The 72089-nt window shown below is 39.5% G+C and overlaps 1 protein-coding gene across 1 annotated transcript; it reads left to right on the top strand.

Annotated features, from left to right (window-relative positions):
* The first annotated feature begins 20147 nt into the window (after positions 1-20147).
* Positions 20148-68453, top strand: gabra3 (gamma-aminobutyric acid type A receptor subunit alpha3). The gene is given in 10 exon segments (XM_062432704.1): positions 20148-20161; positions 25540-25742; positions 30745-30812; positions 47726-47946; positions 51651-51733; positions 52507-52650; positions 57176-57328; positions 61783-61988; positions 67936-67974; positions 68130-68453. Coding segments are annotated over 10 exon segments (1455 nt in total).
* Positions 68454-72089: the final 3636 nt, after the last annotated feature.

Here is a 72089-nt window from a genome sequence, read left to right as displayed (position 1 = left end):
TGAGAACTAGATTTCTTCCTCCTCATCAATCTTTTGCTCATTCCAGTATATTTTATAGAGCATGCAGCAGTCAATAGCTGTTTAATATGACACACTCTGAGTAGGAAGGGCTTGTGTTGACAGTGAATGCCTCAACAGGTGACGTCAAAGTGTTGCTTTATTTGTTAAAGCACCACTGACAGGGTATCTCAATAATTTGAGATACAAACTGCAAAGAAATCTGCAGCCCTATTTGAGAAATGTGAAGTAATTAGTTGCTACTTCAAAGTCTCTGCCAGTATAAAACCTTATTAGATGTAGATCTTAACATATCTTAGTTCTAATCAATATTAGGACAGCTCTTTTAAAGTGGTTTCACCTCAGAGTCATCACAGACATACAGCAGTATAGAAGGATGGTTGCAGAGTAGTGAAATCTGCCATCTAACCCAAAGTCTATCCATTCATTTGTTTACTCCTCCTGTAATGATCAGTGTCTCTACAGTAACACAGAGAACACTGATTCCCCCAAGGAAATTGTTTGATCCTCTCTTTGTAAGGTGGCAATAAAAAGGGGGGGCTGAATCTCACAAAAGCACAATGAAAGCCTTTTACAGCAAGTACGACACAGCTGCTACACCTGTGGTGTGTGCGTGGGTGGGTGGGTGGGTGTGTGTGCGTGTGTGTGTGTGTGTGTGTTCTCGAGTGGCCATGTAACTGCTGCTTCTTAGTCATTTGCAGACATTTGGCTTTCCCTCATCTTCCTGATGTTTTCTAGGCTGCATTCAATAGCAGGCAAGCCAGTTTCTGTGTACATGTATTTTTAATAATGTGAGGTCATTTCATCTTTCTGTAAATTACCAGACTGTAACATCCTTGTAATAATTACCAATAATTACAGAGTTGGAAATGTAATTGCGATGCAACATCTAGAGAGTGCATATACAAGGAAGAAGGAAACTTTAATGTGTAATTCAGTTTTATTAATCTGGTAGTGTATATTCAAAAGTGTACTTCTCAAAATCTTTGAAACTACAATATGTCTACCCTTGTGACTACTGAACCTACAGGCACACTATATTAAAAAAGGCATGAAGACAAACACACACCAAACCTTTATGAATGTGACAGTATATGTATTCAGTTTTTTTGGCTGGGGTTTATTTAGTTAGGTGATTTTTCATTTCGAGAAAAGATGGCGCTCCCCACAGTTCGACGTTGATTTGATTGCTGCTACTGCCCAAATAACACATGACTGGGAAACACTCTTACATATCACAGAGTTTGCCCTTTGTTGGAATATAATCACTTTCAGCTCCCTGCATTCCCGCAGCTATGAAGCCATGGGGACAGCACGCCAAGTAGATGGCTACACCGGACTTGTGCATGTGGCAGGTGGGGAGGACTTAAAGGGCAACTCAGACACCTTGCTAGCCATGGGAGGCTAACTCTACCGATTCTACTGGCCAACATGCAATCGCTCGATATTAAAATGGAAGACCTTTTCTGCAGGATCGCCAAAGAACAACATATCAGAGACTGTGCGGCCCTGTGTTTTACAGAAACATGACTCAACCAAAGTTCATTACACAGGCAAACTACATACCCTACAGATGTGATGATAGCTTTGAAGCGTGCAGTAAATCTCAAGAGGGGGCACTGCTGCTCTCATCAAACAGTTATTGTGTACAGACATCAAGGTTTTAACCACCTTATTTTCAGCCAACATGGAATATTTGACCATTAGATGCAGGCCGTTGTGCCTACCAAGAGAACTACTGTGTATTGTTCACACATCTCCTCGGCTAACATGGATGAAGCCATGAAAGAGTTCTACAGCATAGACAGTGAGCATGAAAATACATATCCAGATGCTGCCTTCATTGTGCTAGATTGTAATCAATGCAATCTGAAATCCATTTCACCAAAATATGAACAATATATCACCTTTCCTTACAGAGGAAATAACACACTGGACCAATGTTATAGCAATATCAAAGAGGCATACAATAAAGTACCCAAGTCTAACTTTGATATATCTGACTACATTGCCATCTTGCTGCAGCCCTTACATACCAAGAAGCTTAAACCTGAACTGGTCACAGTCAGGACTGCGCAAAAAAAGTGGTCAGACAACACACAGGCTGAACTGCAGGACTGCCTTTAAGACAACTAACAGGTTGGTGTTTAAGTTGGCTGCAAGAAACATCCACAAATATAGACTGTTAACTCTAGACTGTTAGCTTGTGTACATCCATGTGTGTGCCCCTCAGGACTATCCAGGTTTTTCCTAATCAGAAACGATGGTCCGAGTTAAGATCATTGAACACAACATGGCTTTCCAGTCAGGCAATAACCAACACAGCAAGCTCGCTCGCTGCGCTCTGCTGAAATCAATCAGATCAGGGCAGCAAAAAGGACCCATGCAGAAAACTGGAACACTGCTATGCTGACAACACAACCCGTACAAGTATGTGTCAGGGCATGCAGGCTATCACAAACTAGCACATGGTCACCTCTGCAGACATCACCCTCCCAGACAGACTTAATGTTTTTTATGCCCACTTTGATAAGCCCCATCTGGGTACATTAACAGCACTGCCCATACCATTGGGTGGCCCACGCAGTTTCTTTAGGTCTCAGTTTAACCCCCATAAGGCAGGAGGACTGGACAGAGTGTCACCTAGAGTTCTGAAAGCCTGTGTTGAGCTGGCAGAGATGTATACAGACATCTTCAACACCTCACTAGCTCAAACTGTCATCCCGCCACTTTAAACACCTAGTCATTGTATTAGGTTCCTGCCATGTCCACCTGCATGAACAACTCCCATCCACTGTTGCTCACATCAGTTGTCATAAAGTGCTTAGAGAAACTGGTGTTGAAATTCATGGTCTCCATCATACCTGTGACCAACTATCCTCTTCAGTTTTCCTTCCGGCAAAACAGACTGGCAGATGATGCTTTGGCCCTTGCTGTCCTCTCCGCCCTTGAACATCTGGACAATCCCAGCACCAACACCTGCATTTTTCTGGACTATAGTTAAGCTTTTAACACTGTCCACCCAACTAAGTTAGTATCAAAGCTGTCGGAGCTGATGCTACCCACTCCCTTCTCCAATTGGATTTCTGATTTGAAAGTAAGACCTCTGGTAGTTAGGATAAGGAATAGGGTATCAGTACACTGAACATCAGCACGGGAACCCCAGTCAAGAAGGCACAGCAGCAACTCTATTTTATCAAGTTTTATAAAGAAAAAGCTGAAGTTGTCAGCCTCTTACCCAGGCCTACAGACATCTTGTAGAGAGCGTCCTCACCAGAGGTAACTATGTGGTATTGAAACACCATTCTAAAAGTAGAGGGAGGCCCTACAAAGGACCATTAAAACCACAGAGAGGAACACAGCTCCCCTCCATGGACACTGTTCACCCACTGCTGCAAGAAACTGCTCACCTACTGTTGCAGGAACAAACTGAGGGACATTCTCAAAGACCCACATCATCCTGGACACTCTCTAGCCTCTTTCACACATAATTGCCAGTAAATTACTGGAATAGCTTTTCAGGCAATGCAAGTCATTTTTCACTATTCACACACGACCCCATGCAAGAAATGTTCCAGAACATTTTAGGGATAAACTGCATGTGTGAGGGGCTTCAGAAGCTCCAGACACCAGCTAAGATACCACAAACCAGAGAGCATCAGAATAAACAGGAAGCACTTACACAACCGTTTCTTCACAATGGTAATCTGACTACTTGCAAGACCCTTTACACCCCCACCCCCACAACAAACACTCACTTGACACACTTTTTTACTATGTACATCTTTAAGTCGTGTGTGTGTTTCTTTTATTTATTATTGTGTGAATATCTTTATTGTGTTTTTTTTAATTATCATTTTACTTTTTCATAATTATGTGCATATCTTTATTGTATTTTTTATTACTGGACTGAGAGATCCAAACAAGAATTCCAATGTTCTTGTACACCTGAGCAAATGGATAATAAAGTCTTGAATCTTGAATCTATATTTAATGTATTCAGTTTGAGCAAGACTTGACTATTAAGCCTACGTCTGTGATAGTGATAGTTAGCTATAAATAAGTTAGGAGCTGTACAAAATCATTAAGCTGGGGAGGGGGACTGAACGTCATGTTTTACTTTTAAAATAAGCATTACCCTCTTGATAATTAAGGGGGAAAAAGTCTAATATCCTACCCCCATATCTCAAGAATAATGTAACCGTATTGAAGTGGTGCAGGTCCTTTAATCAAATAACTACAGGAGTAATTGCATAAAAAATCAAGATGATGTACCTCAATTTAAACATTTAATATTCTAATATAATATTAATTTTCACAATGTCGCAATGTCACAATTGTGCCACCAGGATGAACATCACAAATGAAATTAGCGATATGCCAAAACGGGCACTTTAATCAGCCGTGGAGCCATTGAGCAGCAGCTGGACAGCCATAAGGGACTGTTTCCTCCAGGCAGTTGGGCCAAACAGGACACTGGCAAATGTTATATCCCAAGCTAATTACTGTCACATAATTGTTGAAGTGCACGGCTCACTGACATGCAGACGAGTGGGAAACAGCTCTTTTTTTATGCGCCAGGTGATGTGGTTACATGTGCGAGGTGATACTGTGGAAAAACGGAAGATGAAGTGTGTGTGTGTGTGTGTGTGTGTGTGTGTGTGTGTGTGTGTGTGTGTGTGTGTGTGTGTGTGTGTGTGTAGATGTGTTCAATTTGCCCCAAGACAGATGAAAACACCTGAGCAACACATACCATATTTGCTATGTTACAAACTGCAAACAGATGCAGTTAACATGTTTACGCTTCACTATACTGATAGGTGGGTGAGCATTATAGGCAACAGGCAATGCTGAACTTGCATTATATTATAGTAAAACTTCTTTTCGGCACATTTAACTTTATGACAGTTCTGCTTTCTGTTGTGATGCAAAATAAGTGAGTGACTGTATAGGCTGGCAAAAAAAAATGAAGCGATGAGAAAACATCCAATCACTAATCACTATTTACATCTACATGTATTGTGCTTATCAAAATGGACATATTGGTCCTCCTATAGCTACTTGTTGCACTGTTATCTCTGGGAAAAGGACTGCATATGGTAAAATGCACAAACATGCAACCTAGATAATGTAGCTATTCAATCTCTTTTTATACATATATACAGTATATATGTTGCTCACTCTAAGTTGTGAGCTGTTTGCCCGTCTTTGTCAGTTAATATAGCAGCTTATATATTCTCCCTTTTCCTCTCTGTCATTTCTACAGGAGTCTTCTGTTTAAACTGATATGGCTGCTGCACTTTGGAAGCCTAAATCACTGGACTTGGGCTTATGGACCTTCCTTCTGCTCCTCAACCTCCTTCCTCAAGCCAGGTAGAACAACACAGCATCTAAACCTCCAAATCCCTTTCTCTCTTCCTATGTTTGCTATTTACCATCTTCGCTTCCCTCCACCCATTTTATCCCCCCTAAATTCCATCCCTCCTGTTGATGTTTTGGTGATGTGTTTTTGTATATAACCTGCATTAATCAGGCTTACTGCTGCACTACAAATTGTAATCCATTCAACACTATTAGAAGCATAAGTTCATCTATACTGCGAGCAGAGAAAAAGCAAGATTTTTTTTCATATGTTTTTGTTATTGCAGAGTCTCAGCCAAGACTGTCAGTTTGCAAAATTAAATAACTGCATCATATAGTGGAGTGACTACAGGACTGCTTAGGAAAGCACACTGAATATTCTTAGTTAGCCATGTCAGTAGAAAGTTTGTGCATTCAAGGACTACCTGGACAATACTGTGACTTTCACATTTGTGGAAATGATTAAAATAGAGCCACTGGCACCAGGTCCTAAATTAGGCCAAAGCCTAAAGAGAGAGCAAAAATAAAGTCAACTTGTCCTCCTATCCAAACGTAGCTGTGCTCTCTTCTAAATTTCACTGACTGGTGTATTCATTTGCATTGTGCAGCACACCACAGCTATGATTGTCCATTCACAGCATTTTCACTCCTGCATCCTGTGCACATTTCTCAGTCTGTGTGTCAAGAGTCAGCAAAATAAGAAGCTCTAGCATCTCTAGGAGTCATTCTAGTCACACTCCTTGTAATTTCAAAACGAAGAGATTGCACAGGTTGCCATGTTAGCATTGTTGATAAGGTAGGATGTTGTGGCAGGGAGACGCAGCAGAGTGTAAATCACGTTAAGATTTTGCACGCTATAGGAACGGCTCACCAAACCTGGAAGAAAGCAGGCTGGGGGAAAGAAATCAGAACAGTGTGACAGGGATTAGCCTAGTTTGCTTTGTCGTTGTGCCACTTGGCTCTCTGTGCTTATTAGGAGCACACAGCATTTGTAATTACATTAAATAGAAATGTACGGCCAGGGGAAGGTGCTAGCCAAGAGGTCTCTTACAATACTATATGCCTTAACCTTACTGTACATTTCTATTCAAGACAAGGACTAATGAATGTAGTTCACCTAAACAACTGAGGAACAAACCTGCCGTTAGACACTCCTGTCCACAGACTTGTGTGTACTTTTAGTCTGCTTTGGTTTGGCTACTTTTTGTGGGCTGGCCAAGAAAATCTATCACTCAATAGTACTTCACACAAGCGCTGCAACAATTAAGTTGGTTGAGTGATTAGCTATTTTGATAATCGATTAATGTCAAAATGGTTCCAGCTTCTACAGTGGGAATATTTTCTGGTTTCTTTTGCTCTATGATGGTAAACTAAATATATCTGGGTGATGGACTGTTGGTCCAAATAAGACATCATTCACCATTTTCAGATATTTTATAAACCGAACTAATCAATTAATTGATAATATAAATGACAGATGATTCAATAATGAAATTAATTAACGTCAACTACTACTTCTACTACTATGTTGGCTCGCACCAGACCAGCTTCCAACATCTAGTGGAGAGCCTTCCCAGAACAGTGGAGGCTGTTAGAAAAGCATATTAGCATACAGCTATTTATACTTACTGATGCTTATCTTAAGCTAAATTAAAACTAAAACATGTCAATTCAATCATTTTTAGATTTAGACAGTACATCATTAGCACCTAATGTTTCTCATCATAAATAACACAATAGCCCAAACCTTCACCTTGTTAGGGAACCTAGTTAATTAAGGTATTCATTGTTAGAACTTTTTTTTTAAAAACACTGGAAGCTTTATCTTGGTTTGATCATTCAAGCGTGAATCCAGAAAATAGAAATGTCTTGGCATCAGTATTCAGCATGTTAATGAGCAGGGGTACGGATAATCATTAGATGTGACGAGAACAGCAGGTTAGTAATGAAAATGTATGAAGTGTTGACATATTCAGGGACAGAAAATTGCCGTTGTACCCTTTCGAGCCACCAATGCAATTTATTATGCATGGACCTCACAGCACGTGACGAGGATTTTCACCAATGTTAATCTTTCTGCAATTACTTGAGACATGATGTAGTGCACGTATGCAAAGTCCTTGCACAGCACTTTTTTCCTGTAGTGTATTTTACTCAGTTTAATCTGCACTAGATTAGGCTCAGTTAATTTGAGGGAAAACGTTTTGCCTCTGGAGAAATCCAAACCTGAACCAAAAATGGAACCTGTCTCAGCCTCTTAGAGTGAAATGATATTGTTATGACCCGGCTCTAAACTCACAACAAACATGGAGGTTTTAACAAAAGGAATTTATTAAATTAAAATGTAAATTAAAGAATTATATAACTGAATATATAACAAAGCATGAGGTGTGGATGTTGGTGAGTAGAGTCAGTGATGTTACAAGTGCATGAGTGAATTATGTGTGTGCATGTTGTGAGGTGCATAATGAGAAAACTAAAGCAGCATAACCAAACAAAACGGATGCCTGTAGGGAGCAGAAAGAGAGAGCGAGAGAGGTTAGCTGCAGCCAGGACTTTCATAACCTGGGAACACCGATTTCCCATTTGGGCTGATGACCCACCTGTGGAGGCAGACGGACAGAGAGGTGAGTCACATGAGCACACGGCAAAACATAATCGCATACGTATTAATTGTCAATCAAAGTTCAATTCGTTGAATTTAACTTAGAATAATCCTTTTAGACTTCAGAACGCGCACTCGCTCTCAGAATATCTCAGTATCAGCAGAGCTGTTTCTCTGAGAACTGCCACCTCCCGGATGCCCACTGATGCTATCGGCAGGCTCCAAATCGGCTTTACTACAGTTGAGGCAGGAGACTTTCCTAATGGATTAAGGTGTAACAGACAAATCCCCTATATAAGGGTCTGTCATTCTGCACTTCGCCAAATTTCCTCATTTCCCTCACACTGAAAGACGGGCTGTGATTAAGCTAATACTTCCAGCAATCCATGTATTAGATATAAATGAGATGGCTGTATTTATTTCTATTGTGGTGAAGGTCTTTCAAATCCTTCAGCTCGCTTCTCTTCCAATCCCGCCTTCCTCTCTTACAGTCAACACATAACAAGTGCAGACAGTCAGGCCCGTCCTGTTGTCTATTTTGTTTGTTATCTGTGGCCGAGATGCTGGCTAACGTGGCACATAATCAATAGTTTTAAGGATGAGAGTGCTATATGCACACTCTGCCTATGGATCCACTCTGAAGTTGCACAGACTCCGCCGGCTTTCTCACCTCGATTCGCATGAATTATTCACAGGACGGCGGAGAGGGGCATCACTTTGCGATGTGACCTGGTCAACAGATAACATTCTGTTTCGGTAGTGTTGTCAAGGTTAATGTGTCACAGGTCTGGAGAAGGGTAATGTATTCATGGATGAGCCACTTTACTGATTGAATGACCAGGCAAATAGTCTCCACTTGAAGTCAAAAGAAAAAGATAAGAGTAAAAGGTATACTGGCTGTAACTAATGATAAACCATAAATCCTCAGCGAATGCGTCCCTCTCTTTTAGTTTATTGACAACAAAACAATTATATGCAGCCAACAATCCATTTTCCTTTTATATATTTTTTTTACAAGCTGGATTTTATTTCAGTCGTTGATCCGTAATTTATTATATCACTTCATTTACCATTTCAACTAGTGAGAAATGGGTAACAGTGGGCATGTTGAGTGTGAACGGAGGTGAATGCGTCCAAAATCTCTGTTATATTCATTAATAGCATCGGAGAACGGCGTGCGCACACAATTAGAGTAAGTAGGTCAAAGTGATAGCAGTGACCAGCACTGTGAGATTTAATGGAGGCTTAAATTGACAGTAGGTGGAATAAATTCAACTGTAACCTTAATTTTTACAAAACAAAAAGAAATGGTTTAGATTTTTTTAAAATAGTGAAAGTGGATTTGTTTGTGTTCATGAGTAAATTGTCCTAAATGAGAGAGATGATGGCCAAAACCAAAAATAAGACTTTTAAAAAATGAATTAAAAAACAGATTTTCTCTCTAAGTTTAGCTCCTCTTTCTTTTTCCTCCCCGAGTTCTTAATCCTTTTGAAGTTTTATCGATCTGTATTGTTACTACCTCGAGCTAGTGTCAATATCCTAATAATAGTAACTTGTTAGTCAATTAGCATACTTTTAAAAAAGCTTCCAAGAGAAAGTGGCCTAGCAACCAGAGAAAGAGTTAGTAGCAACAGTATAGTTATGTGAAACCAACTTCCTCCCTACATCTCAATTTTTTTAAATGTAATTGATCTGTGCTCTAATTACCTTCGAGTTTCAATCAATTCTCTATTGATACAGTGAGCATCCAGCCAGTGATCTTCAAAGTAACCAATTAGTGGACATCCCCAGCTGGCATGGATCAAACTGAAGCTGGAATGGATTTCCCAAAGAGCGTCCGCGCAGCTGCACACTGAACACGGATCACTCGGTCCTCACAGGAAACAACACTGAGCTAAAATCTGATGGCCGTCAAGATAAAAACTCATTAAAAGACTAGAAATGTAATTCTGTGTTTGTTGTTTTAACATAGCTCATGCAGTATCTCCTGTGTGTTGTTGGTTTTTTTACGTGGGTTTTTTCTGTGTTTTTTTTAAAGGAAACGCTTCTGACTCACTTTCCACGGAGCATTTTCTCATTTTCAGAACATCCCATATTCTTCGCCACCAGCAACATCCACCCCCGACTCCCTCTGAAGTTGCATCTGAGTCTGAAGTAACGCTGCGCATGAACAGGCCATTCAATGCAGATTAAAATCCCTAAACCTAACTGTGCCTCTGAAAATGAACCATGGACCGAATAAGTGTTGTGAACAAAGGCTTTTCATGGAAAGTAGTTTTAATTTTAACATTCAAACAAGAAATCTTCAGAGGCGTTTAAGGCTTTAAAGAGGGTTATTTTATTGTGTTGTGCTTTGGCAATGCTTTTGTACAGCGCATTGCCAAATAAACACTTGTATGTCTAAAATCGTGACATGTAATATCCCACACACTCATCCTGTTGCTGGAAACCCAAAGTAGGCAGGTGAGCACTTTCTTCTGACACTGACTACATGAACATTGTCTTCTGCTCAAGGATACATAAATTGTTTACTAGTCATCAACAAGCTGTCAGAACCTGCTATGAAAACCTAAAGTGTAATCATATAGTTAAATGTATACACACACACACAAGTAGAAGCTGTAATAAAAAATGGAGTTACACAGACCAGCTGTATTGCATATTTTAACAAGCTAAAAATGTGTCAGACTTCTTTGGCAGTTTATCAAACAGCTTTTTGGGGAACAGACAGTTACAGTAACACCTAATGGTTGTCGTATTCTCTAGCCTGTAGTTTTAGGAAATCAGATGTTTGGCAGAGTCTAGATACCTCTCTCCAGGAATCGAGATTATTCACCACAACGTCTGCGCACCTCACATGTAATTGCCACTAGTTAACCTGATGTTTATCGGCCATTAAATCTTTTTAGAAAAGTGATCGCAGCAGTGGATGGTTAGCAGGTTAACGACTAACATTACTGGTCATAACAGCAAGCGGTAAGTAATTACCCTTTGTTGACTCGGTAGATTCTTCCTTCTGTAATTACAGCTTGTCCTCTTCACTAACTACTCACAAGTGTTTGGTTTGTGGCTCATGATCCAAAGTGTTAATACTGTACCGCAGCTTGTGCTAACAGCGGTTAAGCAGGGGAACGTGTCACCCAGTCTGGAACAAGATGAATGCAAAGTGAGCATCGAAGTAGCCTCGTGATGAGAAATGTAACCATGTGTCTGCAAGTTGGCAAGCACGAGCCTATATAGCTTTGCATAAATAGTATTCGTTTGTAGTCCTTTGAAATCATTGGATTCCAGACCGTGTTGCCTGGAATGAAATGGGAAATGTTCGTCCAAATAGTCAGATGGCATCTCAGACTTACATTATGCTAAACATTCTGGTGTCTTGGTCTGATTTGGGCAATTGTGTTGTTGGCAGATGGTTGGACTCCACTTAATGAAGAGCATAAATGTTGTAACAGTGGTAAAACACACAAAACTCCTTGTACAGTGATCTCAATAGTCCTTTAAATTCTAAATGATTGTCAGTTTCTTCAGTGTTCAAAGATGTTTCATATATGTAGGATAGGAGAAGTTGTTTGGTGCATTTAAATGTATATTAATAATAGTTTTTTTCTTTATTAACAATGTTGCTTTCTTTCCATTGACAAAAGCATTAACTCTAATTGAAGGGCTTAATATCTCACAGCCTGCAGTATGTTTGAGATCCAATCGACTGTGCTGTACATTAGTCAGTTTTGTTGTTTGTGTTTTTATCACTAATAGATCTATTCTTCAGAACACCAGTAGGGTCTTAGAGAAAAAGGAGAAATCTCAAGGTATTTGTTCTCCACTGAACAGAGAAGACAGCACGAAAAAATAATTGCTGCTGAACCTACAAAAAAAAAAGAAGAAAGAAAAAGAATTAAACGGATTAGATTATGTTTATCTTTATCCCAATACCTTTCAATTTAAGAAAAGCAGAGTGACTTGAAAACGCTAATGAAATCCAAACACAAGCTCGGGATCGTTTCACTGTCCTGTCTGTTCAGCCAATGGCAGTGACATTTATTCATGTCATATTATCACAATGGTTGGAGACGATTTATTACTGTGGTTTTGGGACAGCTGAATTTGGCACTTACACTCATTGACAAAGACAAAAAATGATGCAGCGGGCGTAAAATCTGGGAGCAAGCCAGTAACTAGGACAGGTTGATTTTTATGGATTCCTTTTGAAAAAGTTGACAAGATAAACATATTTTTGTATTTACATGACAGGCTCTGTGCTGTAGAAAGACATCGCTCGTACTAATAAATATGACTACCTGCCACTGACTAATAGGTACGAGTGCTGCAGCTGCTTAATTGCGCTGTGATAGCACTTCCTTCACAGTTTTCATTGTACCAGTTGCCTTCCCATCTCCATCAGTCACACCTCTGTCACAAAAGGAGGTGTGATGTTTGTCACTAGGTTGTCATATACAGTAGGTGTCTTGCCAGGGGCTGGCAAGGCAGTGAATACAATACTGTCTGGAGTAATAAGACCAATTTAACCCGGTTTACAGTCCACTAAGCCCACTCCCGAATATATGTCACCTCAAAAGAGACATTCCGGCACTCCTCCCTGCCCATGAAGTGGTTCTCCTTATTGCAGTGATCAGCGATTGCTGACTTAAGAGTAATCTTGGTTTCAAGTCACATCATGACTGTAAAGAATGCTGGAAATCAGTGTTATGTAACCGTCGTCTCTGGTTGGTTACCAATTTCCGAGCAGAGTACTCCAACTTCTTTCTATATTGCCCTTCATGCTCTAAAAGCACATATATATAGCAAATACAGACTTAAAGGACTTTTCTAACTCTCTCTATTAAAGTTGGAAACATTTGTTGATCATTGGCAGCTATTTTGATAATCCATTGATCATTTAAGCAAAAATACCAAACCTTCTCTAGTTCTGGCTTCTCAATTGTGATGATTGGCTGCTTTTCTTTGTCATATGTGATAGTAAACTGAATATGTTATGGTTCTGTACTGTGAGTTGGACAAACAAGCTAATTTGAAGATGTCACCTTGGGCTTTAGGATTTGTGGAATTGGTCAGTATCTGCTTACATGTTAGAAGACACAATGAATCAAGATGGTAATCCACAGTAGAATCAATAAAGAAACCAATCATTAGTTGGAGCCCTACAGTAGTTTCTATCCTGTACATTTCAATCACAAGTGGGTCATTCCAGCATCAAGTGCTCATCACCTTCTTCCCACCAAATATCTGCTATTTTATCATAAATGTGCAGATTTATATCAAAAGCTACAGATCACAGTTTTAAAGTATGATTCAGTGGTGTTAAATCTATTCCTTGACTTTGTCTGAGCACTGTAGATGTGCTCCTGTCTCTATGGAAGGTCATCTGAATGTCTTCAATGTCGCAGTACGGCTAGCTGTGACTGACACAGTTCACCACTGACAGACAGGCTCTTTTATAGCAGAGGCCATCTTTGGCTTTTTTTCCCTCAAGCCTGTGAATGAACAAAGAATAAGCCTGAAAGGTAGCCTACACATTAACTCTCTTATTATACACTGTGGAAACCACTTCCATGGATTTATTCTAATATACTACAATGTACCTGTGAGTAATACGTGCCTGATCAATAGAGTGAGTAACATTTACATCTCTTTCTGCTGGTGTCAGCAAAAAAAAAAGAAAAGGGGGAAAAAAACAGAGAGAGAAAGAAATCAAGTTGAAATGAACAGAGTGATCAGAGATGAGGAGGGAGAACATGTGCTACTGAGATAGAAAGCGATGAAAGAGTCGCACTGCTGTCAAGGGTGTGAGAAATGAGTGGGGAGAAATGTTTCGGCTTCTTGTTTCACAGAGGACCAAACACCATGACAGACACTGCCTGGCCAGATGGGAATATAGTGTATATGTTTGCCATAAATCTTGAGGGAAACTGTTGTATGTGTCCTTTACCTGTGACTTCAGGAACACTAAGTCAAGGCACTTTAGGTAATAAAATAAGAAATATACACACTCCCAGGTTGGAAATTATACCAGTTTCCACAGATGGAGTGTGATATGGCCTGTGTAGCCAGGATTTATGTGTTGGCCTGTTACAATAAACTCAGCACGGCCCCCATTTGATATATTAGTTTGCGCCCCCTTCCTCTGTAGCTGTAATGACGCTGTATTCCTTAGAAATTTTAATGAGATTTTGTATTAGAAAAAGGGGGAACGTCAGCCTCAAGATCATCAGCACATGAGCTGTTTTTAATCTAGCTTTCCTGCGGCTTTATAGGAAATTATTTAAGACATGAAATAGTCTACCGGTCCTGCCATCCTCCATGAAAAATAACCATACAGAGTCAGGTTTTACAAGCCTGCGTAGCATGGAGTGCTATGGAGCATGTTTACAGTTATAAATGATCCCGTCATTGCTGCTGATTCAGGTGATTGCGCTTTTGTAATCCTGTAGATATCAGTGCTGCATGTGACACCGAAGGATGTGGCTTTCTTCTTTATAAAAAAAAAAGAAGAAAAAAAATCTGCTCAGAAAGCAGGTTGGTGTCACAAACATTGATAGCGCACGTTTCAGATCCTATCACTGTGTTTGATAATTTTCTGCTGTCATAGGGAGTGTGTCGCCCCATCCTGCATATTTCAGTCGTGGCGCCGTATTCCCAAATGAAATATTTCCATGTTATCCGTTTCCTCTTGCGAAATCTATATCCTCTTACACCCTTACGCAGATGCCTCTCAAAATATCTATTACTTTAAATAATATGTGAAATTCATTCTTAAGCGTGCTGTGAATTTTATTGAGCCCTGGCTGCATTTTCTAATCTGGTTAGGTTGAAATAATTGTTTACAATATTATGATGGGAATACTGAACTCTACTGACCTAGCTCTCATTATTTTGGCAATAACATTTCTCCGTTTATTTCCTTTGTGCACATATCTTTAAGCCTCTCAGATGGGCAGGTCGGTCTCTCTGTTTGCAGCCCGGGCAGACACCGGAACGACATTTCTCTGCCCTCCCTCTGACCTTGCATGTCGTGGCAGTGAATTAAAGCTAGTTATAGATCAAGGACAACAAGAGAGGCGAAAACTGTTAAAAATCCAAGATCAAGTAAGGCAGAGGCTTTTACATCGATGGACTGGGGAATTGAGACTGCGTGTGGGAGGTTGTGTATTGAATGCAAAGAGAAGCACAGTGCTGTAAAGGAAGGACCATTGTTTAACTAAACATGCACCAAATGTTCATGTGAATTTAAAAACAACTTGACATTTGAGTAGATTTATGAGTCACGGCAGAATACTTGCGGGTGCGTTTGATTTCTCGGTGGATAACAGATATTTCCTTGTACACACGCTGTAAACACACAGTTACTTCACCAGAAACAAAACTTCTATGCAGAGCTGAGACTGCAAAGTGCTACCAGCAATTATTGAGCCAGCTTCCAAGAACAATCACAGATAGCATCTTTCGTTCTCAACACCATCAAATATAGGGTATAAAACGGCAGTGTGGGACGATTTGTTGGTAGCACCAGCTGGAAATCGATTTTCCTCCTCTTGTACCTCTGTCTGGGCTGGCTGTGCCTGTTATACACAGTCTCCAACTTTTGGTTTCTAATGGTGATCAATGGGCCAAGGAGGTCTTAAATTGGCTGCTTGCTTAAACTGGAAGTGTTAAACATATGCTGGAGGAGAAAGCACTGGCCATGCCTGTCAGTGTTGCTGAACAACTATTGAACACCTTTTCCCAAGTTGAAATAGTTTCAAGCAGCCCTCTGCTCTGTGTAACAAAGCCGATGCAACAGTTTGTCCTCTACAGTCAATACAATGGGTTATAGTAGTACGGGCTCTGAAGACATGTTCCCAGAGGATGCATAGCCTAACTTGGCATCTACTGCAAACAAACATTGCAAAGTGTGTCCAGTGGAGGTGGTTTAGCCATTTGTTTAAAACGTCCCCCAGGTGCCTACCTCAGGAAATGTACCAGGCATGGCCAACTGGGGAAAGGCCCTTCGGCGGACTCAGAACATGCTGGAGGGACTCTAGCCCAGCTGGCAGGGGAGTGCCTGGGGATCACGCAGGGAGAACTGGAGGAAGTTACTAGGGAAAGGTGGCTGTATGAGTGAGTGGGTGGATGGATGAGTTTGCAGTGGATATTGTGTGAGAAGCTCGGGGATTCAATGGGCAGAAATGCCATATTTTAAGAAATCACAGCTTCTGTTTATATAAAGTGCTTTCACATTTCATTACACTAGTCCTCGCAAAATGAAAAATACGTTTTCAGGGCAGCTCCTCTCCAAAACTCAAAACAGAAGTGGATGAAAGACCTAACATGGGAAATTTAGTCCTAGATAAACTACTGTAGATGTGGCAGTTGTCCCTGGAGTCAGCTGAAGCTACTATGTTAGCAGTTATTACCCCTCCTCCCTCCCCCCCATATTATCTGCTCCAAGCAGGCAAGTGGAAGACAGGAAAAAGAAGCAAACAAAGAAAAATCAGGCATATTGTAAAGGCTTTGAATGAAACATGGCATCCACTGGTAAGAGACAATATGCTGCATAATGTGCTGCTGCATAGCATTATCAATATATTATTGGTAGACTCGGAGAGAGCGTGAGTAGGAGGATCTGGTGAGGAAGATTAGTTACGTTGGAAAGGTTAACTCATGCATCAATTCAAGCTTGGAATTTACTATTTAATAATCAAGAATGTGCTAATTAGACGCCTTCTCCCCTGTGCTTTTCCTCCAGTTGTGGGATTTAGATGACAAGAAGATGGAATTAAATATTTGTTGCCATATATATAATAAACAAACTGGTGCTCCCATAACTGCAGTCAGGAAGTCATCAGCATCCAATATATCTTTTCCACAAAGCTCCAAGCTGCCTCACTAATCCCCTCCATTCAATTCTGGTCGCCCCCGGCGCTCAAAAGCAAGACAGTTCGGTGAGTTGCGTCGTCTGGGCACTTTAGCGGTGGATGGATATCAGGGTGCTTATCAGGCATCCATGGCTCACACGTCACTCCAGAGAGGAGGGTGAGGCACTCTTCAAGAGAGGCGAGGTGAGGCATTCCCTTAGGTGCTCGCTTCAAATTCAAGACGCATGAGTGGCAGCCAAATGTTTGAGATTAAAAGTTTGTGGGGATGGGAGTTAATCAGAAAGGCTATTTGTTGCTTCCCTCTGACATATTTTTCTGTCAGCGTTTGACTATGTTCACCTTTTCCTCAACTAATACCACAAAGAAACATTGAACTCTGTAACATTATTGTGTGATTTTATAGATGCCAGAAACCACTTTATTTAGCTGATGTGTAAGAGTTAAAAACTATAATAATAGGTGAAGCTTTACATTACAGCCCACAATGTACAGTATAATCATTTCTAGTTGTTAGTGTAGTTTATTTGTATGGTGCAGTATGCAGCAACTGTACAGTACAGTATGTACCATTCATACATATTAGGTACAAGAGAAAAAGATATGAAGTTAGAGAACAAGGGGGAAACAGTCTGGAGACTTAAGAAGAATTTATACTGTAGGTATGCTGTAACCCCTTTTAGATTACTAGATTGCATCTGCATGTACGTGTGTGTGTGTGTATGTGGAGGATGAGACGTAGCGACTGGGGGTGGAGTGAAGCTTCCTCTATGGTGAGGTAGGTCAGGGTGGGGGTAGTGCATTGGATCTGCTGATCAGTCTGATGGCCTGTCCTCCAGCATTCAGATTCTTCATTTCACACTTCTGTACCTCCTGCCAGAGGGCATAAGTGTGAAGAACCCGTGTTGTGGGTGGGTGGACTCTTTGATGATGCTTCAGGCTTTCTGTGGAGTGGATGTCCTGCAGACATGGTAGGGGCACCCTGATGATCTTGTCAGCGCTCTCTGCAGGCGTCTGCCACACACGATGATGCAACTCTAGAAGCTGCTGAGAATCCTCGATGACATCTCGAATTTCCTCAGTCTCCTTAGGAAAAACAGCCACTGTTGTGCTCTCTTGACCAGCTTGATGATGCTACATGTCCGGGTGAGGTAATCACTGCTGTGGTCGCCCAAGAATTTAAAGTTGCTGACCCTCTCCATGTCAGACTCACACATTGTCAGCAGCTGATGACGTCTCTTTTCCTTCCTCATGTCCACTATCATGTCATTGGTCTTACCCGTGTTGAGAGAGAGGCTGTCGTTGTCACACCACGTCACCAGACTTGACTCATCTCTCCTATACGCCGTTGGGTCACCCTTAGTGATCAGAACAATGACTGTGGCGTCGTCAGCAAATTCCAGTACAGTGTTGGCCTTGCGTGAGGAGGTGAATATTGTGTAGAGCACGGGGCTGAGGACGCATCCTTGTGGGGTGCCAGTGTTCATCATCACATTGTTTCAGATTGGATTTTCAAATCTGACAGATGGCGGTCTGCCAGTGAGGAAATCTTAACAGCCATACAAAGGATGTGAGGTTCAGGCCAAGGTTGTACAGTTTGTTTGCGAGTTTGTGGGGGGAGGACCGTATTAAAGGCTGAGCTGTAATCAATGAAGAGCATTCTGATGTAAGCATCTTTGTCTTCCAGGTGGGAGAAGGGCTATGTGCAGAACTGCAGAGCTTGTGTCCTCAGTGGATCTCTTGGGGCTGTACACATACTGCAGGGTTGTTAAGATTGCAGATTGTTCCCATCTGGTTCCCTTGTACTTGCATGTATGCCTTGGTAGTATTGCATCGGTACACCATAAGTACAAAAAAACGACACTGTAAATTGGTAATAATTACACTATACATCGTATGCTGTAATATAAAGCCTCACACTATAGTCTGATCCTTCTACATTTCTTGTAAAAAAGGGAATCTTCAGTGATGACCTCATGTTCACCACTGGGTGTAATTGGGTTCAACTTATAAACTAATCAAACATTCTTCAACAATCCCAGCTGTCTGACCGTTATGTCAAATCAAACTACCCAAGCTCATTATTTTAAATTTAGGATTGAGCCCTCACTGTCTAATGTGCAGCTCCAACTGCTGTTTTAAATAGAAATATCTAATATTAAAGAAGTAATACCATTTCAGGGGACCTTTAAGTCAGTTGTAGCTTCACTGTGCAGGTGACAAAGTAGGACATTCACTGGCTTAACCCCAGTTTTTCACTCAGGTCTTAATAGGTTGACTTTCCTGCTGGCCTCTCTCAGTGTCCCCTCAGAGCTCTTTTCTTTAGCCCATAATGAAATGTGTATGTACAGAAAGGATTTAATCAAATTGTTTCCAACTGCTTCAAATATTCCACATTCAGGAGCTGTAAGATAAAATAACTGGCTTCGTGAAACAAGTCAAATCAGTCACTGAACCGTGCACATTAACACACAGCGGCACACTTGAACTGGAACGGTCTTTACTGCCCCTCACTCAAGTCTATTTGCCATCACTCTGTCAGGTCATGAAGCACCTTCATCTCATACTGCCGCCCGACAGCTTCACACATGCCTCCTGGCTGGCAGCGGGCAACCGTTTGCCCCGAGAGACCAACACTACATCTCTTTCTTAGCCAAGCCTGCAATCCCTTACCTGTCAGACTGGTTCAGTGCGCTAATGTTGGGCCGGAGCCAGTCCACTCACTCAGTACATGCTCGCTCTACCAACTAAGTCTGCTCAGCCCACACACATTTGTTTCTGAACGTCTGTACCCCAGTCTGCCTCCCACACTGCTCACCTATTCCACAGGACACATCTGCCTCCACAATACAAACTGAGCACTTGATGGTAACTCCAACGTCCATGAATACAATCACCATATGGACCATGTAAACTTTTGTGCACTAATAAATGGTGCATATGTAACAATTTTCAATCCTTTTCATATTTCTGTTCCTCATTTTTGAGAGAGAAAGGAGAAAGAGTAGCTACACTTCATTTCAACTGAAGAAAATCGCAAATCCGGTGCCTTTTAGAAAAGGGACTGAGCAATAATTAATTAAAGAGATGGCTTCTACATAACATGGCCAATTAAGAAACTTCACTTTTGCAGGGTAACATTTCAATGCAGTGAGTGTCTTCTTCAGAGAGAATTCATTTCTCCGAAAGGTTCAAAATCTGTTTGCACACACAGTATAAAGGTGCTTAATTGTCCATGTTGAGTATATTACCCTTAACTTAGTATTTCTTTTGGTTTTAACAACATAATGATGCCATCAAAAATGTATGGACCACACAGTTTATATGTTTAATGTGCTACTACAAAATGCTGTCTTTTATTCACAGATTAAAGTTTTTTTATACAATAACCATGGTTCAAGTTTGTGATGTTTGTCTCCACAGGTGAAAGAATATCATACTTTTAGTGGAAAGACACAAAATATTTATAACATAATCAGTATTCAGTTCGAACTACAGTATAAGAATATAAGAGATAACAACACTTCAATTGAATGAAAACTAACTGATCCATTTAATTTTAGAGTTTAGGGTTTAAATATTTAGAGCTACATCAACAACACTTCAGTATTAATAGTCTCTGCATGTATGAATACATGTGCTTTATGGAAATCACACTTTTACCACAAATCCATTTTTGCTTGTCAGGTTATCAGCGTGCACTATTCACTGCTCCATAAAGTCGGAGGTGTTGTTGGATGTGGCACTGAATTTGCTGTCACAAATGTTGCAGCTTGACTTGTCAATTTAAGCAAAATGTCAGAGTTTAGTCACTTTCCGCATCATCTGCAATGGCAGATGATGAGCAACAGTCATGTGGCAAATATAAAAGCTTTAACAATTAATGTACTGCAACGAATACTGGTACATAATATCTTAATATGTTTTGGTATCTGACGGCTCTGATAATATCCAGTCACTGCGAAATAGAGACTGGCACATCAGTTGACCGATTAGTCTAACTGATCCCGAATTTGTTGGAGCTTCAAAAGCCTGTTAGAAGATGTGGCTAAGTATCAGATGACCTATCATGAGGATACTGACTAGACGTCCCATTAAATTTGCAACTTGAATAATCAGGCAACCATGCTGAAGTTGCCACTAGCTACTCACATCTTCCCACCATGTTTAGACTTCCACTAACTGTATGTCCATATACGTTCGGTCTGGGGAGATTTCTTGGGGACAACCATAGTGTATATGGTAATCCCATCAGTAGAAACTGCACTGTGATTGGGCTGAGTAGAGTCAAACTCCAGATACGAATAGACTTTCTTTCATATACATAGCAGGTGTTAATAATAATATATAATAACACTAAACAATGGCTCTATTCCATTTAAGTGACCTATAGTCCCAGTGAGGCAGCATGAACAAGGACGCTGGAAGTGTTACACCTGAATGTATTGCAGCTATTATTAAGTTATTAGTTACAGCTGTGCTTAAACGTCTGCAGTCGATATGAATTATAAAGATGCATGCTCAAACAGGTATAATACGCCTGAAAGGGGATTAAGGGAGATATTACACCTGTGTGGGTGTAAAATTGGTGTGTTAGGTTTCGTTGTGAGTGGGCATACATGCTATAATTTTATAAATAATATATTGCTCTCTCCCTTTTTAGAGAACTGGAGATAATTGCCTGAAAGGCTTGCAAAATGCCTGATTTCTTTAAAAAATATTGCATTCTATAAGGCATGTTATATGGTGTTCTCAAGCTGTAAACTTACCAACATTTAGTGTTCTCATTTATAGTATTAGTAAAAGATATCTATCTTTTTTACTAGAGCAGACTACAGACAAAGGCTATGAGGTCTACTAGACATGACATGGAGGCTTAAATATGTTGAACATTTATTCCAAACTATTCTGTTGTAGGGAGTCCTTTTCCAAGAGTCTTATTTTTACAGCTGTCATAATACAATAATGCATCAGGCAGCACGGTGGCTTGGTGGTTAGCACTGTTGCCTTGCAGCAAGGGGGTCTTGGATTCAATACCCTATGTCAGTGCCTTCATCAAGGTACTGACATAGAACTGGAGTTGGTCCCCGGGCACTACACAGTGGCTGCCCACACCTCCTAATACTTAGGATGGGTTAAATGCAGAGACTGAATTTGACTGTACAACTGTATATGTGACAAATAAGGTACCTTTATCATGTCTGAACAACACGGTAGGATCTTTTTCTATTCAGGCATCCCTATCAGCAGTAATTGGCAGGACCACATAATTTATTTGTGCCTTCAAAAACTATTTTTAAGGTTTGGTTAGGTTGAGGCACAAAAACCACTTGGTTAGGTTTAGAGAAAGATCATGGTTTGGGACAAATTATCACTTAGTTAAGATTAGAGAAACATGTGGGTTGAAGTTACCACCTGCTTAAAGTTGGACCACCTTCGTTGTCATGGATACAATAATAACCATGGGGTTAAGGTAACGGGGGCAATTGCAGGTACGTATTTTTTAAAACTGTTCCGACTCGCAGTGGGAAGCAAAACATTAACAGCTGTCTCCTATGGCAAAGTCCACTGTTGGGTCAACACCTCCATCCACCTCTTCTCCTCTGAATGAGGACATTTGCCAAATAATATATAGACGTCATCAGAACTGCGCCACTGCTCAGGTCATAATTACTACGGCCACTAGATGGCATCTGTCACGAAAACATACTATATTAAGCTTTTGTGCAAATGACATTACGACATATTGTGTTGACAGTCTCCATCCTTCATACTACCATCATTCACCGTGCCAGCTTCTTGCAACAACATCTGTCGTTTTGTAATAAATGAATGTAATTTCAATAAAATACTTTCACATAATTTTATTGAAAAAAACCCAAACAAAAAACTTTTTTGTTTTAGTCTGATGTGTATAGGGGTCTTTTCCCATCACAGTTGTGCAGGCTCGCTTCACACAGCATTGGTTAATATCAATCATCTCATGATCAAATACTCACAATTCACTTTTAACCATCAAACTTGAACTTCACAGGGACTACAAGAATAATGCAATCAGACAGCAAGGCTGTTATTAAAAATGGATATTATTTATACGGTAAACCCATGACCAATGTGAATTATTTAACAATGCAGAACATGTCAAATTTAACATCAGACTGAACTGACAGGAGATATGCAACAGTGGTAGGCTTTATGAAACATTGAAGGTGTTCGACTTTTCATCTGCAGTTTACACCTGCAGAACAGTACCCTTCTCTGCTCCTCATACAGCTTGTTCTCCTTCAGGCAAAATTAAAAAAAAATTAAGTTTATTCTCTTCATTTTCTTTTACTTTTGCGTAAATAGTTGAATATAAATGACTGTTCTGTCCTTCCTTCTTTTCTGCCTGTATGGAGACAGTGTGAATAATGAATAGGACTGAGGATATACGCCAGGAAATCTGTGTGTTTTAACAAAATTACATTCAGATGGGATATTTCATTTCTCTGTCCTCGTCAGTCGATTTAAACAGCTGGCTGCCACTGGAGGAGGTTAGGGTGTGTGTGTGTGTGTGTGTGTGCTGTATTCGTGTCAGAAAGTGTGTGCTACAGTGAAACACGCAGATGCTACACAGCACACGGGTACTTTGTTTTTCTGAAGTGGATATTTTAGTGCGGAGCAGACATTGTTGGAATGGTTTCTCGGGGACTAAAGGTTTCTCATTAATTTTTGAGTTTCCACTGGTACTGTCGGAGAAGCCACAAAGGCTTTTTGTTTAATATATGATTCATGTTAAGTGAGATATTACTTACTGCAGTTAAACTAGTCCCAGTTATTTCTAATGCTTTTTGTATTTGGTGTTTTTGGCATGTCTGAGCTGCCTCGAACACGCATGCCTGTCACTTTTAGATAAGATGCTTGAATGAAAAGCCAGAAATGTATATTTTCTTTAAAATATTCATGAGTAGACTGTGGCACTGTTTTAACATATTTTTGGCAGAGCTTAAATGTACACACTTGACAACCTGAAGATATCCGACTGCGCCCCACTCAATAAGGTTCAAGACATGAGCTCAGTGTTAAAAGGCTTGGTCTCAGTGGAGTGCATGTTGGAGAGCCTCAGATATCTGACATCAGCTGGCAAATCATTAGCACCTTTTTTTCTTTTTAAGTAGTCAACCGAAAAAGATTCAGCCTCACAACACCATCATGTGAGCATGAAGTGATATTCAGAGACAACTTTTGATTAATAAAAAAGAAAGAGGGAATTTTATAAAATGTTATTTATCACCATAGTTCAGAAAATTAATCATATTTTGCTGGCATCAATTAATAGATAATCCTTCTGCCTCCTTTTGGGCAATCACAGCTGAGCCTCTACACAAACAACATAATATTATTTACACATTGGCAGAGCAGAATGGCCCAATATTTACTGAGTTGGTATTAATGCTGCTTTAAAACTTCTTCAAAAAACTAGCTGTTCTTCCTTCTTCCCCAAAAGACCTTTTTCTGTCTCTTGGTGGGGTTTCATTTTCCTGTATTGTTTTTTTCTACTGTACACATCACAGGGCACATTACAATATGAGAAAGCGATCACTGGAACACGAGGGAGCCGTGACGCCTAATTGATATTTATTTATTGTCCACATATGCCCATGTAATAGCCACTTAGCTGGCTGATGTAATTTGCCCAAATGCCTCGAAATGATGATGAGTTTCCTGTAAAGAGCATGCAGCAATGTGATTTTAAACTCTAAAACACCCCAAAACTGATGATAATTGCAATTGTACAGATTTTAAGCGGTGACCTTCACCCAGTAAGTATTTTAATGGATGAAGGGTTGCAGCTGAGATGGACACTTATGTTGAGTTGTTATTGTAGGGCTGATTAAGCTACAGAAAGCCTTTTTAAGAGGCCCAGCAAAGGCAGATTTGTTGTTGAGAACGCAGAGTTCCCTTTAAGCAACATTTAGGGAAAATTCAGGTTCCTCCACGAGCCCTAAATTCCTTAAAAGCTCTGCCCTTACCGATAGTGCATCAGTGCACGGAGTGGTTGTTGATGGGGATTACTTGGATATTATAGGTCAGTTCCTCCGGGGATTTTAGTTTAATTAAAGACGCTACTCATTAACTCATCAGTACTCCACCTACAGTATAGTGGCCTTTTCATCTCACCACAATGTTGCTCTGCAGGGGATTGCGGGCCATGTAAATTAATAACTAGTGGCTGATAGCATATGATGTGTATGATGAATTTTCTTAACAAAACGCTGCAGAGTATCCTTTTTGGGGGAAATAATTCATTTCCATAAACAGTGTTTTCTGTGTGTATGGAGGTTTCGGCTCTGTAAAAATGAATATAACAAAACAAACACAACCAGACATTATAATCCAAATATTGATTAAAGCCTGCGGCAGATCACTAACATGAGATTTTCACTCTGAGAGAAATATTAGAAATATTAAGCAGGCTGGTGGAATTACATGATAGACCCAAACAGAAACAAATTCATAATATTGAATTATATTGAGTGTATCAAGGTTACATTTAAAGAGTTTATAGTTCATTTCCAAATGATTCAGTTATGATCATGGTCAAAATATTCATATATACTGGCTGGCATCCGTAATGTTTCTATTAATATATCATTGACGTGGGGCAGAAGCACAACTTGCACATTCACTGTGAGGTTATAGATCAATACATCATATCAACTTTCTTATTACATTTTGTTTCTTATCTTTCTGACTCCTTCCTCTCTTCATTTCTCCCTGCAGGGCAGTAGTTGGACACAGAGAGCCGTTGCCCGATGATAGCAAAGACAATATCACCATTTTTACCCGAATCCTTGACAGGCTGTTGGATGGATATGACAACAGGCTACGTCCTGGACTGGGAGGTAAGCTTTATGGTAGATAAATCACAGATGGCAACAGAGAAAACAAGGTGTCTGCTACAGTCGGAAGGACCTGAATGCTCACTTTATCACTATTTTAACTCTTAAAAACAAGAATATGGATGATTTGGGTATCATGAAAATGTGGACATCTTTTTGAATTCAGTTCTCCTATCTGATAATGCTGTTGTAAACAATATAGATAAATAGAATCTTAAATGTACTGTACACATATAAGCAGTATAATCATTCTTCCTCAATAGGATATCAACCAAACTGATCACTGATCACTATTTCTCCATCTGATTTAATGAATAACATACATAATGATTCCTAACTTGGCTCAAATTAATGTTTACAGGAAGCACTTATGTATTTATTTATGAAACCAGCAGCTGACCAAAATAGATTATTCCACTGGCATCAATGCTGTTTGCCCATTGCTGTATTTTTTGTTAGACAGATGTTGTAAGGTGTCCAAATAGTTTATTTCATTTCCAGTGGCCATTTTTGGACCTTACAGACCCATACTGCCACTGACTCACTGTTCAATCTGCTGCTACTGGACATTAGGATGTATGGTAACTTGTACAGACAATTCAGTGACAGCAATATAACACTGAAGTCAGATCCCTGTGTGCAGCACTCTAATGGAAATGTGCTCTCCCTTGGGTGGAAGTCTTTGTTCAATCATGCCCAAATGGCAAATATGCACATATGTCAGTGGAAAATATCTCACTAATTGATGCTATTTGATCCAAATATTCAGTCCCCAAGGATAACAAACTGCTTAACAGCAAGCCCACATGCTCAAGCAAGCTTTGCCATTTCTCAGCCAGCCAGCTGGAATGGTCATTTATGCTCTACTGCTTGCTGTTGGAGCCACAAGCATGGCTACCAGGCTGCAGACCCACCAGGCTGGATGACCTGGACTCTCTAGCTGCAACCAGGCAGAGGAACCAGGCACAAGACGTTAAAATGTCATATTCTGCCTCTGCTCAGAGGTGAACATCTCCAAGGGCAAGGAGATGCTGAATGTACAGCAACGTCTAATGCAGGGAAAACAAGTAGGTTTTCCCATTGGGAATGAGAGGCTATACAAGCAATTATACTATATATAATAGCAGGATGGGCTTTTTTTCCCCAAATTTTAGGGGGAAAAAATTACATGTATTACATGATGGATTTGATCACATCTCTATGAAAGCTTATATTGTGCAGCTATTTGATTTTTCCTCATTTTAAAAGCAGGCTTTTTTATATTTTCTTCAAAAATATGATGAATTATATGTTTTGTCAATAAAATATCAGCCTCCTCTTTTTTCCAGTATAATCACTATGTTGGGTTGTTGTAGTTGATATTTTAGTAGAAGTATTTTTTGTCTGAAGCTGTAGATTAGCAGGAGGGCAAGTCATTTTGTGCAGATAGATCTACATCAATCTGATTTATTTAAATATATAGTGAAATTACAAAATGTTGGTACATTTTTTTCAGAGATGACTGGAAGGCACACGCTAATGGTATTGATTTTGGACCTCAATAGCCTAACCATTTACCTGCAGTCCTAGTGAGAAACAGTCACGTGGGATCATTACAAATAAACAGTATAAACTACAGAACTATGGATTGAAATGTGGCTCTTTGATGGTGACAACGTTCCTCTTGTTGAATACTCCCCTCACCAGGTTACACTTTCCTAAAAGAACCATGAATAATCAGATGTGAGGGTGGTCAAATGTTATATAAAAATAGATTTAATTGTTCTAAATCTTGGTTTATTCTCTTTAGAAATGTTACCTTTTGTTTCAAAATGCCAACAAAAAAAAAGGTCAACAAAAAAAGGTCAACAAAAAAAGGTCAACAAAAACTCTATATAGGCCACCCAAAGTCCACTGTTGGCTTAATAGCAGAGTTTTCTGAACTATTGTTATGCCTGAATATGATAATATGTTGATGCTATGTACATGTATGATGCCCTGAGGATCCCCTAGCTTTAGAGTTTTTAAGTGTGGTAGATTCTTTTAATCTCGTTCAGGCTCCAACTGAAGCTACACACAATGGGGGCAACATCCTGAACCTGGTTTTATCTTGTGGTTGTTTACTGAATAATTACTGACCTCCAGCTCTGCTCCTCAATGAACACCTTGGCTAATTTAAATTCTTTTAATTCCATTTGTGTAAACTTTCCACCCATCTGGAATGGAAAATGTTGACATGGAAGTTAAAACTGCACATGCTTATTATTTTTCAGTTCCATAGCTAAACATAAACATGACTTCAGATGCCTCTTTGATATTTTCAGCCACACCTCAAACCCTCCCCCACTATTTATTGAGCCATCATTGGATGAATGTGAAGAGTCTTTATCATTTTCCTCTAATAAGGTTCAAGCTGTTAGGAATGCAATCATCCGTCCTCCTCAAACTCTCCCTGACCTTTGCTATAAAACACCTTGCACCCTGCCAGCATTTCAGTCACTACTTAGCATCTAACCAGTGTCAGTGCCAAAATGAAATCATCCCCCTTTTCGCTGTACGTTTTCCCAACTCTTTGAAGAAATATTTAATTCAATCTCCCCATTTGTCCTAGTCATTATCAATTCCTCACTTTTATCTGGTTAAGTACTTCATTATTCGAAATCTGCTACAGTTCAAACACTTCTCAAAAAGCTATGGTTTTAGGGCAAGTTATAGCACTGAGACACCACTTCAGAGTTCTTAATGAAATTCTTTTAGCAGCTGACAATGGCCAAACATCTGTTTTATTGCTTTTAAATCTTACTGCAGATTTGTATACAGTTGATATGGTTTTAATTGAACATCTTAAGCATTGGGTTGGCACATCAGCTACAGTTTTAGGTATCTATCAAGTAGGAAATTCTGTGTTGCCATTGGAAACTTTAAATCCTTCACCTCCGATTTCTCCTATGGAATTCCTCAATGCTCTGTCTTTGGCCCTTTATTATTCTCCATTTATATGCTATCTTTAGGTCAAATCTTTCATAAATATAAGATTAGTCTCCATTTTACAACTCCCAGATCTATTTCTCGTTTTACTCCAACAACACAACACAACAGGTCCAAATTAGGGATCAATTTCGGTTAATTTTGCTTTCGATAGACTGACACCCATTAACCAGTAACTGACCTGTTCATTTTTAAGTTGTGATGTAGCTTAACTTTGAGGACTTTTATCTCATCCTTCTTCACCTCAAAGTGTGTTCAAAACACTTGAAGTACCACGCTAGCTCTTTCAATCCCTTGCCCTCTACTGCACTAATTGGCAGCATATCAGTCTCAATTATTCAGCACACCAACTGGGTGATGGCTTTATAACAAAGTAACACCTACATTGTCCTTACAGGTATACCAAAGGATTAGTATTCTAGGCAAACTAGGTTCAACCTTTATTTAGAAATTACCTGGTAACTTATCTTGTTTTTATGGCTTTGTGAAGCAGTTTGTAACTTCTTTCTGAAAAGTGCTATATAAATAAAGTTATTATTTATCATTTCAGAATTCCATTTAATTTCATTTTCAGCAGCATCTATTAGCTCTGCCCTATGCTCTGGTGCATTGTTGTAAACAGAAAAAGGGGGCAACTCATTCTGTTTCCCGCCTCTGTCTGCCATGCAAACTGCTGACTTGGTGCTGTGATAATCACATATTTGTGAGAGCTATTTGTGTCGTAGGAATGATTAATGTGGTCGTGGATATCCTCTCTCAGTGGGGCCCTTTGCCAGAGGATTGGAGACTTCACCTGTGGGTGGTCTCTTAGATCTGGGACACAGTTAGAGCTGAGGATCTATTCACTTTTGGAGAAAAGCCTCATCACTCTGTAGTTGTTGCACCACTGGGAGCAGCTATTTGTCTCACCAATGGCCCAAAAGCCTGCTTTACACATTTCCTCCTGAGGAGCTGATTCAGCCCACGCTGAAGAGGGCAAATTTTGATCTGTCACGACTTTCATGTCATGTCCTACTTAATGCTGTATTAACATTATGGAAAGAATTATTCCACTGCTTGAAATTAGTATCATAATATTTAAAAGTCTTGACTAACTTAATATGTAATGATAAATTTGTTGTTACAGTATCAAGAATCGACTATAAATCATTATGACAGAGGAAAGCAATTGAGCTTGTAATGTGACGTAATGTGCAATGATACATGTAATTATAATTAAAGAATATGAGCAGAAAAGCCTTGTAACAGTCATGCCAGATTCATACTACAATAGCCTACATCATGTCTAATGTGATTATAATGTGTGTATAGAATTGTGTAACGCTAACAATGTGTGCACATTATTTGAAAAACACACGCACGCTCAATACTGAGATGCTGCATTATATTCCTGAGCCAGTCCTTCAGGGACTTTCAAATGTTTTTTGGGCAGGCCAACTAAACTTATTTTGGGTCAAAAGGGATGCCTTCTCTCCAAAGATACAGACTTGGGTCTGGCCCAAAGCATATTTTATGCTGCAGTGGACAAAAGTAGCTCGAGCCAAACTAATGGTACTTTTACTGAAAAAAAAGCCTTTGAAAAGCATCTGTTAAGCTGCTCGCAGCAACATTTTTGCTGAAAAACCCCTCCTGGGCCAAGAAAGTTTGCCTGATGCTATCTAGCAATGCTTGAATCTAGGAGACATCTAATACAGCTGGTTGAGAATGATGATGTTGACCCGGCAGTCTGTGGCATATCAACATTGAAAATGGATGGCCAAAATGACAACAAAGGCAGTAAGAATCCAGGTATTAAAACCTCCAGGAAGGGGACACTGAGCATGCCTAAATCTACATTTCCTCTAATGTAGATTAGAGTGTTCCTCTAACCCTTGATTACCGTTGAATTTTTGTGAGGTGGCTTAGTTAAATGCCAACAGGCAGACTTCACCTTCATGTACACAAACAATCAGCTTAACAAAGACACAGCTGGAGTAAAGCCTTTTGTACACTGACTGCACTGTAATGTCTCCTGGTCCTTTTTTGTGTCTTCCCTCAGAGAGTGTGACAGAAGTGAGGACAAACATCTATGTGACGAGTTTTGGGCCGGTGTCAGATACAGACATGGTGAGTATTAATCTCTTCATCTTCCTGTTTACTCTTATTATCACTATGAGTCATCAAATCTGTGTGATTTATTAGATTTTATTCCTCAATTCTGCCAACAACATCATCATATAATATGTGAATTTATGGCACAGCAGCATGAAGTAAACATCTTTTTATGTCAAGATAGATCATTAGATCTAGCTTAGTATGAAGACAATAAAAAAAAGCCATGAGGGTCATTTTCAAGATAGAGCATGATGACCTTAATTTAATGAACTTGCTTGCTTCTCTTCGCGTGTGCTCTCGCTATCTGTGGCCCCAGTCCGACAGGCTACAGCTATTTTAAACCAATACTCCTGTTGGAATCCAAAGGAAGCCACTTTCCGCATGAGGCGTTCTACCTGTCTACTTGATGAAGCTCCTACAAAGTTCCTGGCATCAATTTTGACATTGTTGGCCCAAGTAATTTATTTTTTATACATAGTTATGTGGCTACCGGCACATTTTCCTCTACTTTCATGCATGCAATACTTCTGGAAACACAGTCTAGTTTGAGTACAGACAACTACACAAACAACTCTAAAATGGTGTTTCTAGCAACCACTGAAAAAATCTAATATGACAACATTGTTTAATGAATAAAGTGGGGATATTTTGGTTGGACTATTAGCTTTGGGAGATATGATCAGTTTTCATCAATCATTACTAATGGGACTTGTAGGTAGTATCCATTAGGCCTGTCACTGTTATATTTACTACTCAGCTAGAGTCACACAACTTTAAGAAAAGAAAAAAATCAATAAAGCAGTCTTTCGCAGCAGGAAAAAAATTGGTGTGTACGTCATTGCATTACATCAACCATAATCCTTCAAACCATTTAGAAAGTTGTAGTGTTAAAGTGCTATCTTTTGAACAGCATTACTCTGGAGAAATTCCCCTCAGCGCCCTAGATGACCTCCTTTAAAAACAGCAGATGCTGGAGATGGTTCACCCTTTGTCTTGGGACCTTATAGGGCATTTGACATATTTGATTATGCAGCTCTAATTGACCGCCTTGAGCACTGGGTAGTTTCTCTGGTTCGCCTCTGAGCGGGCTCGACAGCCTGTGTGACGTAGTAAGATTAGCAGGTTTTGAGTTGAGGTTTTCTTGGTCTCACGAGAGGGACTGTTTCACATTATAACAAGGCTCTGCGCATAAGCTGCTCTGGTGCAGCTTTCGTTTAGGCTGTCAGAGTCAAACTTTACACGAGTCCATGAGGATCTCATGAAGATTTCATGGACTTAAGTGAAGATAATTATAGCGGCTGGATAGACGGCAAAAGTCTTCAGAAAGAATCGCTTTTCTTTCATTGATGGCGTATTAGCAGCAGATTATGTGTGAATCAATTGGTCGCCTATGCCAAGATTATGTCAAGAAACACAACTTGTTAAAGTCTGGTCATAACTGTGGCAGAGACCATTTTCTTTGACATTTTCTAAGTTATAGCTGCAGTACTGTGATCGATGTTCTTGAACTGACTCCCAGAGACCATTTTCTCTGACATTTCGTAACTTAATCGCTGTTGTGCTGTGATCAATGTGCTTGTACAGACTCCCAGCTATGTGCACACTCACACAGCAGGTAGCTAACATTAGTTAGCGATAGATATCAATAATTTCCAAGTTTTAACTTTGCATATTTAAAATCTTGAGGCCGATTGATTCAGTAGCCTGCAAACATTTTTCCATCAGCGCAGCCCTGGGTGACATGTGCCTGACTGTGAATAGCAAATAGATTCACAGCCTCGAGGTGCAGGAACTGATGGGGTGTTCATATTTTTCAGTTGATTTAATGTGGAGCTCCCATCCGTACATTAGGAGCTGTGGATTGTGCTCAACAGGAAGGAATGATTTACTGCAAAACAACATTTGTTACGAACACCATGTTTTTGAATGAACGCTTCTACAACTTGAAAACAAAAATCCTGGGTTTGGCTTCCACTTTCACCCTCATGCCATTGTGGAGATACAGTTGCTGAACTTGCCTTGTGAGAGTGTGTTAGCTCTCTTACTTTATGACAATAGGAAGTACTTTATCTTTTTCTGCAGATATCACCTTTGGGGTCTCTCTGGGCTCAATTCTAGCTCCAATCTTTTATTCTCTTCACATGCTCCACTTGGCAACATCATGAATCAATGGCAAACGGCACAGAGCACAGTCAGTGGCACACGAGATGGGTGCACAGGACATGGCGGCCCACTTGTGGTGATGCTGTGGTCAGAGCCACATGTTGTGCAACTGCAGCGTGGTTAGAAATAAGAACATTTGGCATCTGTGCCACAGGGCTGTATGTACAATAGCTGCCACTGTTTGACTCTTCCAATTTGTGGAAACAAGGCATCAACATATATATTTTTGCATTGCTCAGTTAGTTTCAGATTTGATGTCAGGATTTCACTGATCATTACCCTGGCAAGGCTCATTCTGGCCCCAAGCTACACTATGTGTTCGTCCTCAATATGCACTCGAACACTGCATGAAGGCTTCCAGCATTTCCTTTCAAGATTTTTCACAGTCTAGCCTCAAAAGATGATAAGGATTTAGCCTTCAGGAAGGCTCACAGTATGGGACACATGAGTAAGTATCATCTTGTAAAACACTTTGCAAGTCTGTACATATATGCATTCCAATGTGTATATTATATGCTCGTTTTTATCTCTCATTTCTGTGATATATGTAATGTATAAAGCCAAATCTCTTCTTTCCACATTTACATCTTGCATATTCACTGTCTAGATTTGAGTAGTGATTACAAAGCAGCATATATGGGAAAATGGATTTGAGCATTTAGAGCAAAAATTAAAGAAATTCACTACACATTTTCTCCAACGTTTCTACTGTATAAATTCAGCTTCATAGAAAAGGTAGAATTTGTTGTGGGCTATTGTATTGGATAGCATGGTATCCACAGCAATGAAAAGTTGGTCACAGATCAGCAATAGGAGCCCTGGTGCTCTTTTTGCAGAGGAGGGAATCAAAGGACAACGACGCCGATTATACAGTACACTGAGCAAATGTGGATAGTAGGCTGCACTATAATAAGTAGATTTTGACTCTGGACTTAAATAATAAGCAGTCTCAATAGCTGAAATTGGTGCCTTTTTCCAAAACAGAGGGCATCCTCTGAGGGTGAGTGGGTGGGAGGGTGGGTCACTTTTTCTTTGAGTTTAGAGAATAACAAGGACTGTTGCATCTGGTAAGCGGAGAATTGCACTAGCTTTATAGAGCAGGTAAACCTGTGGCGGTCAAGTTATTTTCATGATTTTATGAAAGTAAATTTGGCTTTTGACACTGACACTGAGCTCTGCTGCACACAGACAATGAAGAAAAATCTACAGTAGGTCAGGGTTGAGCGATCATGTTTTCTGGTCCATGGGTTTCCAGGCTACCAAGTTCAGAATGAGTTGGTTGTGTTATTTAAGTGTGCAGAGAGAGACGGCCTCGGAGTATTGCAGTAAACAGTTCTGGGAAACAAAAGCAGGGACCAGTTTTCTAGGTCAGTTAAAGGAGAGGAAATGACTAAGCCTGGAGGTATTTCAGAGGTGAAAAGAGGCTTTTCAAGATATTTCCTTGATGTGCTCTCCAAAGGGAAGTTCAGTATTGGAGATAATTCACCAGAGTTTAACAGATTCATTTAGGGCAACTATGTATCCAGTCATTAAAATAAAGTGAGGAAAATCAGCTGTAAGCTGCCAAAAATGAACAAAAGAGATACATCTCATTCTTATCATGTTACTCTGTGATTGTTTAGTCAAACCTAGTTGTTTCCCCTGTAGATTCCTTTAATCAGCCGTTTAAATAAAGCTCATTAAACTCTTTAATATGCTTTAAATTGAAAGTGTTCCCCCTGAATAAACTAATATACCACTTTATAAATGCTACCTTTCCTTTTGATGCAATGCAGAGACATGAATGCAAAGTCACCTGGGCAGGTTAATAACTAAATAAATGAATTTTAACAAGTCAAAACTGTTTATACATGCAGATTTTTGGTTTTAATTAGTTTACTGTGAGGTTGTAAAAATGTATCAAGAACTTCATTTAAGGCTTGCTTTTTAGTTCTGTATGGGAAGAGATAAAGCAAGCACATGCACACAGAGATAGCACTGGATTGTGCTTGGCATCAAATACCCTATAACCTAAACCAGAGAGAGCTACTGTCTGTTCAGTTCTGTCCAAGGCACCTGTCACCAACTAGTCTTTGGAAAAGTGGTCTTATCTAATTTGTTTGGAGCACATTAACTGCAGGAGAACTTCAAATTATCATTTGTTGGAAGATGTGTTAGAATTCTTTGTTAAATTCATGAAATTGATTTTTAATGTTTCCAAAAAGCATAACAGACAAACTAATGGTTTTGTGATGCTGTACTTAAGCAAAGCAGTACTTTGAGCTAAATGCTAACGTCAGCATGCCACAGTAACATGCTAACAATGATAATGCTAATATGCTTATGTTTAGCAGGTAATATTGACCATGTTCACCTTCACAAAAAACAAAAACAAAAGTGTTTGGCAGGCGTGTGTTGCGGTTTGAGTGTCACATTAACCTGTCACCTTCAGTACCCTGGACAGTGCCGCGGAGAGGCCGCACGCTGAGTGCGTCTGCGCTCAGAGCTTATTAGGACCTGATGTGCGTCACCTGGGAGACGCCACTGAGAGAAAGCCACTCTCGCCACACAGAACTTTTCCCCCTACCCTTTCCCCTGATTTTATAGTTGTTAAAGTATAGAAAATAAAGTAACGAATTTTGTACCTGCAACTTCGACTCCTCCTATATCCGCACCTTATATTTTGGTGCCGAAACCCGGGAGAAGAAACAAAAAGAACGCATGACAGCTGAAGACGCGGACAATAGGACAAAGCAACAATGTCGAACCTGCAAAGACAAAAGAAACTAAGGGGAGCAGTACGGGCCGCTACGACACGACTCTTGGACAAGATTGATCGGGAGGTTGGAAAAGAAGATCCCAGCATAGATTTGCTGGATGAATACTTGGAACATCTGACGGCGAGAGAAAGAGCTTTGTTGGATAGTGACCATGACATTGAAGCGGAGACAGCAGTGGATGATTTGGAAGATGAGGTCAATTCAACCTTTGAATACATGGATCGAATCATATCAAGAAAGACCAGGATAAAACGCATCCTGAGAAATACGGACGACAATCAGAGCGCAGCTTCAGTGGCTTCCCAATATTCAAACAATGAGGTGAGAAGATTTCCAGCAGTCAAGTTGCCAAAATTGGTCATGGAGAAGTTTTCCGGAGATGTCAGTAAGTGGCAAAGTTTTTGGAGCCAGTTTGAGACAGCAGTTGACAATAATGCAAGTCTAACCAAGTCTGATAAATTTACCTATTTGAAATCGTTTTTATATGGCACAGCAGCTAATGTAGTTATGGGACTTTCTTTATCAGACGAAAATTATGACAATGCAAAGAAAATGCTTATCAGCCGATTTGGGCGTAAAGATCTCATCATAAATGCACATATGAATAAGCTATTAAATCTGGCACCAGTAAAAAAGGCCTGGGATGTCGCAGCTTTACGCAGGCTATATGATGACATCGAGATACAAGTGCGCAGTTTAGGCTCAATGGGAGTAGTCTCTGACAGTTATGGCAACTTGCTCTGCCCTATTCTCATGAAGATGATACCAGAAGAAATGGCTTTGCAGTTCACCCGTCAAAACGGTAGTGAAAGAGATGATGCAAATAATGACAACACGTTCAGTGTCCAAAGCCTGATGACGTTCTTCCAAAAAGAGGTTGAAAGTCGTGAAAGAACAGCTAATCTCACCCAGAATGTGCAACAACCAGACAAAGAGAAACAATGGGAAAGGCCCTATGCGGAGAAGAGAATACCGGAAAAAAGGAGATCTTACACAGCCTCTACAGCCTTGTTCCACGCTGTCAGTGTCAGAGATGAGCCAAGGTGCGTATTCTGTGGAGGAAGCAATCATAGATCTAAGAACTGTACAGAACTGACTCTTGAACTGAGGAGAGAAAAATTGAGAAAAGAAGGAAAGTGTTTTGTGTGTTTAGGTAGCAGACATATAGCGCGTAATTGTAAGACGCAGGGAATTACCTGTGAAGAATGTGGACGAAGACACCACAAAGTAGTCTGCCCTCAATTATCCAATCAACATGAAAAACACACAGAAGAGAAACAAGAAAACACACAGCAACTTGCCCGAAATCTTACAACAGATGCAGTGATAGCAAGTGCAGCTCCCAGTAGTTCTATGAGTAGTACAGTTTTACTCCAAACAGCTACCGTTTGGATAGACGCACCCACTCAAAGTCAGGTGGCTAGATGTCTTTTGGATGGAGGTAGCTCACGTAGTTTTATTCGAGAAGACATATCCAGAGCACTTAACCTGCCAGTAATAGGTAAAGAAACACTGAATGTTTTTGTATTTGGCTCCAAAACACCTCAAAGACTGATGTGCAAGAAGGTGAAGGTGCGTTTAAGGAACATCAGAAATAATCAGAATATCGAAGTTCAGCTCCTGGAGACGCCCAAGGTGAGCTCTTCAATTATTAAAATGGCAAGTGAAACGATAAGAAATGATTTGGAGTCAAAAGGAATGCCTATGGCGGATGTTCCCGTGAGAGGAATGGAATCAGAAGAACTGGGAGTCCTAATTGGAGGAGACCAGTACTGGAGAATTGTCACTGGCAAAATGGAAAAGCTGGAAGACGGACTTGTTGCGCTGGAGAGTGTGTTTGGATGGCTTGTGCAAGGAGAAGTCACCACACTGAATATTGTCACCGAAGCTGTTGACGTTGAACTGCTGCATGTCTGTGCGGAGCAAGACCAAGCGCTCTCCAACCAGTTGCGCAGTTTTTGGGAACTGGAGTCACTCGGAATAGGTAAGGAAGAGTTACATTCCGAGACAGATGAAACAGTTGTGAAAAGATTTGAAGAAACTGTGAAGTTTGTTGACGGCAGATACGAAGTCCGACTGCCCTGGAAAAATGAGCATGTAACTATGTCCTCAAATTATGTTACAGCTAAAAGCAGATTTGATAATCTAATGAGAAGGCTTAAAATTAATCCAACTCTTTTTGAAAGATATGACGCTGTTATTCAAAACTATTTAAAAGAAGATATAGTGGAAATAGTCAATGATAATGTGACAAATGACCCAGTGTACTATTTACCACATCATCCAGTCATAAAAGAAGACAGAGCTACGACAAAATTAAGAGTTGTATTCGATGCCTCCTCTCATGAGAAATTTAGCTGCTCATTAAACGAATGTCTGCTTATAGGTCCAAATTTAAATCCTGACCTTTTGAACATTCTGATCAAATTCAGACAATATCCAGTAGCTGTAATGGCAGATATTAAGTCAGCCTTTCTGCAAATCTCCCTCGACAAAAGAGACAGAGACGCACTGCGATTTCTCTGGACAGATGACAAGCTGATGTCGCAAAGGGAGATAAAGGTGAAAACACTCAGGATGACCAGAGTCCCGTTTGGAGTGTCATCGAGTCCTTTTCTGTTGGCAGCTACTGTACGACACCATCTGAAACAACATGAAGAAGAAAATCCTGAAGTGGCACGGACAATAAAAGAATGTCTTTATGTGGATGATTTCATAAGTGGAACCGACAACAGTGACGCAGCGGAAGAGCTGTGTGTAAACGCCAGAGAAATCATGGCAAGTGCGGGGATGGATCTTTGTAAGTGGAAAACAAACAGTCCTGAACTTCAACAAAAATGGTCACAGGAACAACAGGAACAAGGGAACGATTCCACTCCATTAAAGGTCCTGGGCCTCGTCTGGAAAAGTGAAACGGATGAATTCGTCTTTGAAATGGCGGAGACTGTCCAGGTCACAGACAACAGGAAGGTGGATGGAGAACAGCTGACGAAGCGCTGGAGTTACCGCCGCAAACTGGTGGGTGAGTTTTGGAACAGATGGAAAACAGAATATCTGATGGAGTTGCGTTCCGCTCACTGTACCAGAAGTGTGAAATCAACTTTATTCAAGGTTGGAGATTTTGTTCTTGTTCATGATGAAAGGCTGCCACGTCACATGTGGAGGAATGGTCAAGTGGAGGAAGTGTTTCAAGGCCGTGATGGAAAAGTAAGATCATGTTCTATTCGTTTACCTTTCAACATTATTCTAAGAAGACCTATTCAACTGCTTTATCATCTGGAAGTGGAGGGATGAACGTGTTAAACGTCCATCGGCCCGGAGTTTGTTGCGGTTTGAGTGTCACATTAACCTGTCACCTTCAGTACCCTGGACAGTGCCGCGGAGAGGCCGCACGCTGAGTGCGTCTGCGCTCAGAGCTTATTAGGACCTGATGTGCGTCACCTGGGAGACGCCACTGAGAGAAAGCCACTCTCGCCACACAGAACTTTTCCCCCTACCCTTTCCCCTGATTTTATAGTTGTTAAAGTATAGAAAATAAAGTAACGAATTTTGTACCTGCAACTTCGACTCCTCCTATATCCGCACCTTACAGCGTGTATCCCAATTACGCATGTTGACCCATCATCAGATCAGTATTTTAGTTACTCCCATTCATCTTTAGGGGAACAAGGACGTCAGTACCAAATATCATGGCAGTCCATCCAGTAGTTGTTGAGACATTTCACTCAAAACCAGAAATGTCAGCCTCATGGTGGTGTTTGCAGAAAAATCCAGGGAGAGTAGAAAACTGTCCGGGAACCATGCATGTGTGTGCCAATCATCTTGTAGCTGTACAGAATTTTCACCAGAAGGAACATTTGTCTCCTCTGGAGACAATGAATGTCTGTGCTAAATTGAATGACAATCCATCCAATATTTGAGATGTTTCAGTCTGGGCAAAAGTGGTGGAGAGACCAGCATTGCCATCCCTTGAGCCACAATATGCCATGAGCAGTGTGGCTAAAAATGTGGAGCATTAAATGCTTGAAGAAATTGTTAAAACTGAGATATCCCAAGACAGAGGACACTCGATACCCTAGGCATCTCATACTTTATGTGGTGTACATCCAGTGGTCCAATTACCCATCTTTGTAACATCAAGTGTCCCAGAAATGTCTGCTTTTTGCTCACACTGGGGGCCATTCGCTCAGCCTTCACTTGGACCCCAATAAGCCACATCTGCCTTTAGTGTCCCACAATCACAACAGGAGGGAAGCTAGCTGCATAATTGGAGTGAAACTCGAACATCAAGCCAATAACAAGGCACGTTATTCAGAGTCTGTGCGAGGAGCTTAGAGTCAGTGACTGTGGCAGATTTCTCCAGTGTGTCACAAAACCCTGAAAGTGGGTTACGGTCTTGATGCTGATCTCTAGTAAGTACGTGGGTGTGTTTCTCTACCTCGAGCCTACCCCTCCTCCCTTCCTCTTACACATCCTATGCATTGCATCTCATCCACATGTATGCAGTGTCAAGGCACATTTACCTGTTTCATGGTAGGATTTGACAGGCCTGCTCTGATGAAATGGGAAGCGATTTAGGCTGTCACAGGTACTGTGCTGAAGCCTGCTTTCACAAAGATGTCAGCGATGCCCTGATCTCCCAAAGGTTTCACATCTGCAGGTAAACATTTCTGGAATAGCCAGAAAAGAGTTTTCAATACACAGCCACTGTTTAAAATACAATAGATTCAAACTCTAAAGTTCCTGAGCAGTTCAAGGTGAAAAGAACAGATGGAGGTTTGTGTTGAAAATTTGAAGGTGAACTCTTGGATTCTGCATCAATCATGTTGTCCTTGTTCAAAGACTAGCACAGCAAACTAAGGCCCTTTTCACGAGAAGACAGAGAATTGGAAAGCTGTCGTGGTCCCTCAGAACCTTTTAAAAAAACATACACTCTTAAAATAGGGCTTAATTTTTATCCCCTCACCATGCAGGTCAACATGTTCCTTAAAGTCTCAATATGATTCATGTGTAGGGTGGGAACAAATTGAAAGCAGAGCAGGCAAAGCCTTTTTGCATCCTAGCACAGTGTATTTTTGGTGCAAATTGTAGCCTCAGGTAGCAGGACTTTTGAGGACTCCTGTACCCTGCAATCATGTTGCAATCAAGTGACAGAAGGGGCCCAAGTTTTTCTCAATTAGGTGCAAGTTATTACATAGGCCCTAGTTTCAACTTGTTCACTTCTAAGCACACAGATTACCCAACTGCTGTCATAACCAAGACAACAAATACATTTGAGAAAACTTTGGTGTTACAATGAGACCTTCTCCCTGTTGCATCCTCTTGTTGTGAAACTTGTCGTTAGATTGATAGTGTATATTCTTGTGTAGCATCATCATTATTATTGCGCACTGATTTCATCCAATTACATCTTTTCTTACAATTACATCATTTAGTTTTAGCTTTAATACGTTAGAAAATCTATTAATACTTATTTAAAAGTTTTAAAATGTGTTTTTGTCAGCAGTTACTTAACACGACCTCAATACAACTGCAAGTGACTATAAGGCAGATAACTGAAAGTACAAACTAACCCAGGAGATAAACTAAACTTCTACCACAGAGATTCAATTAGAAGCCACAAAAGTAGTGAGAACGGAACACAGAGACACAGAAAACAGACATGAGTTGAGGGTGACTGCGTGACATGCTTTTTGAGAGGGGAAGCAGGGAGAAAGGGTGTTCAGCCATAGTTGGCGAGACATCACTGCATCCCACTTGGAGGTGGGTCAGGCTCACTTTGGCCTGACTCCAGAGATGGTCTCAGCCACGACTCTGCACAACTTGGCACTTTTAAACTGATAATGGAAAGGAAAATCAAAGCAGCATGGTTTGACTTAGCGCGACCAAAAGTGCCAATGGAGAAACCCTTAAGGGATATTTCTTCTCAAGGTGTTACAGCAAGGTGTTACTGTTGCTCCTCTGTCACTTTTAACATTCACATATAAACTTTGCCTCCTAAAAATGTGGCTAAACTGTACCATTAAATACATTTTGATTGATGTGATGTTAATGGGTTGTTGTTTTTTTAGACATAATGTAACATTTTTAATGAAAGCTGCAAAATGTTTTTAATTTGTTTTCCTCATAATATTCAGTCATTGCAACTAAAGCATGATTAACATTTACATAGCAAAGAAAAAAATCACCTGACGTCAAAGATAATGCTAAACCCACAGAGAATTATCATCCAGCTCTGGAGTACCCCTCAACTCTACAGAGCATTATAGCATCTTTTATCTCATTGCTTTGGTTTTCTGGGCCACAACTTTACTGTTCTGGTTTACAGTCACTTCTCTCATAAACACTGTTTCCAGAAAAAGCAGGCAGCTGTTTTCTAAGTAGGCAACTAGCTGGTGAACATAGTGGTGCATTTAGCAGCTAAAAAGCTAGACACTTCCTTTTAGCAGTAGCCCAAAAACAGAGCTAAAAGGAGAGTAAATATATCTTACGTATATGTATCAGTAAGCCAGAAATACAACTCTAAATAAATGCTTTACCCTGTTTCTGCTGGATGTGTAAGTAAGCAACCGTTTCCTAAACATTTCCCATTTCAACTTAAAAGGTTATAATTTGTCTGTGTTGTGTTTCTCGTTTGTTTCCGTTGCCCCAAGTGGCCAGCAATCATTTAATGCAGGTTTAAGGTTACAGGGCAGACATTGTGCAGACTAAGCCAGATTTAAACCCAAAATTCGTCACCCCCAACTCATTTTAGAAATGGGTTGAATATCTGCCAGACCAGCTGCTGTTTTATTATTAAAAGGTATTTTATATTTTACAAGCAGTGTTGACTGAGAATGTGACATGACAGAAATAAAAGTTGAGTCTGACTAGCTTTAGAGAAAGATCGTTAGTGAATGGTCTCAATCGTATGCTCTGCACAGCCACCATCCACCCTGATCAATAATGCAGCATTTAGTGAACATCAACCACACAGCTATTACGTTTTACTCCAATACGTCTGAGGCAAAAATCAATTAGCCCATCAAAAAGCCCATTTTGAGAAGATATGATGGACATTGTTCTTGAATGTGAGCCACTTAGGTTTATTTCCTTGAGAGAAGCATTAAATATCCATGATTTAATCATGTGTCTGATCTTAAAAATGCATTATGTTTATATTAGCTTAAGTTATTGCATAAACATGTTCAATGCAACGTACAGTTCATTTGTTTGCTGCTATCCGATTCTGCGCTAGTTTATAGTTGTTGAAAAAAATGTCGGTGTCTAAAGTATGGCATAATGAAGTGCTAGAATGTGTTTACGCCTCGGAGCAGCAGACGCTGGTGAACACTGAAGATAATTGGAGTTGGTATGGAATTCACAGCTCATTGCAAGTCTCACACAGGTTACACTCCCAACAGGGAAAGGTGAACTGTACGCAAAAAGCAAAGCGAGAGAGAATAATTGACAACGGGAGAGCAAGAAGGACTTGTAATTACGGCATTAATCAAATCCTTGACAAATCATTACAATGCCCAGAGTGTGAAGTTCAGAAGAGCCAGGTCTAATAGATATGCCTCCTCCAGGAAGTAGTCTGTGTCATTACCACACCAGCTAATCAGTGTTATCTCTGGTTTGCTGTGAACTGTCAAAAACAAGACACCATCACATACATCACACCTAACATTTCTGCCTGAGAAACTGTGGAAATGGCGCTCTTGCAGAATACAATATCTTGTCAGGGACACTAAATCAATCCTGTCAAGCGAGTCAGTTAATGTAGATAAACACAATGTGTGTGTTATGTGGTTTGCGAGTAAGAACATTGGACAATAAAAACGGTGCAAAAATATTCAGCAATTTCAATTTCTTTGACAGAGCAATGTCCGTAGGCAATCTTTCCTTAAGAGATGAGAGATTCATGGGGGGGGGGGGGGGGGGGGGGGGGGGGGGGGGGTGGTTGTAATTTATTTGAAAAAAGAAAAAGATTGGTGTGCTTTTAAAATACCAGCTATGTAGTGACCAAAATACAAAGAAGAGCTGAAGCTCAAAAGCACAGAACACTGAAAGAAGCCATAAAAAGTGCCCAAATCTGCTCATGAAACCAAATTAAAACTACGACATTATTATTAAAATGTGAGGTAAAATCTAAATGTTTAGAATTTAATGAACTCATTAGTTCAAGATAAAAAGGCTGCATTAATATTCTATCAGATATTAGACACAACCTTCCTGCCATTATCAGGGAACCAGACACTGTCGTTTTTTAACGTCTAGACTCATTTAGCCTGGTCTACTGTACATCCTACCTTAACTGCCACCATATCACCCTTTCCTCATTTCCTTTCATTCTCATCATTTTCTCTCCACTTCTGCCCGACTATTGGCCACTTCTCTCTACCACTCCCCCTCCACTGAGACTCAGTCTCACATTTGAGCAAAGGAGACATTTCTTTGTGTGCGTGACATGCTTGTTTTCTCTTGTCTTCATTTATCTGTCTGCATGTTCTTATCCTGCTGCGACGATCCAACGCTATTTACTGAAAGTGTTCAGTAGTTCCCTCAACAGGGAACATTAGAGACCCTTTTAGTTAAGGCATAGAAGACAATGATAGTGACTATGACTTCTACAGTATTATGTTTATGGGGGGGGAAAACTTGAATATTAGTCATTGTATATACGCAGCAATCAAGGTGACTTGCTTAATTGTAGCCTGATTTGACCCATTAAAATGTCGACAGCAGATGCTGAAATAGGGCTCAAGACTGTGAACTTAGAAGCACACCGGACGTGTGTCTAGAGACAGCACAGAATACTGCACCTTTAACCTTCTTAGTGACTGTATGAAGGACATTTAAATCTAAGTTTCTACAGCTGGAGATTGGTCAGATTGAATTTGATTGTTTTAGCTTTTCAAATGTGAGGATTTGCTGTTTTCTTTGTTTTATATCACTTTTAGTTTCACAGAGTTTTGGACTACTAGTTGGATAAAACAAATAATTTGAAGGTATCAGCTTGGGCTCTGCAGAGTTGTGATGGGCAGAGACTAAATCAATCCAAAAAACATCAACATAATACATGAATTGATAAAAGACTTATCATTAATTGCAAGACCAGATAACTAGACTCCACAGTGATAAATTCACCATTGACTCTAATTACCATTTTTATCTGGGGATGTCTAAAGCAGTTTTTTCTGGCCCTGATCCCAATCGGAGTCCTTTAATATTGGGGACAATCTGATACTTAATTTTAATAGCAGCAACAGATATGCAACGTTGATTATAAATTCAGCACTCTTTATTTATCACTATCAGGTCAAATCTATTTAGTTGATAAGCCTTAATAGTTAATATGATATGAATAAAAGTTTAATTGGGGAAACTTCTGAAAGATACAGCTGTTCCTTTACTGTAGAGGAATCACTCGGGTTGTTTGAACAATGAAAATATTGATTGTACAGTGGAGTTACAGAGTGGAGCTTCTTCCCTTACAAACAATCTTGACCATGAACAAATCCAGACACGTTTACAGAGAGCAATCAAACCTGACAACAGCCCAGTTTTATTTTGCTCGGTCATGAAGTTACAAATATCATTAATTAACAACAGCTGATATGACCTGTCGCAAGTGACGTTTGTGACGACCTATGCTGTAGAAAATGAGAAGCTACTACCTAAATGTTTTGTCCGCCACTCTTTTCGTAAAAAGACAACAGATTTGTTACTGCAGGAGCTTCTGTTGTAAATCAATGTTAATTGAATATGTTTGGACTGGTCTGTGCTGTTTGTTCAGACAAGACAAACATTTTGAAGACATCAGCTCAGGAAACACTGACATTTTACAGGCCAGGCAATGAAATAAAAAAGCAGATTAAAGCGATAACAAAAACACAACCGCTTGTTGCTGTTCTAATTTTAAATATGTATGTAGAGGAGTCTTGGTGACCAACTTGAAATCTACAATGTCTTCCTCCTGTTTCTCTCCCCCCACATCCCCTCACTGTGCTTTCTAAGAAAGGCAAGATGCCAAAAATGACATACAGGTTTAAAAAAGAAAAAACCTATATGTATCGTATATCTGGAGTAATTCTGTATTCATGAGTGTATTTGTAAAACTGTCATATAGGTGCCACAAATGTGTTTTAAATGTCATTTAGATTACATTTGTTTACTACAGTAAATCTATTCATGATCCTCTCTGCTATAAAAAAGACATTTGAAAAGTGCTGTTGGGTAAAGGCTCCACTCTGTCCCCTGTGTCAAGGAGAAATCAATCACCCAGTCTCATGAGAAACACCAGCTGGCATTTGAACTGATTGTGCCATTTGGCTGTGTGTGGAGACTGAAAGACAGGAATAAGGAAAAGTGTAGTCAATCTTCAAATTAATTCCTGTGTTTACTTTAGATTTCTGTTCAAAAGAAACAAACAAATGAAGGCTTCGCCCAGCTGGGCCAAACACGCCATTGTTTATTTATTCGTCACAGGACATTTTACACTGATTTTGAGATTTGGCAATGCTGCTGGATCTCATAAGTTAGAAAAAAGTACATATACGTGTATAACTGCTGTAATGGAAATGTAAGTGATCCTGGGTCATTCTGTGGCGAACTTTTAGGGATTACTGCCAGGAGGTTTTGGAAAAAGATACACAGAACACAATAAAACCAGCATATTGTGCGTCCTGGTATCCATGTGTGTATGTTCAGTCTTACTCGTACCTTAAGTCCTTTGTTGTCTGCACAGGGTAAAAAATGTGATAGACTTAGCATTAAAGTGGATTAATTATTTAGACCTTGGCTTTTTATTAGATATATAAAGATTGTGGACACATTAAACAGCGACTGCAATTAAATTAAAAACATAACTCAATAAAAGAGAGGAAATGGTTTGAGGGGAACGTGTTTATCGCACTCCCTCTTTATTTCCTGTCATCAATGAAGCCCTCTGCAGGCTTTATTAAGGGCAGCATTTTATAGTACTGCAGGTTTTCAGGCCGTGAGGAGGTCAATCATATCAATTAACAGACGTACATCCTGTGCTGTTCATCCCTGTTGATGTGTTGAATAAAAGCTGTACACCTCCCCTGCTGAGGGTGATGGCTTCCTGTTGTTAAAGCCGTTGAGAAATGGCCACTTACAGCTCACAGGTGAATTGCAAGTGCCCTTTCACTGAAAGAACAAAAGCACAGTTATTGATCACCGATAATGTGGACTGTTGCATGATGCGGTCAAAAGATACAGATGGCTCACTTCCATCTCAGTCTCTGAAGACGGCTGCACAGCCGCTGCACACAGCTGATGAGGGAAGTCTGTTGCTAGGACACCAAGTCCTATTGAACGAATAATGTGAAATTAATTCCTTTTGGCTCACTACTTCCTGCATTCATTTTATTCAGATTTTAATGCGCTGGCAACATTACAAACACACATTGTTGCATTTTAATAAAACATGAAACAGATGTATTACGTTTCTTGCTGAAGCTAATTTGACTTTCAGCCAATTTCCTTAAAGTTAGAAACAAAACATTATTAGCAGAGCAATAATGACATGGAGGAAGAGATCACTTTTTTTTTTACAATTACTACAAATATTGATGACTGATGATAGTTTGACAGATGTCAGATGACAGATGTCAAACTATCATCAGTCATCATTATTTGTCATCATTATTTGTATAATTGCCACAAGTGATGATTCCACTACAAATCTAATGTTATCAGTTTATTATCAATCTTTTCGTCACTTGTTCACAAATTACTTCTTTGCATCAGTTGGGTTTTCTTGTCTTTATATTTTCCTTTATTATTTGTGTGTCAAGGTGCCTTTTTGAATTCTAGTTTAACAAAGTGCTAGTACCCCATAAGTGGAACAGTGTATTAAAAGGTTAATATTAAATACAGCATGCAATTACCTCAGTGTAAAAAGCTCCATCTATTTCTGTTTGATATTACATATTGTTTCCTAACTCTGTACACTGTTTTCTTGCCAACTAATCCCTCTTGCTCTCTTCTCATCAGGAATACACCATCGATGTCTTCTTCCGTCAGAGTTGGAGGGACGAGAGGCTGAAGTTTGATGGGCCCATGCAAGTTTTACCCCTCAACAACCTTCTGGCCAGTAAAATCTGGACACCTGATACCTTTTTCCATAATGGAAAGAAATCTGTGGCCCACAACATGACAACTCCTAACAAACTGCTACGACTAGTTGACAATGGCACTCTTCTCTACACAATGAGGTGAGCCACTTTTAAAACACCCCTCGGTCACAATGACACTTTCTTGTTTAATGATGATGCTAACATGGTGGTATGATGCCCACCATGTTCACCACCATTAGTTTAGTGTGTTAGCAGGCTAAGTTCAGGTTCAATTGAGGCTGATGGGAATGCTGTTAGTTCTGCAGGGTTTTACCTTATTAGAACTAAACAATTAGTCAATCAACAGGAAATTAATTTGAAATATTTCTCATAAACAATTTACCGTTAAAGCCATCCAGTCAAAAAGTCTTCAAACTTCTAAAATGTGAATATTTTCTGTTATTTAAGTTTGATATAATAGGAAAGTAAAAATCTTAAAAGACGTTGTGTTGGTTTCTGGGAAATTGCATTGGATGTTTGACTATTTTCTTACATAAATGATTTAGCAAGAAGATAATAAAGCAGTTTAAATGATAATGAAAATACCCCCCAGAGCTGCTGCTGTTTCCATGAGAAAAGTCAGAATGACCAAAGTTTTTACAGTTCATCCTGAGGATAGCATGAATGTGAGGACAGAATTTCATGGCAGTCCATCCAGTGGGGAAGTCAGTGCTCAATAAAAAGTCAAGGGATCAAAAATAAAGTTTGTGAGAGCTGATGCAGCAGCTACTGTACCTGAATCATATCTTCTCATCTCATCTGTTACTGTCACTGAAGTGACTTGCAGACAATCTGGGCCACATATGTTTCCCACAGACAGATCAGTAAATTATATTCACTTGATCAAAGGACTGACACTCTGTGTATTTTGTACTTAAAGTATGAAAGTAAATAGAATCAGTTACTATGACAGTCACAGTCAGAGAGTACTATTACCTACAGGATCAGAGAAAAGAAAATTCATTGGTTTAAACCCACTAATCACTGACTGTCAATCAGCCTTCACTGCAGCTTTGCATCACAGCTTTTAAATCACTTGAAAAGAAGTATTTTCATGATGCTCTGCCACAAGGTCAGTATTGATTTTCATGGGTGAAAATAAATAGTGAAAGAATTTCATTTTGCGGTCCCACATGAGTAGATTTGATGTGGTGGCAGTTTTGCCAAGGCCAAGAAAGACATCTGAGCTCTAATGGAGTATTGTAAGGACTGTCTTGTTTACTGTATATAAACAAGTTCATGTGCAGTAAGATGATGAATAGATTGTATAATGAAGCAGTATGATCAATATCTGCCAGACAAAAGCAGAAAGCCTTTTTTGTACCAGCTTGTTAGTCATCCCTTATGCAGACTGAACAACATTTCTATTCAATTCCAAGCAACAATAAAAAACTCAACTTGGGTCTCTATCTTTTGTGTTGCATTTGCACCAGGCGTTATAAAGATTCTTTAATTGATTTGTGCTTTATTTGAGCTTAAAATAATCTTTTAGATCATTCCTTTTTTTAAACTGGCACTATGCAAAATGCAATAATAAATCCTAGGGCTAAAAAGTATTATTAAGAATAATTTATAGGTGTTTCATAGGTTACTTTCATGGACTATAATTCTCAAAAGGAAAGACTGATAACTTTAAATTTGCTTTAGCACACTTTGCAGGCATTAGGCTTTAGAAAATAAATCCATATTTTTATTGGAAGTAGAAAGTGAGGTGTCTCAGCAGAGCGCACTGTGTTGATTGGCATTTCTCACTAAACAACTGCTTAAATCCATGTAATCAGCACGTCGACAGCATCTGAACTGACAAATGCTGTGAAGGCTTCTCGTTCTGCAGGACTGCGTCATTATTTTTTGAATTGAGGGAGCTGGTATTGTCTGCCAGCGCTGCAGCAGTCTTGTATTTGAGAGAAGGCATTTTATCACTCACTCTCAGCTCACCTCAATTTAGATCAAACTCTATGTAGTTACTAAAGCAATTTGGTTCTCCTGACAGAGAATATTAATTTATGAAAAGTTTTAAATATCCTCAAAAGGCAGTAGTGTATACTTCTTGCAATAATTTCGTTACTTTTCAATGCCTGAATTGGAGCTTATGAATGACCAAAAACAAAAATTGTAAACCCACATTTGTAGATATGCAGTGTCTGTGCAGTGCTGCATGTTATATTCAGTATATAGAAAACTCAGTTATTCCACTGTGTTATCTAGTTCTTCTTGTTCTTTAGGCATGCTAGTAGAATAGATATTGGGAAGAAATTTCAGACAATTGGTTGGTCAGTCCACCACCTTGGTGCAGAGAGTAATATCCAGTTATTAGATGGACTACTATTAAATTCTTACAGATATCGTGTTCCCAAGAAAATGAATCTCATCGACTCCCCTGACCTCTCCTCTAACACCACCATCAGGTTGACATATGTGGTTTTCTGTTAAATATCTAAACTACTATTGAATAGATTCAGCTATGAATATTTCATGTCCCCCTTTATGATGAAATGTAGTAACTTAGGTGATCCTCTGACTATTCCTGCAGCGCCATTGCCAGATTTCCATTTGTTCAAGACTTTGGTTTACGACTAAATATCCTCAGCTGTAAGCAAATGACTAAGACAACTAAGATGGTGAACATGGTAACATTATAAATGCTAAGCATCAAAATGTTTGCATTGTCTGTGTCAGCATGTCCTTAGGCTAAAATTAGCTCAAAGCACTGTTTGCCTGAATATAGCCTCACAAAGCGCTAGCATGGATTTAGACTGTACAATGACAACTTCATATTTAGTATAAAGGGAACCAGACTACAAAAACAACTTGCTGTGTTGTGATCAAAGTGATTCTAATATCTGTTTAGTTGTTCTCTCTTTTTTTGCATTTGTTTCTGTCAGAATGTCAGTACAGCTTAGAAATTAGATGAATTTTGTCAATTAGTTGCCAGTTTAAATGCTGTATGATGCGTCGTTAGTGAGGCACTTTTCCGTAATGAGGCAACAGCTGAGAGGGTTAAAGACAGGAGGCACACGGTTGTTGTGAGGGCAACAAAAGGAGCTAAGTAGAAACAGTAAGTTTGTCTGTACAAATGGTCCCTGATGTTAAAACATCACATTCTGCAATATGAAACTGGGAATTCAATGTTCTCATTATTTTACATTAATAAATGTTAATAATCAAGTTTTGTATTGATGCATAGACTGTAAATGTTGTAATTAAGTCAAAATAGCCAATTTTGTGATCCATTTATTAGTAACTCAGTCCACTCTATGATGGTTTTCTGGGTTGTCATTGTATAAACAACAGTACGAGTATGAATGAGATAGTATGAACAATTTCTCTATTCACTGAGTGCATTTTGTAAACTGACCTCCTCTGACCAAATGAAATAAACTTTGGTGCAAGAGATCGATATTTCCCCTTGCTGTCAGTCAGCTGAGCACTCATTACCTCTGACAGGGTGGGTACAGAAGGGAAGATAGAGAGGGTAGAGTCTGTTCGTCCTCTGGTTTTTCTTCAAACTTACATCCTGCGGCTTTAAAAGGCCTGTAATACACACTATCTGTGGGCAGATCTCAGGTTGACAAGAATATTTAACTGTTTTAATTATTACAGTGATTAATCTCCGTCACTGAGTACAACAGGGGCATGTAAACAAAGCTTGAGCTGAATGAATTATGTGTCTATGATTATACACCCTGCATTTTGTGTCTCGTGTCACATGTCATGATGTGTTCATAACGGCCACCACAACCATATTGCAGCCTGACTGCTGGAGTATTTTCTCTCCCTGTTTCTCCCTCTGACCCCCTCAGGCTGACCATTCATGCCGAGTGCCCCATGCACCTGGAGGATTTCCCGATGGATGCACACGCCTGTCCTCTCAAGTTTGGCAGTTGTAAGTTAGACCAGATGGTCAGAGTCCGGATTGTTCTCTGCAGGTGTTGGGCTCCTTTCCCGTCCTAAAAAAACTTCAGGACTATAACTGTACCCAGCAGTGATAACTATGACGCTTAAAAGTCTTTTTGGGGGGGAAACATAGCAAAAGTAAACACTGACTTGAAATCAGAGTTCCCTTAATAAAGATAAGCAAAAAGTATATTCTTTCGAATCACTAAATTAAACAATATGTTCATGTTTCTAGCATGTGGACCAAACTTTAAACACGATTAAAGGGGGGAATGTCACTCTACTGTTTGTTAGAGCTTTATTGATAAACTGTCTGGGCCAAGATTGACCAAGATAGATCAGTATCGACATGTGTCGGCTGTTAAATGACAAGAACTTTGACCTGTCGGTGACACTAAATGAAAAGACAGGTGATCGCCAAAGTCATGAGGACATCCTCTGGGGACCATGGATGTCTATTTAAAATTTCATGGCAGTCCTTCCAGTAGCTGTTGAGACTGAAAAGTGAAAGCTAAAGAGTGAATATCAGCCGATATATTTAGTTATCAGATGTTTTAAGAACTTAAACACCTTTATTAGCATTGGCTTCAAAAGTCTATCGGCCTAATCGATATTGGATTGATACCTAAAATGACAAGTCACTCCCTGTCTCAGAATGTGCTCATCTCATTCCCTTATTTCAAGAAGTCTAGGAACAAATAACAAAATGTAAAACGTTACTTCATATGTTGAATCTAATGCATGTTCTCCACTGTTGCCCAGATGCTTACACCAATAACGAGGTGATCTACCTTTGGACCCAGGGAGACGAGAGGTCTGTTGCTGTGGCAGAAGATGGCTCCAGGCTGAACCAATATGACTTACTAGGACACGTTATTGGCAAAGAAACCATCAGTTCCAGCACAGGTACATCATATACCATCTGCAGTCAAGACAGTACTCTGCAGTTTTTCTTTAAATGCAATCAAATGTTGCGAGTTCAATCAAGCAAAAGATTTAGTCCTAAAAGAAACAATATAATAGGCTTGTATGCAGTTCGCCAGCGTCTGCAGGCACACCAAATTCTATTTTGAAGGAGGAAACTGCAAGCAGTGAAGCAAAATTAGTTTTTCATGGGATGAAACTCCCACCTTTGAAATATAAACTCTTGTTGTATAAACTTTCTAGTAAATGAAATTGCTTTCCTTCTTTTCTGTTGACACATACTGGCACTCTCTTTTTGTGTGTGTTTTTTATAAAGTAACAATAGGTACTTTTCTCCACTTTCTGTCATTTTGGATTCAGCTTGCATAATTTCAGGCCCATCAAGAAAATGAAACTATTCAGCATATTTACAGAGATAACATAAAGAGGTGTGCCAGATGTGAAAGTCCTATTTCCCCATTCTGGTTTGGGCTATGGTCCAGAGTCAACTTTAAGAAGTCCAGAATTAAAAATGACAATCTGCCAGCCCATACGTTTGATTACATATTCATTTGATCTTAAATTCTCCTCGTCAAAACTGATGCAGGAACCTTTTATCTGTCACACTCAATCAAATCACCTTTTTGTTATTTCTCTACTGGAGGACTTAAAGCTTATGGTAGCACTTTAACATAAAAGTACGAAATAACAAGGTATGGGCTGAAGATTTGCATATGCTAGTTACAAACAAGACCGTTCTCAGTTATTATCTGGTAATATAATAGAGTTCAATCACCTCAGAAGAAGTGGATAGAGTACTGAAGCACTGATTACTGCAAAGCTACAGTATAGATAAAAGGTTGCTTCAGTGGGTTGGTTGGTAATTACTGAAAGACTGCATGCATAGCTCACAACTGAGCCACACCGAGTTTCCTTTTGAGAGATTTAACCTCTGCGGTGAAGCTGTTTGCTTGTGCAGCTCTCAGGAGGTGAGCTACTGAGTCACAGAGATCTGTCAGACTTCAGTTGCATTGGGAGACTAAACCACCATTGACACCACTTTCGATGGCACTCAACTTGTTTTCCTCGGAAGTAAAAAGTGTTGTTGAAAGCTGTTGAAAGAATTGCACTTGTACAACTCCACTGAGAACACTTTCCTTGAGCTCATCTTTACTGTTGTGTTATTTGGTGGTTAGAACGTACTATATGTGTGGTATATTGCTGAGGTAATTTTAAAAAGTAACAAGAGCAACTAAAGTGTGGCTACAAACACCAAAATTTAGGGTTGGACTAAAAATGATTCCTCTATAAACTGGTTTAGCCTCTGAATGTTAAAAAGAATCTGATTTCTACTAAGACATTAAACTTAATGGACTACATGAAGGCGAGGGCATGGGAGGATTCAAGCCAGTTCAGCTCTGGTTAGAATCTTCTCAGAAAAACACCTCGGGGAACGAAAGGCTGTTTTTCTCATATCTTTGCAGCCCAGATTACAGACATGGCAATGAGAGCTGGTGCTTAGGGGAGCTGTGAATTTGTCCATTTGCTGCCATCGCTGACAAAATCTGAGCTGAAGGAAATGTCCAATAAATCAAGGGTTAGAGTGACGCAGGCAGAAGCACTTCACATTTACAGCTAAGAGATCACAGTAAAATTTAATTATATATTTAAAGGAATACTCCACTAAAAAGTCTGAAAGGTGGCACTAAAAATGTACCTTTTATAAATACTTTGTCATCATAGCATTTTGTACATCTTACCCATGTTTAACAATCTTTGTAGTGATGACATTTTTTTGTATATATGTATAGTGTGCAAATACCAAACATGCATTCAACCACTGGCCCATGCCATCATCATCTCAATCCACCAAAGCATTGTATTTTCTTTTACACATTTAATATCTAATTATATCCGAGAGGAAAAGAAGAGGAAGGAGAGGGGGGAAAAATCTAAAACTGAAACTAACGGCAGCAGAAAACTGAGACAAAGACAAAAAAAATACAAGGCCATACTCAAAGTAAAGTACAAGTAGTGCTCCCCTAAGTGACTGTCAGCCCTAAAATGGAAAGCCAGTATATTTAATTCATTATTTGCTTACTATATTACATTAACTTGACTGCTTAAACCATTTTCTTTTCAAATAGCTTCATGTTCTCCCTCATTTTGTAAGTAGTCCATCTGATATATTTGTTAAACCGTGTCTACCCGGGGAGATGTTTTTGGAGCCATTTTCTTGTTATTTGTTTTAGTGTTTACCATTATATGCAGTATCCTTAAATATTTATCATTTCCTTTCCTTATTTTGTGTACCATTTTGCCGAACAGCACAAAGTCTGTATTCAAATGAATACCATCATTTATGATAGTATTGATTTGTATGACTCCCTCCAGCACTTGGGTAATATTTTACAATTACATTTAGCTTGTTTCTTTGGTTTTAGAAAGTAATGTGGTCGTATTTTCTATGCTGGAGATGTGTGTAAATTATGATTAATTTCCTTCCAAGTGTCCTCAGATATGAATTTATTAAGTTCTTCCTATTTTAGTTTTGGTCTTATTATTGGTTATTGGTTATTTTCTGCTGAGTTTAATGTGGCACTCTGAATGTGCTAATTGTTGCCTTAAAGATTCGAATGACATTGTTCCATTTTCATTTGGAAATTGTCAAAATATGGTCAATCCCTCTTGTGCCCATCTATTAAAGGCTGTATTGTGTTTATTAGGGGTAAATTTGGGGTCTTCCTTTATCTCATTCAGTATAATTAGGTCATTCCTCATTTCACAGTTTCTCTTAATTCTACCCTAAGTCTCCAAAGTATTACTAATTAGAGCACTGCCAGTTATTTGTGCCCTTTATTGGTTCTCTGTACAGAATGGTATTCTTTTATTGAAACACAACACCTTGCTTCTGAATTATCATTTAACCAGGTACATATTGGTTACATTTGGGCTGCTTCAAAGTAGGTCTTTAGACTGGAGAGAGCAAGTCCCCCCTTCTCTTTAGTCATTTTAACCATTTGACTCGCTTTTTTTTTTATTGTACACACATTTAGATTGTAAACTGATAATGAACAGCAGTTAATAATAATTTGCATAAGTGCTGGTAATTATTTTTCAAATTTTGATATATAGAACCACATCTCCTGCATATAAAGTCAGTTTGTGACATTCCTCTGCTATTTTCAAACCCTCAATTTCATTGGTCGCTCTGAAATATGCTACTGCAAGTTCAATATAGATCACAAAAATTACAAGAAGATAGTGGGTCACCCATGTCTCATTTCCCCATTTCAGCTCAAAATACCTGACAGGGTTCCACTTCCCCTGACCTGCTGTCTTGATGTTTTAAACACTGCTTGAAGCCATTTGATAAAAGCATAACTTAATACAGGATTCTAATACAAAAGGCCATGACACTCTGTCGAAGGCTTTCTCAGCATCCAAAATTAAAATCAAATGTTTACATTTTATTTTCTGTAAGTAGTCTATTATATTTAGGTTTGTCTTAAATGATCAAATTTGTGTTTAGCCTGCTTGGTCTGGGTCTATAATATTGCAGAATAATATTTGACAGTCTGCTAGGATGCTGCTTACCCTTTTGTCTACATTTAGTTATTAGTCTATTAAGATCTGCAGTCAGCAAGATCCTTGCCCTCTTTGTTTATGATGGTAATTATAGAACTGCACAAAGTATTTGCCCACTGACCCTGATCTAACACCCAGCTCATGTTCTTTCTGTGGTAGTTTTACTCAAGAGAGACATTTATAAATTGTATTTTGAGGGATTAGATTATTGTCAGGACTGTATAATTGTTTGTAGTATTCTGAAAATGCTCATGCTATTTCTTATTTACCTTTTACACTTATATTCCTGGTTTAGGTCTTTGATAGAAAAGATGTGCCTCATTCCTGAAGTTGTAGTCAGATCTCTGCGACAGATCAAGCAATCAACATCTAGAAAGACACAGAACAGAAGATAGATTGTTAGGAGAGTATTCAAGTTGAAAATGTAAAAACATATTTTATACCTCAGTCATCATTTTATCTCTCTGACCATAATGGAGTTCAAATGGATTTGTTGACATTTTAAAAAGGAGTGGCATTGGGATAAAGGAATTTTATTAGGCTGTGCTCTTTTCCATTTCCATTTGTACCTTAACTCAAGGTTTCCTCTGAAAGATAATTGTCCTCAGTTTTCTAATGTAAGTTGCTCCTTTGCCATGACCTTTAAATCTTTTCACATAAAGCACAATCACCAAATCCTCAACAAAGCCGTTCAAGTCAATGATTATGTCTCTTGTTTCATTTCTTCCACTCTTTCAAATTCCACTTTTTATGCTTTACTGAATAGATCCTACTTTAAACTGAGGTGAAATGGAGGGTAACGTTTTAATACATAGAGCACATGACAACGTCTTTTGAACATTTCTAAGCACGTGACGTCTTTTTAAATATTTTCATAACTGCATTAATCATTATGATCCTGTGTGTCTCTCCATCTGTCTGTTTCTCTCTTCTCCCTTAGGAGAATATGTAGTGATGACAACATACTTCCATTTGAAAAGGAAAATTGGCTATTTTGTGATTCAGACCTACCTCCCGTGCATCATGACTGTCATACTGTCTCAGGTCTCCTTCTGGCTAAACAGAGAATCGGTTCCTGCGCGCACTGTATTTGGTGAGTGCCATCTTGTGTTTTTATTCAACTCCAAAAAAAATGCATTAATGATTGATGATGTCTGATGATTTGATGCCCGGCAAAAATGAAGCTTTTAAATTATGAGAGCATAACAAATGTGCAGAGCGGCATTTGTTCACATCGTCAGATGATTCAGCAAACAGCAGATCAAGCGGAGGGTTTAAAAAAGGAGTTCTAGATAACATAATGATGTATAAAACATAAGATGGTGCATTAAGGTGCATATGGGCATGAATGAGCAATTCATTTTTTTCTAAAGCTTTTTATCACAGTATTGATTAATGCCTACACCTTTGTTACTGTAAAACACTAATTAACCAAAGATAAGTAGAGGCCATGTTGGAATAAAAACTGTGGTAGGAGAAGCTGTTGCATCACATAGAGAGGATGTTCAGCTGCTTTCTCAACTATATAACAGCCAGCCTAGTTTCAAGTGTTATTACTCACTGGACTATAACTGCAGGACATGAGATCAAACCAGAAACATGCTTTTTAAAAAACAGATATCATCTCTTTAACTCTTAAAAAAGGTCCAAATTAAACATTCACAGTTGTTGGACAAAAAAATATAAAAAGAAAGAAAGGGCCGTTTCACCATTCAGTCTAATAAAACATTGTCACCATTACAATAGGACCCCAATCAAATCATCATTCAATCAAATCCAAGCTTTTATAAGAGTATCTTAGATTTTGCGAACAAAATGTGAAAGGGTATTCTTTAAAAAGTGTAAGCTGCACAATACGCCCTTTTTTAATATTTGACATTTTCCCTGTCACGTATGTAAAACATGACTGCATTATTCTCCCTGTGTACTGTGAATAATAGATATAATTGTCCATTCAGCCAGTACCAGTACCATTCAAATTAAGAACATTTTGTCTGCTTAGATCACCCCACACTCAAAGATGAGATGTGATTTGCCCCTCCCCTTCTTCTTGCTGTTTTTGTTGCACTGCATAATCTATGAAGGAGGTTCTTAAACCCATGTGTATTGATGTTTGTTCAATAATTAGCATTTTGAATTGGAAATGAAGCACACATTTACACGCTGTAGCACAGGTGGCACAATCGAGGTTGAATAACGTGGAAAGCAAATGACATTTTTCATCATTTTGGTCAGGATTCAGCACACATTCGGAATAACCACGGCTCCTCCACACAGACACACACGACCATTTTTCCATGAACAGTCATTTGAACATTATTTCAGTCACACATGAAATTCCATTTTTAGAGAACAATTTCCTTCACATGAAGAGAGAAGCTGTAGTCAGTGTCATTTGTCTGAGTGAAATGATTGAAACATTTACAGTGAAGAACACAGTTTCCAGCAGTGCTCACATCTTGAATCATTTGTTCTCACCGCCACATACATAGATCAGCTGAAAGAAGAATTATCTTTCTACTCAGTTCTCAGCTGCTATTTGAGTAACTTAACTTATACTAGTGTTTGACTGGAATATCAAGCACTCAACGTCCTCTAATTATCCGACATTGTATTACCACCACACTAATAATGATGATGATGATGTTACAAGTTAGTTCATTAGAGAGAAAACCTTGAAATGAACCATCACATTTTAGATGGGGTCCTAACATAGAACAAAAATGAAAAACAAGAACCCTACAAAAACAATCAACAATTTGACACACTACAACTAAGACAATTATTAACACTTGATAGCCACAGCGACGCTGTGAACAAATGCTTGCCCAGCAAAAATAGAAAACAAACAGTAGAATATATAGTGTATTGTATATATAGGTATCATCTACAACATGTACAATTTATCTCAAAATAAAGGAATGGAGAAAACATTGTATAGGATGCCCAACTGATATATTGAGGAGTATGGTACCAAAAACTGTTGTAGGTAAAGAAGATAATTGAAATGCAAACATTTAAAGATGAGTTGCGGCCAATGAATGTGTCTTCTTATATCGAGTAGAGGCAACTTAAGTGAGTCATTATACAGTAATGAGTACTGGAGAAACATCCAAGAGCCAATCTACATATGTTATTGTATGCTGTTTTGAGGGGTAGAATGTTACTTTTGGATGCATTTTAATAAACAACATTGGCATAGTTAAGAACTGGTAATATAGGTTGTGAAGCAAGTTTCTTTACGACACTGTTTCTAGATTGAAATAAAACACTGGTTACCAAAGACCAAAATGTAAGATTTCGTTTCATAAGGTACTGAAATCCAATTGGAGGTCACTTTGGATTTGCAGTAAGTTTAGAAGTATAAATGACAGTATCATCTGTATGTAGTCTGACAGAAGAATTACAACAGAATAAAGTGGACCCACTATCAAACTCTGGGGTACACCTCTTTGTTTAACCAATATAATCAAACTACTTTCCGTGAAAGACATGTTTTCTATTACGAAAAATTACTAATAATGTATTTCAAGACCAACTGCATAAAGCCAATCTAGTTTAGGTAGTGATCAACCAAATCAAAATCCTTCTTGAGATCAATAAAACCAGTATCAGATGCTGAAAACACACCATTGAATTATATCTGGACTAAAATGGATAGGATATTATTAGTCTTAAAATACTGTGATAACCGATTAAACATTCGTTTTTCAAATACTTTAGCATAGGATGATATATGATGATGTAGATCTCTAATTATTTGGATCAAGAATGTCACCACCTTTGTAAAACAGAGATAGCCATTAATCAAAAGTCGATAGGAACATATTTAACAAGTCAGAAAGTAGGTACATGAGTAAATGAGATGCTAATTTTATTTATCCGAATGCAATCACATCGATTCCTACACCACTGCTCAAACTTAGTTGTTTGATAGTATCACAACATCTGTAGGTGTTATTTTTTCAAAGGAAAAGGTACTGTGACAAGATTAAATATTAATGCCAGTGTAAGAAAGTGTAAAGTCAGGTATTAAACCAGAGCAGACAGTAGAAAATTGCTGACTCAACACTTGGGAAATTGAGTCATGGATCATTTTATTGCCATCTATAATTTGGGTAATAGGACATTTATCTGAAGTGTGTATTTTGAGTTTTATACTTTACAGAAATGTTTAAAATTATTAGGAGAGACATTATTTATAATAATCAGTTTTGGCAGTGCAGATTATGGTCTTGGAGATACTTTTTTAGTTTTGTGTATGTTTCCCAATCAGCATTCTCCTTGATGAAATTTAGCCAAAACTTTATGTCTCTGCCTAAGGAGACTTATAAGTTCTGCACTTATCCAGGGTGTCCTCCCTTGACCTCTGAGATTTTCCAGGGAGTTACTAGTTGAGTGAACGCAAATATACAAAATTCAAAACAATCCCAGGCATCCTTTCATACACAGTAAATAACTGAGTGGTCACAGAAGCAGTCTGATACAACAATGTAAATGTAAAACACTGCCTAAAAATAAATCAATCATTCACTAAAGAAAGTTAATAGTTATCCATCTTTTTATGCCACACATTTTAATTTCTTACCCATGACCCTCTGAAATGAGCTGACCTCTCTGTTCTGCAACACAATATTCATTTTTTTAGACCTTACTGTGTATCTATTTTCCAGCAGTTGAGATAGGGTTGGAACAGATAAAGTGATTGCTTTGATGTGGTTGGATGAGCAGCCATTGTCCGAGCCACATTTCATTCCAGGCAACACTGAATATGAAGGCCAGGATGTGAAATGATCTGCCAAAGTTTCAAAGTCTTATACGCCAGAGGATTCATTTGCAGATTTATTAATTTTAGTAGGTGGAGATCTGTTTTCACTTTTTATGTGTTGTTATGTGTTGTAACTGTGGCACATAATCCTGCATTAGTGATTGCCTGTACCAACTGAGGACAATAATGTGTCTGTCTTTGTGTATTAAGTAAAATTAATTTGAACTTTTTACACCTTGGGTCTTGATCTTCATGGTTTTTAATAAACCTGTATTCAATATTTGACATTGCATGCATTTTGTACCCTGCAACTCCACTAGAAGCTTTACAAACATCTATTGGTGCCAGGAGGAAAATACAGCCCAAAACACCCATTATAATGGTTCATTGTGTTGAGAAGCTAGTTCATGTTTGAACCTGCAAGATGGATTGTGCACACTTATGTTTATGCATCACTGAATTGAGTCAGTGGCTCAGCTTTCTGATTTCACACATTAGATGATGTGAAATTGAAGCTGTGAAATACAGCAGACCATCATTTTTAGCTCGTAACTTTTAACTTTCATTGTACTTTTTAAGCCAAAAAAAAGTAGTTTAACTTCAACTGTTTTAAAGCTATATTAGATGGCTTCCTGTGAGTAAAAGGTCACCATAAGCTATAGTCATGATATATTATGCAAAATGTGACCCAAGTTGTTAAAAGAAAAAGAAAAAAGTAGAGTTTGGTGTGTTACCTCAAAAAGATACTTCTTAACTGATATTTTCATTTTTATCCTCAGGGGTCACCACCGTCCTAACCATGACCACCCTGAGCATCAGTGCTAGAAACTCCCTTCCTAAGGTGGCCTATGCCACTGCCATGGACTGGTTCATGGCTGTGTGCTATGCCTTTGTCTTCTCTGCCTTGATTGAGTTTGCCACAGTCAACTACTTCACCAAGCGCAGCTGGGCATGGGATGGGAAAAAAGAGGGCATGGAAATAAGGGTGAGTGTTTCTTATTTGAAATAGTTTCATATCAAGAAATGAATGGATATCACACGCCTGCACTTTCTATTCATCACGGCACACCAACATTAACGAACACGTCATCCTAAGAAACTAAATGCAATTTTTTCAGTCCCTCTTCCGGCTTATTCCATTCCAGATTAATTGTTCCTCATCATCTTTTGCTTTGATAACCTTGCTAAAAATTCTTCATATGACTCAGAAAGTACTCATTTAACAATGGAAGAGCGATGTGGGCAAACTGCACTTTAGAAACACTGATAGAAAGTTCCATCCTTAAAGCAGCCCGGAGTACTCTATAAAGACTATAAAGAGAGCTTTTATTTATTCATTAACAGCCAAATGGAACAGGGACAGTGAGGCGGAACAGTGAGAGCAGAAACAGAGGTAAACTCCCAGAGACACTGGCCCTGATTTATGACGGCAGCATATGTTCAAGTCTCATCTTAAAGTCAGTGTAGGCTCATTCTGCCTGAAAGATAGCTTCCTTGCATCTATTGTGCACCTTTTTTTTTTTTTTTTTAAAAAGGCACAGTGATTAAAAATAAGTGAGTGAGCATGATTTAAAATGAATCCCCACAGGCTGACGTTTTTATATTTCAGTGTGAAATCTGATCATTCAAACTTTACACATTGGTCAATAGTCTGGGCTGTTTTTTGTGTTGTTTACGAGGGCGGAGTAGGGTGTTGAATGAACCTGCATCAGTGTAGGACAGTAGAAATAAATGTGGGTACAGAGCTTTTCAGCATAAAGTTGTTTGCACTCGGTTCCCATTCAAAGGATTTGTGGTTTTATTTGGAGGGAACTGTCAAGTGTGGATGCAGTGGTCTGATCAAGTTACGATGAAATCACATAAAAAGTCTCATGATAGCCTCAACGCTTAGATTTACCATGATGTCTATGATATTTTATAGCTGATCACATCAAATGAAACAGATTAGAGGCATGAGACAATATCAGTGCAGACACGGAGAAGCAATAAAGGACAATTAAAGCACTCAGTTTTGTGTTGAATGCATGAAATGCTCATGTGTCTCTGTAATTCATTTAGCAGTAGCATACGCTTGAGATCTGATGAAGCAACAAGGAAAGTAACAAACGGTTATTTTCCTGTTTCAGTGTGGCTCACATAAATGACAGAATCAGGTGTTGATATCCTACTGAGATTTGAGCGACAGTGCTTAGATGTTGACTATAAAATATGCCTTCCCTCTGGCGATGAATATATTTCTTTTTGGCATTTACTCATCCATACATATGCATTATGTTCAGTTACCTTAGCAAATGTGCACATGGTGTTAAGAAAATGTCAAAAAGAATAGCTTAGAATTTGATTTACTGTACAATTTGCAGAACCACGTGGAGTTTACAAAGTCATACTGATTACTGACATTAAGAGAACTGGAGAACACACCTATATGTATTTTATGCATTTCAGATACTAGAAACTGAAGTGTACGACTCTGTTTTATATTAAATTATTCTTTAAAATCTCATTTAAATGTTTCTGATCAAGAAGACAGCATAAAAACACTGTTATAGTAGAAAAAATATAAACATGCGAAGGCCAATTACTAAATGTAAAGCTAAAATGGGATGAATAGCTGTCTGGGTGTTACTTATTAGGCAGCACGGGTATCACGGTGGCACTGTCCTGCCCTCATACTCGTCATTCTCAGGTAAATGCTGTTGTTACAATGTGTTGCTGCTAGAACAGAAAAACACTGGTGTGCTTTTATCAGCCGCAGACAACATAAAGAGCATCTTATTTCTTCTACTGTGACAGACAGTGCCACAAATCTATTTTCTGCTACTAATGTACAAACTGTTTGACACAATCGGTACAGCATTTCCAGTTTTTTGGGGTTTTTTTTAATAGCTTGACATTTGGTGCTCTGAGTGACTGGCAGAAATGCATATTGCTGCCACGGAACTTTTCAGTTGGTGGGGATAATTTTCAGCGTTACATCACAGCAGAGTGGAGTGTTTTTTCTTTTCCTTTTCTTTTTTTTCTCCTGTTTGATGCCTCATCTTAATGGCAACAGCCTGGGCTGCATACTCAGTGGGGGGGAAGGGGAGGGAGGAGGGGGTCTGTGCTGAGCATGCAGTTGTCATGATAGATAAAAAAGAATGGGGTCACAGAGGGAGACATGGCACTCCCATCACACTCCCCCGCTACAATTGAGCTACTGGAAAGCAAAGGGATCACGCTACGCAGGCTTTTTTTAACCCCTCTTTTTAAAACATTTACAATAAAAAAAGGCCTATAGGAGGGGAACCCTAACAGTGAAGCGTGCAGACTTAGCTCAGTTAGTCCTTTTTGAAAAATACCCTGCACAGTTATCTGAGGCCAGGTTTCAGCCGCCGGTTTCAGCCGCCGTTCTCAGCGGAACCAAACAATGACTTCATCACCCCGGGGTCCTTCTTTTTTAGGTCTGCGATGGCGAGCTGCAGACGAGTCAAGAAGCGCTAATTTACTTTGCTGGTTATGGAGCTTCTGTGCCATTTTCTCCCCTTTTTTTGTCGCCTAACATTCTGTTTGACAAGCGATCTACCTAATTAGCTCTCCCCTCGCCGGCTGAAGGTGTGCTTATTACAGAAATTAGCCGGTGGGGAGTTCGGTTGGAATGAAAGCGTGCGTATTCTTGGCTCTCCGTGACACATGATTGGACACCAGCGTGTTAGATATTATGAGCTGGTTTCATCAGCGGAGGCGGGAGCGTTGGCTCGGTGTGCGGTGGTCTTTTCTGCTGGAGCCAAAGTAATGATCACGGTTTCACATGTATGCCTCATAATCTTGTGTAGTCACACCTGCACCACTAATGACTACATGTACAGACAGTTTGCTGTAATTGTTGGTTAGAAAACGGTGGTGACAGTCTGTCATCGTTGTTCCTGGCAGTCACAATGCAGCAGGGCGCAGCATGACCCCGGTACTCACTTAACTGAACAACAAGGAGGCTGCCGCAGTTCGTTTGGTAGCTAAAACAAAACTTAACTAAGCTACGGATGGAAATTTGGTCTACTGAGGTGGGAAAAAAACAATCCTGAGCTGCCATTTCTTGAGGCGTCTTGTTCAAACAGTCTTTGATGAGAATTCGTTTCTCCACACCTTTGTTGTTTGAGCTTGAGGTGTCACTGTGCACGATTATCTGCCTCGTGGCAAGCTTCTTGTTACTGCCGGGACAAGGAACAACCTCTGTAATACAGCAAGATGAAGAGGTTACATCTGACTGACAACCCTAAACCCTGTTTTTATTGCATGTGAGCACCATCGTTCATGAGATGCAGGGGCTTTTAATCAGTTCAGTGTTGCTGTGTGACAAGTTGATTTTTTTCTACAGTATATCTGGTGAAAAGTGGATACCCGTTTGGAAGGGATGTGCTGTTTTAGGAATTAAGTCTGAGAGGGACAAAGAAGAAAGAAAAGAGAGGTGGTGTTTGCTTTGATTTGGGATTACAGCGTGTGTTAAACTAACACTCACTGACAGGTAACCTAAAACACAATCTGCTTTTATGAGAGTGATACACAAACACAGGTTGGTCTTCATAACCTTGTGAGGACCTGAAACTGACCCTAAACCCAATTCTAACCTCAACCTTAAAACCAAGTATTAACCCTCAAATTGCCCCTTTGAAGTTATGAGGACATTTTGGCCGGTCCTCACAACGCAAATGTCCCCATAACACTGGTTTTCAACTGCAAGTTCTCTCAAAGATAGAAAGACATGCACACACACTCACTCACTCAGGGACACAAACAGGGCCATAGTGGCTCCCTAAATGGAGTCAGCACATTTATACACACACACACATGCTCAGATACTTGAGGCTATTAAATATGCCAACACCTCATCTCCAATCTTGGACAGGAACAGACTGTCACAAGGTTCAGTTACACGCACACATGCACACCGAGCTCCAAACAGCAGGACACAGCGAGGCACATTTTACCCTGAGGATATTTAATCACACTCATAAAAGAAATTCTGATGCAACAATTTGCAGAAGTTACAAAGACAAGGTCAATAGATGTGTTGTGTTTGGGGGTGGGGAGGAATTTGTGCCTGCAGCTAGCCAAAATGACTTTGAATGGTGCGCAACAATGTTTTCGCCCGGGAGTAAATTATGTGCTGTGTCACATTAGGTTTATAAAATAAAAATATATATACACAGCACAATGCCACATGCGGTTTCCCGCCCCGATAATTAGACCATATGAATTACTGCAGAGGACAACTCGGCTAAGTAACAACTGAAAATTACTTGTGTTGTTGGTTTGTCAGGTTTATGGGTATAAAACATCGCTAATGCCACGGACTTTAGATGGCTACGATTAAGGTCATATGACGTTGTAGTAGTCGTTCCCTTTTCTTGCTGAGTAAGCTTTTTGCTGTAATAGAGGAGGCCTCGATGTGGAGGAATCAATGTCCTTGGAAAGTATCCGGCTATCCAGGGGGCATCGGTGCAACTCTTTTGTCTCTGTGCTAATTGACTTGAGATGGCGCTCTTCAGGCAGAGACTCGCCATTCCTCTGTTTAATGCAATCGGCTGTCTGCGAGCTTTGTTAGGCTCTGGCTTTTTCTTGCGGAGGCGCTTGAAGGATCGTCCTTTGCGGAGGAAAACGCCGAACACTCTGAACTTGTTTCCTCCTCATTCCCGCCGCCTCCGTCACCTTGAAGCTTAACAACAACTCAACTCGGTTTGACACCTACTGCTAACATTATTCCAGCTGTATGTCGCACGTGACGTTGAAAAGTGGTCCTCCCTGTGAGTTTTATGCATGATGGTGACGCACTGAGCAAACATAGTGGACGTTTCCTTGCCACATCTTAAATCATTTGTCTGTTTGTGTGCGCGCGTGTGTGTGTGTGTGTGTGTGTGTGTGTTAAGGATGAAGCCCAAACAAAGCGTTCAGTGATGAGCTGTGTGCGGGAAAGAGATCCACCGTGAAGCATTTTGGAGGGGAAAGAGGGGACATTAGTTATGCTAATTAAAAAGATGGAGTGAAGAGGGGGGGAAAGGAAGGAAAATTAAAGCTGAGAAAGTAGAGCAAAAATTTTAAGCCGGGGCTCAAAACAAAAAGTGAAATGAGGGAGCGCTGAGAGGGGGGGGGGGAATCTGTTACAAGACACACACGGCTTTAGTTTTGCTGCAGATCTTAAAAAGTGGTCGAAATAGGATGAATGGTGTGAAGAAAATTAGCCCGGTCATACAGTAAACGTAAGCCTCTTGCCCGGTGATCAATCTTGGGCGCCCTACTTGTTCTATCGAATGTAGTGTGTTCAGGGGGCGTGGCGCTCTTTTATGCTGGCGGGATCCTAAGGTTATGCAAGATGAGCTACCTGAGTGTAGCAATTTAGCAAAATTAAACTCCCAGTGCCATCACCATATGAAAGACTAGTAATGATTTCTCTCTAGTAGTAGGAAGGAGGCAGTTTTTTTCTCCAGCCAGCTTTTATCGCATTCAGCCTTTTTTTTTGTCTTGTTTGTTTTATGGCGAGCTGTTTGCCTGAAGAGCCCCGGCTGCTCTCATTGATACAGTTTGTCAGACATGTCTGCAGGCTTTGTTATTTTTTTGCTTTGTTTCTCATCATGCTCTGTGCTGCTACTTTTTACTCTTAGCAGTATCAGACGCCGGTCCAGCCTGGTCCTGCAGTGATGCTAAATACAAATTGTTACCCTTTCCACGCTTTTAATTATTTTCTCAGTCTGATAATTCAGTCATGAATGACCTTTTTTCTTCTTTTTTTTCCTTCTTTTTTTTCCTGCAGTCCAGATTGTTATGATGTAGATCACAATTGACAGTAGTGTAAAAATGTTTTTAAAAACTACTTCCAGCTAGACACTGATGAATAGAGTATGTAAGTTGGGTAATTTTAATATAATTGGTAAACTTTTTTTCTTTTCCACTTTTCTTTTCAGGAACCGTTTCAGGCTAACATGGCCAGGATTAACGATATGGTTAGGCTTTTGTTTTGTTCTTGTGTGTGTCGTGTCTCGTGGTGTTGCTTCTATTTCCTCTTTATGAGTTCAAATGGAAGTATTGTTTGAGTCTGATGCTGCGCTCCTGACGATCTTTTACTTTTTTTTTTTTACTTCCTTTTTCCCCTTTTCAGAGAAGAGAATCGGCGACGCTGTCCAAAAAGGCGAACAACACCTTCAACATTGTTGGGACCACCTACGCCATCAACGTGGCTAAGGACCAAGGTTTGACCACCATTTCCAAGAGCGCCAGGGAAGCGGCGGCCAAACAACACCCCTATCTCAACAAAATGGACGACCCGTATATGGAGGCCAGAAAGTCATACAACCGTGTCAGCAAAGTGGACAAGATATCGCGCATCATTTTCCCGGTTCTTTTCTTCATCTTCAACCTGGGCTACTGGGCCACGTACGTCAACAGGAAGCCTGCTATCATGAAGGCAAACAACCTAAACTGAATCTGACAAAATGCTAGGCTTGATAATGGTTTGGTTTGGAGGGTAGACAAGTTTGCAGGAGGCCAAGACCATAACATCTTATTGTGTGTGTGTGTGTGTGTGTGTGTGTGTGTGTGTGTGTGTGTGTGTGTGTGTGTGTGTGTGTGTGTGTGTGTGTGTGTGTGTGTGTGTGTGTGTGTGTGTGTGTGTGTGTGTGTGCGGGCGTGTTTCGTGTGTCTGTTTTTTCTTAAGAGTTTGATATTTTGCACGTCTGTATAGATGGAAAGCAAACACAGTAGATTCACATAGTGGACCTTGGATGGAGCACATTCTCACATCAGACTGTTTATGTTGCTTTTATTTTCTCTCCTCTATAGGGCTGAACAATTAGTATAATTTTACCAAAATTGCAATATGGCCTACTGCTATTTTCAAATGGCAGGGGGTGCAATATTTGTTAAAAAAGGTTAAATTTGTGTCAAAATACCAGCGATGTCCTGGCCTATACACCATACTAATCTTTGTTTGGTACAGCTCCTCATTTTAATGTTTTTCAGTGAAAACTAGAATAATGATGGAAAAAATGAGCATTCCCTCCAATATTGCAAATCGTACCGCAATCGCTGTATCAGTCAAAATATTTGCAATAAGATATTTATTTTCAGAATGGTTCAGCCCTACCCCTCCACACTTAGCTCTGGCCCTGTTCCCTACTGTGAGTAACCAAGTGCTCCTTTGCTCTATCTTGATTGCGTGCCGTTTTGTAGAGTAGTCCAATTGTGTTTCATTATGTTTTGAAATGTTTGCGCTTTGCTTATAATAAGTTACAGCAAGCATGCGTTTGTACAATTTTCATTGTAGCTCATTACCAATGATTAAGGTTATGACATATCCATCGAGTTAACAACATGCATGCACACACACAGAGACACACCGTGACGCATTAGAAAAACGCCAGCGCAGCCATTCATTGGTCGCTTTACTGTGCTCTGTTAGCCGGGGGCAGCCTGTATAGTTCCTTAGGAAAATCATTAATAATCGTCAGTGTCTGGCCTTCAGCTCGAGCTGAATCTCAACAGACCCCAATGCAGTATCATTTGGAATTGCTTTCGCGTCCCCACGGGGCGCCTGTACATTATCTAGCCCAGTGGCTCTTATTGTTTTAACTGGCTGAGTATGTTCAATGACAGAGAAGCTATGTGCCTTGGTGTATACACACATCGTAAATAAAAAGGCTTTGAACGCTCACACTCACATCTACAGCACACATATGCACAAAAGGTTTGTGTACATATGTATAAATAAATACACACACATTGCAACACATACTGGTGTCCACAGGCTCTGTATACTGCAGTATGTGGTCGTGCCCCACCCACCCGCGGCCTATGGGCACGGGCACCGAGTGTAAAATTGCCCATTAGTGTGGAAGGTTAACAGACCTCTGCCTGTGACCAGATGAAGCAAAGAGATTAAAGGATCCAGCGCAGTCCACAACAATTATCGTGTGCATTTATGCTTGGGCTCGTGGTGCTGCGTCTCCATGAGCGGAGCAGTCAAAACAAACTACTACCATTACCTCAGAATCGAGTCAAATTCTCAATTGCAGTCGATCTTAACATATCCATGCAAATGCAAACAACACTAGATGTTTTATACATTCAAACACACCAAACGCTCGTCCTTTCTTTAAGTATTATGGGCACTCTGGTGCTGTTATTTCTTTGTTTTATCTACATCGGTAACTGTTATGATTTCTCTGCATTTCTGCCTCTTCATGAGCTAGATTTGATTTGTTGTAACTTTTGCCCTTTTTCTACTTGATTGTGAAATGTATATTGGTGTTGATTTGATTGTCTACATTTGCTGTACTGTTTTTGTGTTTTGTAGTAGACAACAAAAGCAGATATGTGGCAGTCATACAGTATTTCTGAACACACTTCAACACTGGAGACTGTATTATACGCAGCACAATGCTGTCAACACGTATTCATATCTCCGACAAGAAAATCATAAACCAAATGTAATTGTTGTGATCACGCTGAAGAACAAACCAATGGTCAAACTGGATATGTTTCAACAAGTGATTGTTTCAAAGTTTCAAATCAGATTTGTCTCCAGCTGTGTGAACTGTCTCCTACATTTGTTTTCTGTATTTCTGTCATGTGTTGAATTTTGTACATGTTGAAACAGATGTTAAAGTAATTTCTGTTGCTTTTTATTTTGCTGGATGCACTCTGGATATTTCATCGCATCATCTTAAAATGATAGAGTCTTTGACAACCACTGTACTTAACACCCCAACATGCAGTCATCTCTTTAAACTGTATCTTCAGTGGTAAGCATAGAAGAATGAGTAAACTGTGTTGTGGCCTCTCTCTAAAAAAAAAAAAAAGGTGTGTTAATGTCACTAACCATGTACAATGTATCAGTCATAGGTTAATGCATGACAATCTGTACACGTGTACAGATAATGGTATTTGTCACACTGAAATAGGGCTTAGTATCAATGTTTCTGTGATTCATTCCAGTTACTCATCAATGACCTGCTCGTAATCTCACCAACATCTGCTTAAAACACACTTAAACTGCCATTATTTGTGCATATTTACGGGATGCTGATAATTTATGGTTGGTGCAGATTTCTGAACATGTTTTTACCCTCGTTTGGTAGCACAGAGATTTTAGGATTAACACATATTGAACTACAAGCCTTGATTTGGTCATTACATTTGAAAAGATTTCCAGGTCACATTTTGAACTAATAATTAAAAATGACACTAAAATATAATACGATGAAGGTTAATTCATCTGTTTTATTGATCATTGTCCTGAAACTAAACAAATACTAATCAACAACAGGTCAGATATCTACTTTTATTTTTTTTATGATTAAATATTGTGGCTGGCTTCAGTTTCACAAACTCTTACAGTGAGTCTGAATTATTGGACACTGACATCCAATCAAAACAAGCGTCAAAAATGGGCCCTCAGATCAGAGGGCAACTTACATTAATATCTCCTGGTGAACCATTTTCATATCCAAACCATAAACACATCATCAACCTGCAAACACTGGAGTCTATTTGTGAGGAACTCATTATATTTTTACAGTCACATTAAATTCATAATTACAAACCAGGTGATGGTGTTACTGTTTAATAGCATTTTTTAACACTTTCCCCATACCACGGGAAAATAAAAGTATAGCCTAATAAAATCAAATGCATTTCATGATCAGATGCATTGTTCAGAGCACTGTCTCTTTTTCAGACTCCATTTCTATCATTTGGTCTGAAATTGATTCATGGTGCACATCTGCTGAGAGTGTTTAAAGCCTGCTGCTAATTCAGGATGCGATGACACAGAGCGCTAATGTTTATTTATGATTTTTCTGAGTCATGTGACTGAGGTATTGTAGGTAAGTAGTTCAAAGCGGCCGCTGCTGTATATTCAAACTGCACTTGTGAAATAAGACAGCCTCAAAGACAGCCATCCTGTGAGTGACACAGCTGTCTGTATTGCTGAATATCACCAACATGCCCACTCGCCTCCAGACTGCTGACGTGACCGGTAGCTTGTATAATGCTGTGACTGAAGATACATTCATGTGGCAATTTCAGATGTTTACAGCTGTTCAGTAGTGACAAAGAATCC

This window comes from Scomber scombrus, chromosome 14 (assembly GCF_963691925.1).
Source record: "Scomber scombrus chromosome 14, fScoSco1.1, whole genome shotgun sequence".
NCBI classification, from domain to species: domain Eukaryota; kingdom Metazoa; phylum Chordata; class Actinopteri; order Scombriformes; family Scombridae; genus Scomber; species Scomber scombrus.
This window is presented reverse-complemented; position numbering and strand designations above follow the sequence as displayed.